The following is a 69,611-nucleotide window of genomic DNA, read 5'->3' as shown; positions in this document are numbered from 1 at the left end:
CTGGTACCTCAAAATGTTCCCATAAAAGGGAAAAGGGGGCTTTGCTGATGGGATTAAGGTAGAATATTCATGTGAAGAGCATCCTAGATTATTAGGGTTGATCCCTGAATCCAGTCACAAGAGTCTCCAAGATAGACATAGCAGGTGACTTTCTACACACAGAGCAGGACGAGGCATATGACCAGGAGATCGTCTCAGTGACACAGCCACAAACCAAGGACAGCTGGCACCCCATCTCCTGGAAGAAGCAAGAGACGGGTTCTCTCCTCGAGCCTCTGGAGGGAGTGCACCCTTGGAATGTAGAGCAAAGCCCAAGAGTTACATTTCCTCCATATCTGCTCCAAGTCTTGTTATTTCCTGTTTTGTAGAAATCCTATTGTGTAGAAATCCAACAACTGGATTTCTACACAATAGAAGCCATTACACATGATGGGGTGTAGGACATGTTACCCGAAGATGTGGCACCTAATCTCTCTTTGTTTCTGAGGTCTCTGTCAACAACTTAGAAGGGCAGAGGGAGAATATATTTTTACTCCTGCATGTATTTCTGGTCTCAAGAACTAAGAGACTAAATTTCCATTTTTTAAAGACACAGAGTGTGTGGGAATTTGTCACAATGGCCCCAGGAAACCAATACAGCTGGGAATTCATGGAGCACCTCTGGGAGGACCCAGAGGAGAAGTCGAGAAAAGACCTCCTTCGCCAGACCCTTTCCTCTGTTCCTCTTTGCAGCCAATTTCCTCAAAGCGTTATCTGGACTCACTATTCCCATATCCCCACCTCCAATTCTCTCCTGCAGTTGTTCCAATCATTTTGTTTTCACACCTTTTCCACCAACCACGGAAACCTCTGTTGTCAGGGTCTCCAATGACAATGTGTTTCCTTGTGTCTTCTCTTCTTTATGTGATCTCAGTCCTTTTCCTCCCTCACCTGTTGTCCTCATCTCACACTGACATGTTCCCATTTCTCGTCTAAACCCTTCTCCTGATCTCCAAACATCCACACCAGCTCTCTCACTGACGGCCCCAGTTGGATATGAAGTGTCTTCTCAGAATGAACATCACCCTCAAAACCCTCCTCTGTGTCCACCAAACACAACCCATCCCTTCTGATGCTCAGGGGAAACACTTGGGCACCATCCTGGCCCTAGACTTTCTCTCAGTCCCAAGTCAACTTGAACTTCAACAGATATCCAGAAATTAAATCCCACTCGCCACCTGACCTCCCTGGCTCAACCACCATCCCCTCTTGCCTTCTGTGTCCTCCCCATTCTCTGTTTGGCTGCTGTGGACACGCTAGTCTATTCTGAAAAGGGCAGCCACGAGAATCGGTTACAAAGAATGTTCAACCATATGTCTGATTTCCTCAATGGCTTCCTGGTTCCTGCATTTGCTACAAGCTTTCACTAGGTTGCACACCATGGGGTATGCACCTTCCTCCAGGGTTCTCCCCTCCCTCCAGGGTTCTTCCCCTTTGTGGATACACCATCAGGGACCCAGGCACCCCTGGACTGTCACATCGGAGTCTTGCCTCCATCACACACCAGGCTGCGTCTGCCTCAGAGCTGGGACACTGCTCCCCATCTTCCCGGCTAATCTCCTTTAAGGCAACACGCAGTCTGCTCTCTCACCAGCATCAAGTCTAGGCTCAGACATCACAGTTCATACTCTCAGACGTTGGGAATTGTCCCCCCACATATGACCTGATCCTTTCCTGGCATGATTTATCCCCAAACACATATCACCATTCAACAGACTCTACATGTTTTATTTATATTACATTTTATCCTCTTGTCTCCAGAATGACAGCTTCTGGATGACAGAGATTTTTGATGATGGGTTCATGGTTGCATCATTAGTACCTACAACAATGCTGACACATAGTAGGTGTACAGTTATTCTTGCTAAAGAGTCTATAAATAAACGTCTAAATCCTGTTTTGTTAAAAATTATACAACAAACACACATACACACATGTATAATGAGGCGACTTTTAACTGAACCAAAAAAATGATCAGCACTTGGAGATGTAGGAATGGGGAGGGGAGGGCATTTCAGTAGAAGGAAATGCACATGCAAAGTCTTAGAGTCACCAAGGCCCTGGCCAGGCTGGAAGTGGAGATGGTGTGAGATTCAGGGAGATGGTAGAATCGAGTGGAGACTCCAGCAGGGGACAAACCATGCCAAGCCCTCAACTCCAGCTGTGGTGTTTGCACCTCATCTCTGAACATGGAGAGGGAGTCACTGTTCAAACTGTGCAGGAAATGGACCATATGTCTCTGGATGCACCATCTGGAGGTTGGTGGGTTCAGGGACCCAAGGAAGAGATGAGGCCACAGGAATAATCCCAGCAGGATGAGGAGGAGACGGCCATCAATGTAGGCTGTGATTGGGAAGAAGGATGGGCAAGTCTTAGTGGACTGGGGAGAGCGGGATGGCGAGCAAAGTGTAGGACCACACCAGTCCTGGTCTTAGAGAAGGGGGCCACCATGTCATCACTGTGATGGGAAACCCAGCAGAGAAGTGGGTTTGGGGAGGAAGGTGACAGCTCCATTTTATTTATTTATTTAATATATTTTATTTATTTATTTATTTATTTATTTATTTATTTATTTATTTATTTATTTTACAGAGAGGAAGGGAGAGGGATAGAGTTAGAAACTTCGATGAGAGAGAAACATCAATCAGCTGCCTCCTGAATACCCCCGCACCAAGGTACAAACCCTTGACCGGAATCAAACCTGGGACCCTTCAGTCCGCAGCCCGACGCTCTAGCCAATGAGCCAAACCGGTCAGGGCCGACCGCTCCATTTCAGCAATGCTGATGGGCAGACCTGTGGGAGGCGTCAGTGGGTGTTGGGTGGTGACACACCTGCATCACTCACCTGAGGGATTAGCCTGAGACTCTCTTTGCATCCTTTGTGCTCCTTTGGGGCCTCGGAGCCTTCCTCCTGTGGTACCTGACTCTGAGGGGAGACACCGGGATCTTTCAGTCTGATCGCATCAGGTCCAGTGGGCAGCAGACCCAACTCCCTGTTCCCTGTTCAAGGCCTGGAGAGGAGACTGAAGTGGGAAAGGGTGTGTCTGTCTGACACACCCTCCTGATCGCTGCAGGTACCTCCCACCCTAGAGACCTGGCTATGGGACACTCAAGAGGTCTGTCTGTTTGGAGTCCTCACCTACCACCCCTTATCCTCCTGCCAGCCCTGCTCCTGACCCATCAGGATTCTAGGTCTCGGTTCAGCACTCGGCCTCATGCCCCCTGCCCTCTCCGGGCTTCCCTCCCCCCCTGAGCTGAGCTCACATGAGGACGATGAGGCAGAGGAGGAGGAGCAGGGTCTTGACAGTGGCTTCCCCGATGGCCACCAACATCACCTCTGCCCTGGGTCCTGATAATCCTGTAGGAAAGAGGGACGAGGACAGAGTCACCTGCTCAACCACAATCCCGTGTCCTTCTGACCCCAGCAGGACCCTGGACATTGTTCACCAAGCCTTCCTGCATCACCGGATTCAGGACCACTTGTGCTCTCACCCTAGACCCCACCCTGATCCCCAGCCATTGGACAGAAATTGAAATGTTGGAATTCATCCAATTGAAACATTCTGTTGCTCAATGGAAACAATGGGGAAAATGAAATAGCCAAGCCACTTAATGGGAGAGAACACTTGCTAGCTATAGATTGGATAACCCGCCCATATACCAAACTCTTACAACTCAACAACAAAAAGTCAAGGGACCTGATTAAACAAGGGGCAGAGACTCGATATAAAATGTCCTTTAAAGGCGACGTACAAATGAACAAAAATTCCGAGAGAAAATAAGCGGTGGCGTAATTATCACAGAAATGCAAATCAAATCCACGTTGAAGTAGACTTTCACACCCACTAGCCTATGATTTTTTTTAAAAGGAAAATACCAATGTTGGCAACTGTGTGGAGAAATTGGAAGCCTTATACTTTGCTGGTGGGAATGTAAACTGGTGCTGCCACTGTGGAACACAGTCCGGAATTTCCTCAGAAAGCTATACATAGAAAGTACCACTTAACTCAGCAATTCCACTCCCAGGTGCATGACCTAAAAAACAAAAATATCTGAACCAAAAACGTACATCAAGTCCACAGCAGTATTATAACCGCCAAAAACTGGAAACACCCTAATGCCCATCAACTGATCAACAGAAGAACTGAATGTGATACATTCATACATTGGACTATTATTCAGACAACCACGTAATGCCCTTGTTCTCCGGCAGAGGAGATGTGCCCACAGCCAGATCCCTCCATGCCGTGGACAACTCCACAGTCACAGAGACGGGGTGGGTGGTCAGGGGGCATCTGTCCTACTGATGGCTAAGGACCTGTTAGGTCCTTCAGGTGAACATCCAACGCTCAGAGCAGCGTGTGGACACTGCTCACTTCCAGGGGGAGACCGAGCTTCTGAGGGCAGACTTCAGCGCCTTTACTGTAAGGGAAAAGTCTTTTGTTTTTAGTGATTGATGTTTAGAGAGAAGGAGAAAGGAAAGGAGAGAGAGAGAGAGAGAGAGAGAGAGAGAGAGAGAGAGAGAGAGCAACATTGGTGTGCTGTTCCAATTATTTAGGCCGTCATTGGTTGACTCTTGTATGTGCCCTGACCAGGGATCAAATTCACAGCCTTGGTGCACTGGGGCAGCACTATAACCGAGTTACCTGGCCAGGGCCAACGTCAGTGCTTTCTTCATTATTGGCCATGTGACTATATTGCTTGTTCAAAAATACATAACTTAAACTCCCGGAGGAAAATGAAAACTCGTCAGGAGATGGAGAATCAGCCCTAACTGGTTTGGCTCAGTGGCTAGAGCATCGGTATGAGGACTCAAGGGTCCCAGGTTTGATTCTGGTCAAGGGCATGTACCTTGGTGGCAGGCACATACCGAGGAGGAAGTGTGCAGGAGGCAGCTGATCGATGTTTCTTATCGATGTTTCTAACTCTCGGTCCCTCTCCCTTCCTCTGTAAAAAATTAATTTAAAAAAAAAAAAGGAGATGGAGAATCAGGGGCCACAGGGGCAGCTCAGCCATGTGGAGGGTGCCTAGCTCTCCTGGTGCAGCTGACAGGGGCTTGAAGAAGTCCTCGGGGAGTGAGGGGCTGATGGGGACAGCTGCTCACAGTGGCCATGGGGCCTGAGGAAGAAGAGGGACGACTAGGTTCACCCACAGGGGTTTCTGGTCACTGAGTGAGGCCAGGATGAGGCAGGGATGAGCCCTGTCCTGATCTGGAAGAGGCCCTGCTCCCTACAGCCCATGACCCTCTCCTTCTTACCTGTGCCATCTCCTAGGCGACCACCAGGTGTTGGGTTCTGAGGGGCACCTGGGACAGGAAGAGAGGAATTCCCTCGTCAGTGAGCTGAGATGGGGTGAGGATCATGTAAGCAGGTTCTCCTACCCCCGGAGGCAACAGAAATGCAAGAGGGACAGGGCTTTGTGCTCTTGGTCCCCTACACAGCCAGGCCCCCAGGACAAAGCACCCAGCACACCTGCCTGGCCCACCTGCTCTGCCCACCCTCAGGGACCTGGTGCTCTGACCCAGCACTCACAGGTGACGTTGAGCTGGATGGTTCTCTCCAAGGTCACACCAGCGGCAGGAAAATGCACCTGACAGGTGAGGTTGGTGCCGTGGTCCTGGGGCCGTGGGGTGACGGTGAGCACGGAGGAGAGGCGGGTCCTGGGGCCCAGGGAGCTGTGGGCAGCTGATGTCCAGGAGAAGATGGGGGGCGTGCCCCGCTCACAGGCCCAGGGCACAGAGCAGGTCAGGTTCTTGGGGCGGCCGCACTCCAGGGTCCCCGGGATGAGATGTGGGGTGTGTGGTTGAGAGCTGGTGAGGAGGGGGGAGACAGGGGGTCAGGAGGGAGGGTCCCAGGTGCGGCCCTGAGAGAAGCCTCGGGCTTTGGTCCAGCTCCTCCCTCTGAGCCCAGCACACTGTACCCCGACCCCCTCCCAGGATGGGGCCCATCCCAGCCCTGCCCGGGGCCACCATAACTTCCCCTGTGGCCTCTCCTGGAGCCTGTTCCTTACCCGTCACTCGCACGGAGAGCATGTTCTCTTTGTAAGAATATTTAAACTCTGGGTAAAGTCCCCTCTCCACCCGAAAATAATATAATCCGTCATCTGTCCTCCTGGCGTCTCTGATGTCCAGGGAGCAGTTTTTGGTCTGGGGATCCCCGAGGAGGTGGAATCGGCCCTGGGTCCCCTCCTGCACTTTATGAGCCGGGTTGTTTGTGGCCACCGCAGCATGCTGGTATGCATTAGCTCTTTCTGGGAACCAGTAGCCATATGCAGCAGCAGGATTAGTCCAGTAGCTCCCTACTGGGATGGTGAAGGTGCAGGGCACAAACACGCACAGGCCCTCCTGCACCATCACGGGCGTTGGCACTGTCAGCGTGTGTTTTGCATTCTGAGCCAGGGACTCTGCAGGAAAAGGAGGGTTAGCCGCAGTCCCTGACCCACTCCCCGCTTGCCCCTCAGGTGCTCACCTGCCCACAGCAGGGGCAGCAGCCACAGCATCTCTGATATGGAAGGTTTCTGAGCTCCTGCGGGTGGAAAAGAAGGAAGACACTGAGTGGGAGGAAGGAGCGTGGTGAGACCACGGAAGCTGGGGAGGAGCATAAGATCTGGGCCGTTCACAAAAGAGGAACCTCAGAGCCCAAGAGCTTCCCCTCTCTGCACAGAGACCCAGGACACCCTCCCAGAGCAGAACAGACAGAGAGCTAACCCCGAATCCTGTCCTATCTCGGGTCTTCCCTGCAGCTCCAGAGCAGAACCAGGACCTCTGAGGACATCTGGGGAGGGGACACGGGAGTCTCCTAAGGTCCTCCCGTTAGGGGCTTTTCTGAGCTCTGGTGTCTACACCAGGCCTGTCAAATATACGGAAGGGTCTTAGGTAAAGTGTAGGAGGCAGCCATTATTTCAGGCATTCATTCATTCACTCATTCATCCATTCATTTATTTGCCCATTCATCCATGCACTCACTTATTTATTCACCCATTCATTCATTCATTCATTCACCCATTCACTCCCTCATCCATTCCTTCGGCACAGAGTGGGAGGACACACCACAGCCCAGAGACCCTCAGATGCGGTCTGTCCGGCATGTTCTGGACCTGGGTGAGGCCCGCCCTGACCTACGAGGGGCCCAGCAGGGGCCCCTGCAGGTCCGAGGCTTGACAGACCATGGGTGGGTGTCTGAGTCCTGCCCAGGCGGAGGTGCTGTGGGTGCCCTCAGTGTGCCCTGGGGAGAGGTCACTTCCTGGCCTGAGAGTCACAGTGTTGCGTAAACTTGTGGTTCTGAACCAGGGCCCGCCGGGAACATTTGGCAACGTCTGGACACATGTCATGGTCACGGCTAGGGAGGAGGGTGCATGGGCAGCCCGTGGGTGGAGTCCAGAGACGTTTCTGCACATCCTGTGATGCACAGGATGGCCTCCCGACAGCATGGCCAAAGGTCAGCCATGCCGAGGTCAAGACACCAGATCTGGACCCCGGAGGCAGGCAGGCAGGGGTGTGGCATGTCAGATATACCTCAGGGTCCTAGGAAAAGTGTCAGGGGCAGCCACTATTTCAGGCATTCATTCATTCACTCATTCATTCATTCACTCACTCACTCATTCACTCACCCACTCATTCACTCACCCATTCATTCATTTACCCATTCACTCACTCATTCATCCACCCATTCACTTATTCACCCATTCAATCATTCATTCATTCATTTATTCATTCACTCACCCATTCCTTCACTCGACAAACAGACTGAGCCTGTGCCCTGTGTGGGGGCCGGATGAGAGGAGACCGGCAGACACCCTCTGTCCATGCCCAGAGATGGTCCCCATGAGGGCGGGGAGGCAGAGGACCTCAGGACCGGCCTGGTAGAGGCCGTGATGGTGAAACAAGGCTGGGGCCATGACTGGAGGCCCCGCTGGCTGCTGGCTCTTGGGCACAACAGAGCAGACTGGACGTGGCCTGGACTCTGAGGGGACGAGGAGGAACATTCCAGGCTGTGGGACCTGCTGTGGGCCCAGGGACAGTGAGGGGGGGGGGGGGAAGTCGCTGAGCGGGGGGTGGGGGGGGGGTGGGGGCAGGTAGGAAGCGCTCTGCCTTCTCCCTGCTCACATGACATCGGCTCCCAGGTCTGGCCTCCTTTCTCACTTCCCTTCCTCCTGCGCTGTCACCCCTGCTGGGGGCCACCCCCGGGCACCAGGGCGCTACCTCCGGGCGTGCGGCCGCCCACGCCTTCTACAGCCATCCCTCCCTCTTTATCATCAGCTCTCTGACCGCCACGTGGGGAGACAGGCCTGTCCATTGCCCCAGCGTTCCCTGTGCTGGAGCTGGGGATGGACAGACAGACAGACACACACTGACCCCTGGCCCGGCTACCATGGGGTGGGGGTGGTGCAGGGAGCTCTCAGATACACACACACACACACACACACACACACACACACACACACACACCCCGGTGTGTCCCCGGCATCCCTGAAGCTGAACCTGAGAATAAGGTAGAGCTGTTGGGCCTCGTCCTGGCTGAGCTGGGGTCCCCGCTGGCCTGGAGTAGCCCCCCTCTGCCCCCCTTCTCCATCCCCTCTCATCGCTCCTGAGCAGGAGCAGCCCAGACCCCAGCCTCCTTCTCTCGCTCCGCCCCGCCCCCCGCCCCCCCCTCCCCCAGACAGGGAGACCTGGGCGCCCGCAGGTGCCACGCCAGTGGGTGAGCTCCCCAGGTCTCCAGCCCTGCTGCGCGGGACAGCTCCGCACCTGGGCACGGAGGACTGGCTGGGCTCAGGGCGTCACCTCCTAGTCCCCCCACCGGAGAGCCAGGAGTCCTCCCCCACCCCCCACCCCCACCCCAGGTCACAGAAAGGCTGCGCGGGAGGCAGTTCACAGGGAACAGACTAGGTGCACAGCAGAGAGTGAGTTGAGGGGGGAGGAACCCCCACCATGCAGGCCCCGCGGGCTGCACAGGGTGGGGTGGGGGGTGCAGCGTGAGCACGTCCCGCTGTGCGAGGAGGCCCCGCAGTGACCGGAGGGAGCGAGCCTGGCTGCCAGGGCAAGCTTGCACGGGCTTTCCCGGGGCAGGATTGCACGGGCTGGTTGGCGTGATTCCGCGGGCGGACCGGGAACTCGGGCAGCGCAGGCTCCAGGCTCCGTGACAGCTGACAGCGTCCTGGGACCCGCAGCTCAGAGGACGGAGCTGCTGTTTCTCACGGCGGCTTCGGAGGCTGAGAGCCCAGGGTCAAAGGCCAGCAGGTTGGGTTCCTGGTGTGAGCCCCCCTCCGGGCCTCACGTGTGGGGAGAGGAGAGAAATGGAAGATCACTTTCTCTTCCTTTTCTTTTCTTTCTTTTTTATTTTATTTTATTTTTACAGTTTTTTTTTCCATTTTTTAAGAATTTCTTTATTGATTAAGGTATCACATATTTGTCCTCATCCCCCCATTCCCATTCCACACCCCTCCCCACACATGACCCCACCCCCCTGTTGTCCTTAACCATTGGTTAGGCTCATATGCATGCACACAAGTCCTTCGGTTGATCTCTCCCCTTTACCCCCACCCTCCCTCTGAGGCCCGACAGTCTGATCCGTGCCTCCTTGTTTCTGGGTCTGTTCTTGTTCATCAGTCTATGTTGTTCATCATTTCCCCTAGATGAGTGAGATCATGTGTTACTAGAAATATACTTATAAGAACCGAATGTGAGACGAGCAATAATAGTTATGCTGACAGGCAAATGAATCAGTCTGTAGTGAGTTTCTTTCTTGGCCAACAGTTCTTTTGAGACCCAATTTCAATGTCCAACACTTCCTCTATAATTGTCTAAAGCCGTGGTCGGCAAACTGCGGCTCGCGAGCCACATGCGGCTCTTTGGCCCCTTGATTTTGGCTCTTCCACAAAATACCACGGCCTGGGCGAGTCTATTTTGAAGAAGTGGCGTTAGAAGAAGTTTAAGTTTAAAAAATTTGGCTCTCAAAAGAAATTTCAATCGTTGTACTGTTGATATTTGGCCCTGTTGATTAATGAGTTTGCCGACCACTGGTCTAAAGGTTTACATATGTCTCCTTCCCCCCCCCCCACATTGATCCCCCGCCCCCAACCATTCCCCCCGACCCCCAGGCAAGCCCCCACCACCCCAGTGTCTGTACCCTCTCTTCCTTTTCTTATCAGACCATCAGTTTTAGGAGGCCACTCTCATGGGCTCCTTTAATGTCACTCCTTCTGAAAGAGCAATAGGTTGGGGGGTAAGGCTTCAATAGATGAATGTGGAGGGAGGGGACCCAATTCTGTCCATAGCATTCAGGTTCCTGGGGTCCCCACATTCCATCCATCCTTGTCTTCATTATTTTATTTTATGTATTTTTATTGATTTCAGAGAGGAAGGGAGAGGGAAAGAGAGCGATAGAAACATCAATGATGAGAGAGAATCATTGATCGGCTGCCTCCTGCACATCCCCTACTGGAGATGGAGCCTGCAACCCAGGCATGTGCCCTTGAACTGGAATTGAACCCGGGACCCTTCAGTCTGCAGGCCGAGGCTCTATCCACTGAGCCAAACCGGCCAGGGCCATCCTTGTCCTTATTACAGGCAGTACCACACCTGGTACGTGTATAGAAAGCAAGCATGCAGGTAATTGCATCATTTCCTCTTTCCAGTTGAAAAAAAAAAAATACATCCACCTCCATCATCCAGGTGATGTTCAGAGCATGGTTATATCTTCAGGGTCCCCGAGGGGCGGGATGGTCCCCGAGTCCCAGCCCTGCAGCATTTGATTGAGGGGGGCTGCGGCCCCGGGACCCCTCCCCAGGCTCACCCCAGCTCTGGAACCAGCAGCCACAGGAAAGTGCGTGTTTGCTCCAGCCGCCCGAGGGCAGGAGATGGTGCAGGGTGCGAGGATGCACAGCCCTCTTGTATCATCACTTCAGCTTGAAATCTGGGTGCTGGGCCTGGGGCCCCGGGGTGAGAGGCTGGGCCTCACCCCCTGCCCTTCCAGCTCACCCCAGACGCCAGGGGCAGCGGCCCCTCCGGAGCGGGACGTGCCAAGCCCGTTCCTGGTTTAGTCTGATGTCGACGTTTCCTCTTTCAAGGAACGAAGAGCTGCAGAGCCGCGAGGAAGCCCGGGCAGGAAGATGAAGTGGTTTTGGTGCACACAGGAGGGGAGCCACGGGCTCGCTCTCCACAACCGCCCCGGCTGTCCTGGGAGACTTGCTCGCTTCCTCCTCACCCAGAGGCGAACCCTGCGGTTCAGAGAGGGCCACAGACAGGCCAGCCGAGCCTGGGAGGGCAGCACCCGCCCGTCTCTCTCCTGGCTCCTGCCCGTAGCCTGTCCTTCACCACCTGTTCGCTGTACCAGGGACCGAGGCATATGAATCCTGCTGAGAAGTGGGGAAAGAGGCCCCAGCTGGTCTGGCTCAGTGGATAGAGCGTCGGCCTGCGGAATGAAGGGTCCTGGGTTTGATCCCAGTCCTGGGTTTGATGCCGGGGTTGTAGGCTGGATCCCCAGTAGGGGGCGCGTGCAGGAGGCAGTCGATCAATGATTCTGTCTCATCATCGATGCTTCTATTTCTCTATCCCTCTCCCTTCCTCTGAAATCAATACTGATTTCAGAGAGGAAGGGAGAGAGGGATAAAGTGGAGAAAGAGGATGGAAATACGGGTTTCTAGGAAACCACAAACCATGCCTCTAATTACTGGGCATTTAGCACACAGAATGCACTCATCTCCTCAGCCACTTGGCCAGCCTCCTTCCATCAGCACACGAGGGCGGGGCTGGGTGCGGAGGGAGAGCCTGACTCCAGGGGTGAAGGCTGCTGGGAATTCCCCTTCTAACGCACAGTGCGGTGTCCCGCTGCACCTGCACCTCCTCTGGTCCAGGCTGACCCCTGTGGCTGTTCCTCTAGCTTTTCACACGCCCCAGCAGCCTGCACCTGTGCGTCCTGAGCCACCCGAGGTCACCCAGAGGTCATGTTGTGTCTGGCACCAATGCAGGAAATGGGCTGGTGTAGGTGTGCAGTAAGTTTAGTTACAGCTTCCCGGGTAGCACCAGGGAAAGCGCTCTCTATCTCTCTCTCCCCTTCTCTCTTCCCCTCCTCTCTTCCCCTCCCCCTCTCTCCCCCTCTCTTCCCCTCTTTTCCCTCTCTTTCCTCCTCTCCCTCCCCCTCTTTTCCCCCTTCCCCTCTCCCCCCTTCCTCTCCCTCTCTCCCCGTCTTTTCCTCTCTTCCCCCCCTCCCTCTCTTCCCTCCTCTCTCCCCTACTCTTCCCCCCCCTCTCTCTCTCCCTCCCGCTCTCTCCCCAGAGGTTCCTGACACCCTACTTTGCGACCACCCCCCATCCAGTGCCCAGCAAGCCAAGTTAGAACCTCCTGGGAAACCTCAGCTCAGCCAAAGAGGCGAGTGTGTTCTTGCCTGCAGCCACCACCTTCCTGTGGAACCTGCAGAGGCAGAAATTCAGGTTTCCGCCACCAGGTGGCAGCAATGGCCCTTCCAGCTCTGGTCCTCTTCAACCAGGGATTGGAATCAGGGGAAAGGTCACTGAGACTTCTGTCGTCAGCTGGAGCGGGTCCAGTTAATTGCTTGAAGCCAGTTAGTGGGAGAATTTAGTGCCCGTTAATTACTGTTCTAACTATTCATCTACAATAGCTCCTTTGAGCTTCAGGACCACCCACTGAGGTCCAGAGTAATGATCTGTTTTCCACTGTAGGAGCGATAACGAGGTTCACAGATGTGTCTCTATTTTCTGTTAATAGATTTATTGAGGTACAGTTGACAGACAAAGAAAATGGCACATATTTAATGTGTGCAATTTGATGTGTTTGGACATATGCTTACACCTGTTTAAACCATGAGCATGATCAAGGTAAGAAAGACATCTATCACTTCTCAATGTTTCCCTGTGTCTCCTGTTTGTTTGTCGTAAGAAAATGTAAGCCCTGGCTGGTAGCTCAGTAGGTGAGAGCGTCTTCCCGCTACACCAAGGTTGTGGGTTCGATCCCCAGTCAGGACACATATAAGAAGTAACCAATGAATGCGTAAATAAGTGGAACAAGAAATTGATGTTTCTCTCTCTCCCCTCTTTCTCTCTGTCCCTCTCTTCCTCTTTCTCTCAAAAAACTTAATAAATTGCCCAGCTGGCAGGGATCAGTGGTTGAGCGTTGACCTATGAACCAGGAGGTTCGGTTCGATTCCCAGCCAGGGCACAGGCCCAGATTGCGGGCTCCCTCCCCAGCGGGGGGCGTGCAGGAGGCAACCGATCAATGATTCTCTCTCATCATTGGTGTTTCTACCTCTCCCTTCCTCTCTGAAATCAATAAAAAAATACATTAAAAAATTAATAACTAAAGAAAAAGAAACGTTAATGTGAGATCTACTTTCTTTTTTTTTTTTAATATATTTTATTGACTTTCCACAGAGAGGAAGGGAGAGGGACAGAGAGCCAGAAACGTCAATGAGAGAGAAACATCGATCAGCTGCCTCCTGCACACCCCACACCGGGGACGCACCCACAACCAATGCACATGCCCTTGACCAGAATCGAACCTGGGACCCTTCAGTCCGCAGACCGACGCTCTATCCACTGAGCTAAACTGGTTTCGGCTGGAGATCTACTTTCTTAACAAACATTTTAAGCGCACGATACAGGCACTCTGTTGTACAGCCGATCTCCAGTACTCATTCATCTTGCATAACCGAAACTTTATTCCTGTTGAACACACACTCACCATTTCCCCTCCCTCCAGGCCCGGGCAGCCACCACTCTATTCTCTGCTTCTATGAGCCTGAGTATCTTACATACTTCACACAAGTGGAATCATGATGCATTTGTCCTTCTGTGACTGGCTTATTCCACTTAGCATAACGCTTGACCGGAAATGCTGAAGAGAGTTCTTCAAGCTGGAAGGACGGGATGTTCAGTGCAGTCACAGGTCCCGAGAACGGTGTCCCTGGCTGACTTTGTCACCGTGGGGACGTCACAGCACGTCCTTACACAGACCCGATGGTGCAGCCTCAGCCATCTGGTAAACCACCGTCGGATGTGCTGTCCGGTGTTGACTGAGATGTCGGTATCACTTTACATTTTTGTATAAAAGTTAAAGGACAAAAGTATTGCCCTGGCGGAGTGGCTCAGTTGGTTAGAGCCTCGTCCTGTACAACAAAAGGTTGTGGGTTCGATTCCGGGTCAGGGCACATACCTCGGTTGCAGATTCCTTCCCACATCGGGGCAAGTATGGAGGCAACCGATCGTTATTTCTCTCTCACATTGATGCCTCTCTCTCTCTCTCTCTCTCTCTCTCTCCCTCCCTTCCCCTTTCCTCTCTTTCCTCTCAAATCAATAAAAACACATTCTCAGGTGAGGATTTTTTTTTTAAAAAAAGAATGTTTTAAAGTAACCATTTGTTAATGGATACACAATATGAAAAGGTATAAATGGTGACATCGAATGACCCTTTCACAGGGGTCGCCTAAGACCATCGGAAAACACAGATATTTACATTACGATTCATTAACAGTAGCAACATTACAGTTATGAAGTAGCAACAAAAATACTTCTATGGTTGGGGGTCACCACAACACGAGGAGCTGTATTAAAGGGTCATGGCGTTAAGAACCACTGCTTTAGACCAAGATCAGGGCTCGGTTCACAGCTCCAGGGCTCCCCCTGGTGGCCCGGTGCATTGGTGTGGTGGGGTTTGTCCAGAGGGGCACACAGATGGGTCTGTTGGTTGTCACGGTCGCACGAGGTTTACAGGCCCATGGAGATCCCAGGTGAGCATTCCTTGTGGCTCCAGGCCTGATAAGCAGGGAGGAGAGCCTGTTTTATGAGGGCACATTCCGCCTGTGCTGGGCAGAACCTTGCCCTGGGAGGGGCCGTGGCGTTTTACTCTCTTGATAAGGAGGTACAAAGCGGGGCGCTGGTACTGTAAGCTCTGACAGTTCAGTTCTCTCTCTCTCTCTCTCTCTCTCTCTCTCTCTCTCTCTCTCTCATGCAAGTGCCTGACTCCAGCTTTGATCGCCAAAGCATTTACATCAAAGATGGCTTCCTGGAAAAAAAACACATTGCCAGCCACATGACTAGATAAGACCCCAGCCACTTCACTCCATGAGCGTTTTTTTTTTTTTTTTTAATTTATTGATTGATTTTGAGAGAGAAACATTGATTTGTTGTTCCACTTATTTGTGTATTCACTGGTTAATTCTTGTATGTGTTCTGACCAGGGATCAAACCTGCAACCTTTTCATATCAGGACAAATCGCTAACCAACTGAGTGACCTGGCAGGGCTCCGTCGTGTTAAAGATCTTGGTTAATTTCAATAACTGACCATTTAGGCTACTTGTTTGTTTTTTCTTTTTCTTCTGGTGCTTTAAATCCCTGCCCTATGTTTTAAATTCACCAATAAAACAACTCTCTCTCTCTCTTTCTCTCTCTCTCTCCCTCCCTCCCCTCCTGTGACCTAGCTGTGTGGCCCCAAGGGTGCTGTGTAATTTATAGGGCCGATAAGCAATAAACCTTTATTTTCTCAAGGTGTCCTGATGGTTATTGCAGAGGGTATCTTGTCATCATAATAAGAACCACAAGGGCCGGTCCAGCCACAACGTTGGTCATCAGTAGGCTGACTGAGACAGACTAGCAGCAGGCAGCTCCAGAGGGGATGAAGGGCTCCATGAGGTGAGGCTTAGGAATGGCTGAGGGGAGCGACTACATGCACTACTGACACATCTTTCTGGGGGGAATATTACCAAACGGAAGGGGACCATTTTCCTGTGCAAATTAAGGGCCAATAAGGAGTTTTCAGCCAAGAAAGTGAAGACTCATTAAGGAGTTGGCACCATGCCTGCGGTCACAGGTGGCTCATGCTCCAAGATCTGGCTCCCCATGGCTTCCGGGGGATGGATTATATAAGGGGAAAAATCATGAATCATGGTGACTACTAGAGTCGGGGTCATGGTCTCTACTGATTGCTTGATGCTAGGGGAGGGATGATGGATCTCATTGCCTCTGGTCCTGGTGTCAGTCATGGAGTTGTTGAGTCCGGTTTCGAAAGGGTTTGTTCTGTGGGATCCTTCTGCTTTCCTGGGTCTGGAGCGATAACTCCGCCGAGGCCAAGCGATTAGGTTGAGCTTGATTGAAATCTCTGTCTCAATCGTCAGGAGACTCAAGACCTTGTTTCTAAGACTCCTGAATACTGACTAGAAGGTTGTTGCCCCAGGGGAGGGGTGTGAGTGAGTCAGGGTGCTAGGTGAGTCCAGTTTGAGTCAAAGGAAAAAATCAAGATAAAAAGGCCAGAGGAGCCCTGGCCGGGTTAGCTCAGTTTGTTAGAGCCGTGGTCGGCAAACTGCGGCTCGCGAGCCACATGCGGCTCTTTGGCCCCTTGAGTGTGGCTCTTCCACAAAAATACCATGGCCTGGGCGAGTCTATTTTGAAGAAGTGGCGTTAGAAGAAGTTTAAGTTTTAAAAATTTGGCTCTCAAAAGAAATTTCAATCGTGGTACTGCTGATATTTGGCTCTGTTGACTAATGAGTTTGCCGACCACTGGGTTAGAGCATCGTCCCAATACGCCAAGGTTTCAGTTTACTCTCTGGTCACAGCACGTACAAGAAGCAACCAATGGCCCTAGCCTGTTTGGCTCAGTGGATAGAGCGTCGGCTTGCGGACTGAAGGGTCCCAGGTTCGATTCTGGTCAGGGGCACATGCCCGGGTTGTGGACTTGATCCCCAGTGGGGGGCGTGCAGGAGGCAGCCAATCAATGATTCTCTCTCATCATTGATGTTTCTAGCTCTTTCTCCCTCTTCCTTCCTCTCTGAAATCAATAAAAATATATTTTAAAAAAAAGAAGCAACCAATGAATGCATAACTAAGTGGAACTACAAATTGATCTCTCTCTCTCTCTCTCTCTCTCTCTCTCTTTCTCAAATAAAAATTAATAAAAAATATCACTTTAGACAAAGGCCAGATGAAAGAAAATAGTGTCTGCCTGGTTACAGGAATCACTTCCCAACATGCATCGGGCTTCTCAGCTTAGGATGTTCAGGGACTGATGACATAGGAAGCCCACCATTGACTAAAGAGACAGAGTTTCAGGTGTTCCAATTTGGGGGGGACCCAGGACGGCGGGCCATGTCCAGCTCTGGGGGCTGCTTGAGCGAATAAGTGTGAGTCTCTGGAGCCGAGGAGATGTTCCAAGCCTGCAGTCACCTCCCAAGGGTACGGGCCTCATGGGGGTCTCATTGCATTAAACACTCAGATTTTCCCTGACCGGTTTGGCTCAGTGTAGTGGTTGGCAAATTCATTAGTCAACAGAGCCAAATATCAACAGTACAACGACTGAAATTTCTTTTGAGAGCCACATTTTTTAAACTTAAACTATATACGTAGGTACATTGTTATTAACTTAATTAGGGTACTCCTAAGCTGGCCTTTGCTAAAAACTAAAGGGGCCAAAGAGCCACATGTGGTTCTTGAGCCGCAGTTTGCCGACCACTGTCTCAGGGGATAGAGCGTCGGCCTGCGGACTGAAGGGTCCCAAGTTCAATTCCAGTCAAGGACATGTATCTTTGTTGTGGGCACATCCCCAGTAGGGGCTGTGCAGGAGGCAGCTGATCGATGTTTCTCTCTCATCGATGTTTCTAACTTTCTATCCCTCTCCCTTCCTTTCTGTAAAAAAAAAAAAAAAAAAAAAATCAATTAAGAAAACCAACAACACTCAGATTCATACCATGGGCTGTGAATGAAACCAGCTCTGCCATCTTGGTCCTGGGTAAGTGGACCCGCCATCCTAGGCCAGTACAGTCTGGATATGAGGGGGGACGGGGGACATTTTTCTGCAATGACTTGGTACAAAGCTCTGTCTGATAGATAGAGATGCTCCATGTTGGGTGTTGCCAAATAGAGCCAATCAGCTGCTCTCTGTGGCAGAGGTGGCTCATCTCCTCCCAGTGCCCACCCCTCCCCCCTTTCACTTAGTAATAAGGGAGCTAGACACAGGGGAGCCCAGCTAAAAGGCTGCACTCTCCAGCTCCCCCTGCAGGGAAGTGTGGCCGCACGACAACATTGTGGCCAGTGAGATAGAAACCCTCCAGGGGAGTCATTCCCACCCCTTCCTCCTTCCTCCTTCCTCCTGTCTGGTACGCGAAAGTGCTGGTGGAGCTCGGGCAGCCATGTTGGATTAGGAGGTGGGAGCCACAGGGATCGCAGAGCAACAACACAGAAGGAGCCTGGGCTCCTTGTTATCACGAAGCTCCCAAACTCCCCGAGGGCTGCTCCCCGCTCAAGTCCTTATATGATAGAGAAATCAATGGCTGCCTTAAGACTGTCTTGTTTATTATGTTTGGTTTCTTTCAGCTGAATGCAATCCAAGACACGTTTTTAAAAAAGTCCAGGACTCGCCCTAGCCGATTTGGCTCAGTGGATGGAGTGTCGGCCTGTGAACTGAAGGGTCCCAGGTTCAATTCCTGTCAAGGGCATGTACCTTGGTTGCGGGCACATTCCCAGTAGGGGGTGTGCAGGAGGCAGCTGATCAATGCTTCTCTCTCATCAATGTTTCTAACTCTCTACCTCTCTCCCTTCCTTTCTGTAAAAAAAATCAATAAAAAATATATACTTTTTTTTAAAAGTCCAGACTTGTCCTTGTTCTGTTGTTCGGTATCTTCAAGTTTTCATAAAAGTGAGTTGGTGGTTTTTGTTTTGTTTTGTTTTTGTAACCGGGACAGAGTAGTGTGACTACATAATAAATAAATAAATAACTTAAGTAAATAAAGGCAACACAGAGTCATAAAGATAATGACCAGCGGCTCCCTAGAGGCCGTCCTGCCCCGCCCCTCCCACCCGAGGTGCAGAGTCCAACCTTGGAGGGGGGAGGGGGATGGACACACGGCAGTTCTAGACCCGAGACACGGGTGGGTGCTGGCGCAGCAGAGGCGGATCCCAGACTCTGGAGAAATCCCTCCACCGGGAGGACCCACGGGCGCTCATGCACCTTTCCGGACCTAGTCGCAGCCCCTGGAGGGAACTGGTCCTTGTGGGTAAGAGAAAGCGGACCTAGCAGGGCTGGATGGGGGAGGTGAGGGGGACGGGGCCCTCGCTAGGACTTTCATGAGCTCACATACCTGGGCACAACTCCCCCCACCCCACCCCCCACACACAGAAGTTTCCCCTGGGTGCCCCATCTCCCTGACCCCCTCCTCCACCTCTCCAACTGGGCCCCTTCCCATCCCCTCACCTGGAGGCCTTCTCCATAGAACCACGGCTTTGGGCTCACAGAACAGTAGATGACAACAGATCCCCAGCTCCGTCCACATCCACTCCACTGGATTTAGACACTAAATCCAAGTCTTGGGGGGCTTTTATCCACCCAGATACTCCTGCCAAGGACTCCCTCTGGGCTCTGCCCCACGCTCAGGGGGGGCGGGCTGGGGCTGCAGTGGTGACCGAGACCGCCCTCCCCGGGCTCACCTCCAGGGCCAGGTGCCCATCGGCCACCCCATTCCCTTAACCCAGAGTGGTGGGGACGGGAGGAGGGGGGCCCAGGAGGCTGGGGCAGCACCCAGGGGCCATCAGACCCAGGCTGGGGAGGAGGCGACATCATCGCGGAGAGCTGAGGGATGAGTAGAAGTGAGTCAGCCAAGAGGAAGTGGGGACCCGTGGGCCAGAAACGGGGAACAGCGCGTGTGAACGCCTGGTCAGGAGAGAGGGCGGTGGGTCAAGAGGGCTGCGTGTATGACTGGGACACACGGTGTGCAAGGATGCTGTGGCTCCCAATGAATGAATGAATGAACAAGTGAATGAATGAATGAATGAATGAGGGGGGGCATGGGGTGAGGTGGGGGGATAGATGGGATGGGCAAGGAGTCTAAATGCGTCTGAAAGACAAGCTCTCTCTCAGGGTGTCCCAAAAGCCGCTCTGAGTTTGAACTTCATCGGGAGAGAGCACTGGAGAACCATGGTGAGTATCTGAGCAGGGGGAGAGAGCAGGGCCACGACTGGGCCTTTATAAGGATCTGCAAACTGCCGTGTGAGGATGGACTGGAGGACACTTGGAAGTGTCCAAGGATGCGTCCAGGCTGGAAGACAAGGAGGAAAGAATGGACCAGGGTGGAGGCTGAGTGGATGGAGAGGTCTGTGGGTCATCACCTGGATGATGTAAATTATTCTCTCTCTCTCTCTCTCTCTCTCTCTCTCTCTCTCTCTCTCTCTCTCTCTCTCTCTCTCTCTTCCTCAGCCAGTCTGCTGGCCTGTGGGATCTGCCAGGCCTCCGGCCAAATCTCCATCATCTCATCCCCAACGATTGAGGGATTTCAGGCCTGGCTGGAACTGCAGAATGTCCCCGAGGGTGTGCAGGAATACAGCTGGCACCGGGGCGCAAACGACAGTGCAGACTCGATGATTGTCAGCTACCAACCTCCCTCCCGTGCCTGGCAGCCTGGGCCCATGTACAGCAGCCGGAAGAACGTGACCGAGAAAGGCCACCTGGTGATCAAGGACGCTCTGTTAAACGACACGGGGAGCTACACCGTGCGGGTGGACCTCGGCAACGGGACCCAGAGAGCGACCGGCTGGCTGGAGGTCCACGGTGAGCTGACAGGTCGCCCCGCTCCCTGAACGCGAGAGTTGGACCTGGCGGCTTTGGGAGTGGGGGGCCTTGGAGATCTTACCGCCCAAGTCTCCCACCCACCTCCGGATGACCCCCGGGGCCTTGGCAAATGGTAGCTTAGCTTCTCCCCCCGAGACGGGTCACTCACTACCTTCACGGGGCTGCAGTTTCATTGTCAGTTGTTAGTTATCTGTGAGTCAGGCAGCGTGACAAATAGCCACTGGCTTAGCAGCTAAAAAAAAAAAGAACCACCCCATTTTTAAAAAAATATCTTTTTTATGGATTTCAGAGAGGAAGAGAGAGATAGAAACATCAATGATGAGAGAGAATCATGGATCGGCTGCCTCCTGCAGGCCCCACACTGGGGATCGAGCCCACAACCCGGGCATGTGCCCTTGACCGGAATCAAACCTGGGACCTTTTAGTCCGCAGGCCGACGCTCTAGCCACTGAGCCAAACCAGCTAAGGCAAGAACCTCATTTTTTTTATTGTACAGTTTCTATGTCAAGATTTCAGGCGTGGCCCTCGCCGGTTTGGCTCAGTGGATAGAGCGTCGGCCTGCGGACTAAAAGATCCCAGGTTCAATTCCGGCCAACGGTACGTGCCCGGGTTGCGGGCTCGATCCTTCCCTCCGCCCCACCCCCTAGTAGGGGACGTGCAGGAGGCAGCCGATTAATAATTCTCTCTCATCATTGATGTTTCTAGCTCTCTATATCTCTCCCTTCCTCTCTGAAATCAATAAAAATATATACACTGAGTGGCCAGATTATTATGATCTCTGAACGCATAATAATCTGGCCATTCAGTATATATATTAGAGGCCCGGTGCATGAATTCATGCATGGGTAGGGTCCGGCCAGCCTGGCCAGGGGGAGGGGACATGGGCAGTTGGCCAGCCTGCGTACTGGTCGAACTCCTGGTCGAGGGGACAATTTGCATATTAGCCTTTCATTATGCAGGATATACACCGAGTGGCCAGATTATTATGCGTTCAGAGATCATAATAATCTGGCCACTCGGTGTATATATATGAAAAGGATTTCAGGCATGGCTTCGCTGAGTCCTAGCCTCATAAATGTTGACTCATAAATGCTGGCCCCGTGGCTGTGTTCTTGAGTGTGGCTCAGTACTCAGGCATTTCACATCTTGGCTGTTTGCTCCCTCAAGGTCAGCCAAACTCTCTCTCTCTCTCCCCGCCCCCGCCTCCCCCTGCTACTAGGCAGTCTTATAGGACACAAGGTAATGATGGGTGTGACAGCCATCACCTTCACTATATTCTATAGGTTAGTCACAGGTCCCACCTGTATATATTGCATGGCCTTGGGACTTTGTCTTCCCTCTGTGATCCTCAGCCTTCTCATCTGTAGAATGGGGGTGGTAGCATCCACACCTACGGTCTGTCGTCAAGTTGGAGGGGGGCACTGGTAAAAGAAATGGGACGCAGAGCAACTATGACGAAGAGTCCAAATACCACCTCCCCCTGTGAATTCTACCCACGGCTCTCCAGGCGGGGATGTCCCGATTTGGGGGTTCAGAAACAACTCTCCGGCCACATGCTTATGCCAAGAACTGGCCACGATGGCAGGGGATGCCACAGCAGTGGCTCAGCACAGAGGATGATGGGCCCAGGCAAGCGCCCCCATCTCGGCCGCCTTGTGCCCACTTCCTCCTTTTCTGTCCCTCTTAGTTTCAGGGGCACTCTCCTGCCAAGACCCCAGACACCCCACCCCGATTTCACAACTCTTGCTTTCTCCCCAATATACCCCAAACCTGCTCCCCCTTCCCGCCTTGGAGACAAAGCCGGGCTTGGGGAGGCAGACCCCAGCGCTAATCTTCCCCTCTTCACACAGAGTGGGAAAACGACCCCGGCATCTCGGCCAACACCACTTCCGCGGTGGAGTATGGGGATCCCGTGGCCGCCTTCTGCCACACCAACGTCACCAACGCCACCAGGATCCGGTGGTATGTGAATTACGAAAAGGCGTCCAGCAATGAGCGGGTGACGATTTCGCCGGACCGCAAGACCCTCATCCTCCACCAGCCCAGCCGCTTTGACTCCAGCATTGGGTGTTCCCTAACGAACGTCTTAGGGATTCCTCAGAGAAGTTACATCGCTCTGAAGGTGGCCTGTACGTGGTCTGGGGGGTCATGGGTGTGACGCCAGGGCTGGGCTGCGGGCCTCGCAGGGGCGTAGGGGTTAGACGGGCAGAACCGGAGAAAGGTGACAGCATCCTGAGCCAGCCTGCAGTCCAGCCGGATCTGGGTTCAAACCCCAGCTCTGGATCTTCATGGAGAAGACAGTTTCCGACCTTCATCCACTGTTTACTAGCTGGAGGTTTGAAACAGGCCCCAGGCCCCAGGTGCCAGGAGCTACAGCTGCTCAGGGAAACGCCCCCCTTGGGCCATAGGGGTACTTGCTTAACCTTTTTGTAGGTCAACAGAAGACTTAAATCCCCAATCCTCTCCTCTGAGCCTCATCTTCCTCATCCATAAAATGGATCCACCCCGTGGGTTGCCTTGGGAATTAAGTGACTGTGTTAAGTATTTAGAGCAGTGCCTGGCATGCAGCGGGCATGATGCGTCTGTTTCTACTCTACACCTATTTTGTTTATTTATTATTTTATTTTTGTTTTAAATGTTTTTTTGTTGTTGTAGTTGTTGTTGTTTTTTTAAATATATTTTTATTGATTTCAGAGAGGAAATGAGAGGGAGAGAGAGATAGAAACATCAATGATGGGAGAGAATCATTGATTGGCTGCCTCCTGCACGCCCCCTACTGGGGATTGAGCCTGCAACCCGGGCATGTGCCCTTGACCAGAACCAAACCATGACCTCCTGGTTCATAGGTTGACGCTCAACCGCTGATCCATGCCAGCCGGGCTACACCTATTTTATGACGACGTAAAGGGCTACCACGGGACTGGCCCATATAGTACATGCTTCATCACAGAAGACATTATTATTATTTTTTAAAAATATATTTTATTGATTTTTTACAGAGAGGAAGGGAGAGGGATAGAGAGTTAGCAACATTGGTGAGAGAGAAACATTGATCAGCTGCCTCCTGCACACCCCCTACTGGGGATGTGCCCGCAACCAAGGTACATGCCCTTTACCGGAATCGAACCTGGGACCCTTGAGTCCACAGGCCGACGCTCTATCCACTGAGCCAAACTGGTTAGGGCGAAGACATCATTATTATTGTTGTTATTGTTGTTGGCCCAGCTGCCTTGCCTGGGGGTAGGTCTAGGGGCCTGCTTGGGGTGCAGCGTGGGGTGCCTCCAGCTAGGGGAGGACTTTATGTGGGCTGAGGGGAGGAGACAGGGCCCCGGGGGGGTCAGACACTTAGCCCCCGTCTCCACAGATGGACCCGACAGCGTGCTGCTGAAGACTAAGCCCTCCAAGTTCAACAGCGTCCTGCCCGCTGAGGTCGGCTCCGCGGTGCAGCTGGACTGCACCTCCAGCTCCTCGCCCAGGCCCACGTACCGCTGGATCCACAACGGCTCCTTCCTGAGCTCGGAGGCGAGCCTCAGCTTCCCGAGTCTGACCTGGGAGCAGATGGGCAGGTACAGGTGCATCGTGGAGAACCCGGTGGTCCAGCTGAGGTTTTACAGGGACATCCGGATCCAGAGGCCCCGTAAGTGCAGCCGCTCCCCGTCCGGGGCTCACACACTCCACGTCTTCCCACCCCCAGGCCTTTGCCTAGCCAGTGCCCGTCCTCGAGTGCCATCCCCACCCGGCCAGCCTCTGCTCCCAAGCAGTTGGGTGAAATCCTCCCGTCCTCTGAGGTCGGAGCCCAAAGCTGCTTCTTCTAGGAAGCCCCCAGAGTCCTCAGAGCCGAGTTTTTGTTTTTACTTTTTTCTTTTTCTTTTTTTTTTTTTTTAATGTGTTTGTATTGATTTCAAATAGGAAGGGAGAGGGAGATAGAAACGTCAACGATGAGAGAGAATCATGGATCGGCTGCCTCCTGCACGCCCCCCACTGGGGATCGAGCCTGCAACCCAGGCATATGCCCTTGACCAGAATCAAACCTGGGACCCTTCGGTCCACAGGCCGACGCTCTATCCACTGAGCCACACCGGCTGGGGCAGACCCGAGTTGATGTGAATTCCAGGGAGATAAGGGTCGGTGGGCACTGGCTGAGCGCACACTCTGTGCCTGCCACCCTTCCGACCTGGGTGAGCCTCACAGGCTCCCTCCGGAGTAGGTGCCTGTTGCACACATCGCCTCCATTGTACAGACGAGAAAACAGAGGCTCGGGGAGCTGGGAAGCTGGGGTGCTTTACTCAAGGTTCCAGTTCTAGTCAGCCGAGGAGGCAGGACTCAAACCCTGGCAGTCTGGCCACACAGCCCTTGCCCTCAACCGTCTCCCCTCTCCACCCCCAACCTCTCCTCCCCGGGCTGCCTCCCCGATGAGGAAGTGGGAAGACGGAGGGGAAGTGGTGCAGAGAAAGGAGATGTTCGCCATGGATGTGGTGTCTGAAGTGAGGCATTGATAGTAGACACAACACGGGTCCGTGGCTGCCTGTCGCCACTAAGCCAACACACAGAGGCGAGGTTGAATCCTTTAAGTGCGCTTTTAAAAAAAAAATGTTTTATTGATTTTTTACAGAGAGGAAGGGAGAAGGATAGAGAGTTAGAAACATCAATGAGAGAGAAACATCGATCAGCTGCCTCCTGCACACCTCCTACTGGGGATGTGCCCACAACCAAGGTACATGCCCTTGACTGGAATCAAACCTGGGACCCTTCAGTCCGCAGGTTGACGGTCTATCCACTGAGCCAAATTGGTTAGGGCAAGAGCATTTATTAATCAGACTAGAGTCCCGGTGCACGGATTCGGGCACCAGTGGGGTCCCTCTGCCTGGCCTGTGGGGATTGGGCCGAAACTGGCTCTCTGACATCCCCCGAGGGGTCCAGGATTGCGAGAGGGCACAGGCAATATGGTTGCTGCTCGGTGAATATTTGCGCTATCTGTGCAACGAGTGCATGACCCTGTGTCCCCAGCACGCCCTCGCCCTCTTGCCCTCTGTCCCCTTCCGTGGGTCTGTTCTTCTCCAGAGCACTCATTGCTCCTGCCAGGATCTGAGACATCTCTTTGCTTCATTTCCCAGCTACAATGTCAGCCCCGTGAGGGCAGGACATTTGTTCTGCTCCCTGTGGAGCCCCTACTGCCCGGAACAGGGCTTTGCACACAGTAGGTCCTAACACGTCTTTGGAGAAAAGGCGTGTGGGTGAGTGAAGGGGTGACTGAATGACGGTCCTGACCCCCATGCATCCTCTCCTTCCAGGGACCATCCTGGTTGGCAAGCCAAGTTTCTACCTTTCGGGGTCCTTGGTGGTGTTCTTCATCGGGATGACAGTCCTGGGTGGAATCTACCTCTGTGGAGTCCTGATCTACACTCTCGTCACTCGTTTCTCCACCAGGTACCTGTTGCTCAGGGTCAAGGGTGGGGCACTGGTTGGGGTCTGGGACTCAAAAGCCAGCACTCCCTGGAGTGGAAGTAGCAGAGTGAAGGGGGAAGGGACAAGCCAGGAACTGAATTGTCAGGGACCCTACGGGGCAGACACACAGGTCTTTGTTTTTAAAAATATATACATATTTTTATTGATTTCAGAGAGGAAGGGAGAGGGAGAGAAACATCAATGATGAGAGAGAATCATCAGTTGACTGCCTCCAGCACGCCCCCTACTGGGGATCGAGCCTGCAACCCAGGCATGTGCTCTTGACCAGAATCGAACTTAGGACCCTTTAGTCCGCAGGCTGATGCTCTATCCACTGAGCCAAACCAGCTAGAGCAAAGTAATTTCTTTGTTGTTGTTAATCCTCACCCAAGAATACTTTTTCCATTGATTTTTAGAGAGTGGAAGGGAGGGGGAGAGACAGAGAAACATCGATGTGAGAGAGACACATCGATTGGTTGCCTCCTGCACATGCCCTGATCAGGGCCAGGGATCAAGCTTGCAACTGAGGTAGGTGCCCTTGACCAGTAATCAAACCCAGGACCCCTCAGTCCGCGGGCTGTTGCTATATCCACTGAGCCAAACCAGCTAGGGCTAGATAATTTCTATAAATCATCTACCATAGTGCCCAGCATATAATAGGTGTGAAATAAATCATCATCACCATCATCGTCGACGTCATCAGTCATTAGGCCAGGTCATGCTAACTCCTTCCCCAGGTATGCTCAGCCTCTTTTCCCTCGGTTCATCCCCTGCCCCAAGCCATCTTCCTCCAGCGACCTTAAGACCTCAGAAACATGAAAAGTATGGGGAATGTTCAGGCATCCTTGCCCAGCAGGTCAAACTCGCAGCCCACAATGAATATTTCTGTGGCCCAGCCAATACAACGGTATGTAAGAAACGTTTTAATAAAAATTCCGTAACTTAATTTTTACAATATCCTGTTACACATAATCCTATATAATAAAAGCCAAATATGTAAAGTGTCCCCTCAACAGGGAGTTCGACCAGGAGTTCGAACAGGGGGCTGGGCTGGCGGCAGCCACAGTGGCAGGGAGTGGGGGAAGGGAGGCTCCCTTGGCTGGCAGCCACTAGGGACCCTATCCACACACGAATTTTGTGCACTGGGCCTCTAGTTATTAATAACGAACTACAACGTTTGCTAATGACTGATGACTATAATCGTGTTGCATTCATTTCCCTTATGCGCCTTACACGCAGGCGCACCATTTCTCTCCACTAATACCAGCAGCGAATATTTTAGCAGCCGATTGCCACCTCATTAGTCTCGGACTGACTTGTTTGGTGTGCGCAACAGGAAATATTTCGCTTTCGGAGAACAAGAGAAATAGGTTTGGAGCTTTCTTGCCTGGGCGGCGCGGGAAGGTGGGCCTAGCAGAGAGAAACCAAGATGGTGGCATAGGTAAACACCTAAACTGCTGCCTCACACAACCATTTCAAAACTACAACTAAAAGACAAAACGGACATCATCCAGAACCACAGGAAGGCTGGCTGAGTGGAAATTCTACAACTAGAAGGAAAGAGAAAAGCACACTGAGACTTACAGGAGCTGCAGAAGGCAGAGGGTGTCTCCAGCACAGAAGTTCTCCCATCGTAGACACAGATGATCCTCACAGCCAATTGGCCTGGAGGTCAATTCCCCCCAGTGATTCCAACAACAATCAAGGCTTAACTAGAACAAGGCTGAGCACACAGTCCACAAAGGGGTGCACCAAGAGTGTCCACTTCAGGTAACTGGGGAGGCTGAGCCACTGGGCCCTATAGGACACCTAGCACACAAAGCCACTCTATCAACTCAGGGAAGCAGCCAAAATGAAGAGACAAAGAAACAGGTCACAAATGAAAGAAATAGAGGAAAGCAAATGACTGGAGATAGAGTTCAAAACCACGGTTATAAGGTTTTTCAAGAATTTTCTAGAAAAGGCCAATAAATTTAGCGAGACCCTCGAGGATATGAAAAAGGACCAACTAGAAATTAAGCATACACTGACTGAAATAAAAAATAATATACAGAGATCCAACAGCAGACTAGAGGATCGCAAGAATTAAGTCAAAGATTTGAAATACAAAGAAGCAAAAAAACACTCAACCAGAAAAGCAAAAAGAAAAAATAATCCAAAAATATGAAGATAGTGTAAGGAGCCTCTGGGACAACTTCAAGCATACCAACATCCGAATTATGGTGGTGCCAGAAGAAGAGAGAGAGCAAGATACTGAAAACTTATTTGAAGAAATAATGACTGAAAACTTCCCCCTCCTGGTGAAAGAAATAGACTTACAAGTCCAGGAAGCACACAGAACCCCAAACAAAAGGAATCCAAAGAGGATCATACCAAGACACATCATAATTAAAATGCCAAGAGCAAAAGGCAAAGAATATTAAAAGCAGCAAGAGAAAAACAGTTAGTTACCTACAAGGGAGCACCCATACGACTGTCAGATGATTTTTCAACAGAAACTATGCAGGCCAGAAGGGAGTGGCAAGAAATATTCAAAGTGATGAATAGCAAGAACCTACAACCAAGATTATTCTACCCAGCAAAGCTATCATTCAGAATTAAAGGTCAGATAAAGAGCTTCACAGATAAGAAAAAGCTAAAGGAGTTCATCACCGCCAAACCAGTATTATATTAAATGCTGAAATGTATTCTTTAAGAAGAGGAAGAAGAAGAAAAAGGTAAAGATAAAAATTATGAACAACAAATACATATCTATCAACAAGTGAATCTAAAAATCAAGTGAATAAAAATCTGATGAACAGAATAAACTGGTGAATATAATAGAATCAGGGGCATAGAAAGGGAGTGGACTGACAATTCTTGTGGGGAAAGGGGTGTGGGGGTGCAGGAAGAGATTGGACAAAAATTGTACACCTATGGATGAGGACAGTGTGGCGGGGGGGTAAGGGCAGAGGGTGGGGTGGGAACCAGATGGAGGGGAGCTATGGGGGGGGGGGGAGAGGAACAATTGTAATAATCTGAACAATAAAGATTTATTTAAAAAAAGAAAAATAGGTTTATTTGCGTGACGCTTATTCATTTGTGCAGTGATTCAGTGTCTGGTAAGTTCAGGTTCAAGAAAAAATATTAATTTTTATTAAAATGTTCTATCATTTTATGTTCACAATGACTCATTTATTTCAGCCCTTTGTATTCAGCATGTCTCTATCGAAATAAACGTACCTTTCTATGAAAATGGAAGCTTTTGGTTTTTTTGCGGCCCACATACACCTACACCTTGTTTATGTGGCCCGTGTTAGCCTTTGAGTTTGACATGCTTGGAGTAGAGGTTTAGCCCCCAGATTCATTACCTCCTGCTCCTGGGAGCTCTCGCCCAGGAGGGCCTGGAAGACAAAGCTGCCTCCTCATCTACCCAGGACTCTCTTGCTTTCTCTCCGTTTCCTATGGGCCGGAGATGTGACTTCTTCCCTGATTTCTCCCCACAGGACAAGCCGAGGTCTATAAGTGTCCACCTCAGACCTGGAGAACAAGAACAGATGAGCAAGGAGGTAAGGAGGACGGAAGGGGGGGTGTGGGGGAGGTGATGGAGAAGGGCTGAGGGTCCTCACAGGGGCGGGCTCGGCTATGGGGGCTGGTACTCACAGGGGACCAGGAGGAGAGGGAGCAGCCACAGTCCCACCTGTGCCCTGCGGCTGGGGGGCACGGGCTCCTGGAGAAGGTCTGGAGGCCCCACCTAGGACCTGGGATGGGACCTCACGGACAGCATGGCCATTGGCTGCTGCATCTGTCCATCAGAGCCGGCCAATGGGCTGCAGGCTAGGGCGGGTCCTGCGGGGAGCTCTGTGTTCTAATTCCAATGCCTCTTTCCCCGCCAGCAAATGTGCTTCTAAGGTTCCCACTTTTTTGAACCTGAAACCACGGACCATCAGAGATGCTGCAAAGATGCCCCAGCTCAGCGTTGCCCGTGGGGACCATCCATGGCACCAGCACCAGCATCGCTGTCATCACCACTGTCCCCATTCACGGGCACAGCCTGGGAGCGCCCAGCAGCCGGGGTTGCTGAGATGGGGCACAGAGCGTGTTGAGCTAATCTGTGGCCTGTGAGGAACTGCGCTGGGGAAAGGTGCCTACTAAGCGCGGGAAAACGCTCACACCCTGACAAGTTAGAAATGCCTATTCATGCAAAGCAGCATCTGACAGGACCATCGTTATTTAAAAGCATAGATTAATTTATTGAGACAAAGTGTGTACAGCATGTATGTATGTGTTTCCCAGTTTTACATGTATACATACACACATTTATACACACCTGTATGAAAATTGCAGAAAACGTTCACCAGGGACATTGCTATCACTTCATGTACTTTACATGTCACTGTATATTCTAAAGTATTTTGTTTTTGTTTTGTTGTTTTTTTCTCGCAAAGTGTGTACATTGCTTTTATAATCAGAAAATAACCAATAAAGTTAAAACAGCATGAAGTGAGTTCAGATCCCGTGATGCCATTTCTGGAACTTTCTTTCTGAGCTGTCTTTGTGGATGTGCCCACAAGTATCTAAACAAATGTGTGTATCGCTATGGCACTAACAACAGAAGGAAAGAAGGAAGGAAGGAAGGAAGGAAGGAAGGAAGGAAGGAAGGAAGGAAGGAAGGAAGGGAGGGAGGGAGGGAGGGAGGGAGGAAGGAAGGAAGGAAGGAAGGAAGGAAGGAAGGAAGGAAGGAAGGAAGGAAGGAAGGAAGGAAGACGGAGGAGCCCTGGCTGGTGTGGCTCCGTTGACTGGGCAGCATCCTCTGCACTGAAAGGTTGTAAGTTCGATTCCAGGCCAGGGCACATGCCTGGGTTGTGGGCTTGACCCCAGGGTGTGCAGGAGGCAGCCAATTGATGTTTCTCTCTCACATCAATGCTTCTCTCTCTCCCTCTCCCTTCCTCTCTCTCAAAAAAAAAATCAAAGAAAGAAGGAAGGAAGGAAGAAAGGAAGGAAGGAAGGAAGGAAGGAAGGAAGGAAGGAAGGAAGGAAGGAAGGAAGGAAGGAAGAATAAGAGAGAGACTCCTTCCTGGCTGAATGTATGGACCTGTGGACGGCCAGCCAGCAGCTGCTGTTGGAATATTCACAGACTTAAAACAGTGCCTGGACCCAAGGCAAACCCCCAGGACCCAGGGCTGAAGACCGCCTGTGGCCTTAAGCAGCTCCCCGGCGCCTCGTCTGTGCCGTGGGGACAGCACCGACCCCCTCAGGCGTCACGGTGAGGACTGAGTGAGACAGGAGAGATGGAGGCCTGAGGCACGGAGGCCCTGAGCAAATGTACTGGTTTCCTAGGGCTGCTGGGTGGCTTGAAACTGTGGAAACGTGTTCTCTCCCCGTCCTGGAGGCTGGAAGACCCACATCAAGCCTTCGGCGGAGCCACGCTCCCCTGGAGGGCTCTCGGGAAGAGTCCTGCCTTGCCTCTTCTGGCCTCCTCAGCCTTCCTGGCTCTGCAGCATCACCACTCCAATCTCGGCCTCCATCGTCACATGGGCTTTTCCCCTACCTGTGTCCAAATTCCCTTCTTTGTGTGTGTGTGGGGGGGGAGGGGCATATTGTCCACTGGATTTAGGCTCTCATCTAATCCACTCGGACCTCATAATAACTTGATTGCATCTGCAAAGACCCTATCTATACTAATAAAAGGGTAATATGCTAATTAGACCAGACAAAGCCATGGTGGCGGGGCTGAGGCAGAGGCGGTTAGGGGCAATCAGGCCAGCAGGGGAGAGCAATTAGGGGCAATCAGGCCAGCAGGGAGAGCAGTTAGGGGCAATCAGGCAGGCAGGCAGAGTGGTTAGGGGCAACCAGGCAGGCAGGCAGGCAGGTGAGCAGTTAGGAGCCAGCAGACACAGATTGTGAGAGGGATGTCGGATTGGAGAGGGTGCAGGACCCACCCCCTCCGTGCATGAATTTTGTGCACCAGGCCTCTAGACTCCAAATAAAATCCCATTTCCAGGTCTTAGCGCTGAGGACACAATCCAACCCACATCAGGAGGTGTTCATTCTCAGGATCATTGAACCCCGATGTTTCCCACTGTCCATCACAGGTCGCCACCTTCCTCCTGAGCTCCGTGCCACCCATCTATCTAGCTGCATATTGGGTGACGGTCCCTATGGGGAGGTCCCAGAGATCCACCCTCTCCCAAGATGTGACTCTCCTCTTGGTCCCATCCCCCAACACTTGAGAGAAATGAAAATATACCTTAAAACCGTCAGATACCAACATGCTCACAGCACTTTATGCCTCATCACCCCAAACTGGAAACCAACCAAACATTCGTCCATAGAAAAAATATGGGTACACAAACCATAATACACTCTTAGAGCGGATCTTCAACAAATGCAAGGCCAAGTTTAAGAAAAGCAGACATGGAGTACAGGCTGTATGATTCCAGTTATAGAAACCGATTATATCACGTGTAACATTCACTATTTCCACACCTCGATCCACTTGCTCGAAGGGCACCCCTTGAGCTCCATTTTCAACAACAGAAGCAGGTAAAGGCTGGGTGGGACATCCCAGGACGAGGAACCTGAGGGTGCAAGGACTGGTGCTGGTCCCCTCCAGGGTCAGGAGAAATTCCCGGTAGGACCTTTCCGTGCAAAGCCCAGGGATCCAGCACGTGTGCAGCCTACACATTGAGCCAGGTGCGCCGGTAGGATTTCACTCCCAGAATTCTCACCACAAACTTTCAGGTAGGGATTCTCCACTGGTTCCACAGGGCAGGAAACTGAGGCACAGGGAGGCAGGGACTCGTCTGTCATTTTACTCAGGAAAGGGGCGGAGCGTGGGTTTGAACTCACAACTCTTTGGTTCCAAAGCCAGTGTTCTTTCCACCATACTTTTAACTCATCACCTGGAGGGCTTTTAATTCTGCAGGAATCTGCCCGTTATTTTTGTTGTTGTTGTTTTTTGTGTTTTTTTTTTCTTTGCCCTCCAGAGGCCAAGTCACCACAATTCCCACTTTCACATCAAGATCTCCGAGTACTCGTTTTCAGTGATGCCCTCCTGTCCCTGAGGGTTCCCAGGCTTCATCCTATGAAATCTGAGGGATGCGTATTGAATCTCTTCTTTCTTCCCCGAGGAGGGGGCAGCCAGAGCTGGGGGAAGGTGCTCTAGGCGGCTGTCTGGCTGGGATTCATTCAGGGGACCCTGAGTGGAGGGAAAGAAAAGGAAGTCTGAGTCGCCCGGCTGGTGTGGCTCAGTGGGTTGGGCGTCGTCCATCCCATGCACCACAAGGTTGCCGGCTCGATTCCCAGTCAGGGCACATGCCTGGATTGTGGACTTGATCCCCAGTAGGGGGCATGCAGGAGTCAGCAAATCTATGATGTTTCTCTATCATTGATGTTTCTATCTCTCTATCCCCCTCCCTTCCTCTCTCTTGAAAAAAATCAATAAAAACATTTTTTAGAAAACACATTATTTGTCTTGTTTACTGAGATTTTTGGCATCCCCTTGAGCTTTGCTTCTGAGGCGAAGGCCTCACTCACCTCACCCTAATCCTAATCCTAATCCCAACCCTAACCCTAACCCTAACCATGGCCATTCTGGAGAGGTGGGCATGGAGAGGCCAGATCGGCAGAGCTGCAAGCTGGGGAGTTTGGGCTTTATTCTCTAGGTCAGGGGTTGCCGAACTATAGTCCTCGGGTCAAATCCCACCCACTGCCAGTTTTTGTAAATAAAGTTTTATTGGAACACAGCCATACTCATCCTATATAATAAAGAGGTAATATGCAAATTGACCATCACTCCAACACACAAGATGGCCGCCCCCATGTGGTCAAAGATGGCCGCCCCCATGTGAACAAAAGATGGCTGCCACAAGATGGCCGGCAGGGGAGGGCAGTTGGGAGGGACCAGGCCTTCAAGGGAGGGCAGTTAGGGGAAATTGGGTCAGCAGGGGAGCAGTTAGGCATCGATCAGGCAGGCAGGGGAGTGATTAGGGGGTGATCAGGCAGGCAGGCAAGCGAGCGGTTGGGAACTAGCAGTCCTAGGTTGTGAGAGGAGATGAGGAGAGCAACTTGTCCATGCTGAGCAGAGCAACCCAGGGGGCCTTCCTGGGGGAGGTGTCCACGCGGGCTGCCGGATCGCGAGATGCCCAGGTCACTCACCTGAGGGGTTGGCCTCTGGGCGGCGTCTGCACCCTCCATGCCTGCGTCCCCCGTGCCCCCTGCTGCCCTTGCCGCCTTCTTCTCGCGGGATCTCACTCTGAGTGAAGAGACCAGGTTGCCCTTCAGTCCACCAGTCCAGGGTGCGGTGGGCAGACCGACGCTCCTCCTCTGTTCTCTCTTAGGGGGCTGGAGGGGTGACTGAGGTGGTCCCGGGGTTGAGAATGCAGCTCCCCCTCCTGGAGCCAGAGGTTTGTGACGCCCACCCAAGGTGCCAGGGGCCCGCTTCCTGCCCTGGCTTCAGGCTCTGCCCCCCGCCCACCTCCCGCCTTGTCCCTCCAGCTCTGGGTTCAGGGATTCCATGGCCTCCTGCCCTCCCAGCCCAGGGCTCTCCCTCCTTCCCCCCCTCCAGGTGCTGGTCCCCTCCCTCCCTCCCTCCGTCTCTCCCTTCCTCCCCAGGTCAGTGCTCACATGATGAAGATGGCACAGAAGGCCAGGAAGAGCAGGGTGGTCACACCTGCGCCCCCGACTGCCCCCAGCATCACTCCCGATGACGGGCATGCTCTCCCTGCAGACAGATGGGATGGTGGAGGGTTTTCCCCGCTGAGAAGTCAGTCTTCCCTCCTCCCACGCCCGGCAGGGACCCCAGATGTGTGTTTTCTGGCCCCTTTGCAGGGTGCAAAGTACAGGAACAGGGCAGGGGGTGGAGATCGGAGTGAGGCGAGCAAGGTGCCCAGAGCTGGGTGGCAGCCTGTCTTTGTCGGGAGCGTGGAGATTTTGTTCCTTGTGGGACTCACTCTGCATTCCGTTTTATTGAAAAAAAAAGAAACACTGCACTGTGGTCCTGTTCCTCTTCGTGGCTGAGGTTTCTTTGGCTTCTCTTTAAATGTTGTGCCCAAGAGAAGTGCCTCGCTTGCCTGACCCTCCTCCGGCTCCGAAAAGCAAGGACCTTGCATCCAGGGACACCCCTGTCCAAGCCCCCAGCCCCTCTCCCAAGACCCACCTCCTTCCCCTGGCTTCTCCCTCCCAGCCCCGCCCCACCCACAGCACTGGCCAGGCAGGAAGAGGACAGGGGCACTTTAAATCCCAGGGAAGTTTTGGGCTTTCACAGTGGAGCCCAGAGCAGAGCTGACCTCCTCTCTGAAGTTCAGGGGGCTGTCGGGGGGGGGGGGGGAGCGGGGAGGGACTGTGAGGGTGGAGCGGGTGCTGGTTTCCTCCAGTGCCCCCCTTCTTCCCCCACCCTCTGGGGCACTCACTCTGTACAGAGAGGCTCAGGGAGGAGTGCAGAGAGCCCCCAGGGTGCTGGGCCCGGCAGGTGAGCTCCCCTTCATCCCCGACCTGCACTGCAGGCAGCTCCAGGACCCCAGACCTGGAGGCGCTCAGGGTCAGGTTCCACCACCTCCCGGCCCAGCTCAGCCTGGCGGGGGGGTTGCTGTCCACCACACAGACCAGGCGCAGGGCCTGGCCCTCCAGGACCAAAAGAGACGAGCCATTCTCCGGGACTGTGGGTGCTAGAGAAGAAGAGGCAGAGGGTCAGAGTGACCGCCAGGCGGAGAGGAAGCGGAAGGATGTGGGAGGAGAGCGGAGGAGAGGAACAGACATGCAGACGTGGGCTGACCCGCTCTCGCCCGCGGCTGGTGGGAACGAATGCTTGTCTGCCTTTCGTGCAGCACAACTTGACCACTTCCCTCAAACTTGCAAAGAACGTGTGAAGTGCTAGTAGCTATGAGTTGCTTTCAGGAACTTATCTCACAGACACCCACACACACACAGAGTTGTGAAAGTGGAGGCAGAGTATTCGTTGCAGCGTTGAGGTGAGCAGAGTCAGATGAACGTCCTGGGTCTCCGTTAGTAGAAGATGTGCACACAGCCCCAGCTGGTTTGGCTCAGTGGGTAGAGCGTCAGCCTATGGACTGAAGGGTCCAAGGTTTAATTCCAGCCAAGGGCACATGCCCGGGTTGGCGCTCACTCCCCAGTGGGAGGCGTGCAGGAGGCAGCCGATCAATGATTCTCTCTCATCGTTGATGTTTCTAGCTCTCTCTCCCTCTCTGAAATCAATAAAATATATATATATTTTTAAAGAATATATGCACACAACTAGAATCCAGCCATGCTGTGGAATACTGCATAGGCATGAAGAGGGATGGGGATGTCTGTCCTACGGATGGAGAAGGACCTGTGAGATCCTTCAAGTGAACAACCCCAAGGCTCACGGCAGCATGTGGACACTGCTCACTTCCAGGGAGGTGACCGGGCATCTGAGTGAAGGCTTCGGTGCCTTTCCATTTTTGCCCATTTATGTATATAAAAGCCTAATATGCAAATTGTCCCCTTGGGAGTTCAACCGGGAGATCGTTCACTATGATGTGCGCTGACCGCCAGGAGGTGGTGCAGAACATGGCAGGTGACCAGCAGCGGAGGTGGCCTGGTGCTGAGGGACCGAGGGAAGGAGGAGGCGGGGAGGCAGGGAGGCCTAGGGACCCTACCTGTGCACGAATTTTGTGCACCAGGCCTCTAGTGTGACTATATTACCTATTGGAAAATACACAAGTTAAACTATTGGAGGAAAATGAAAACTTGAGCCTGGAGGACTCGTCAGGAGATGGAGGACCGGGGGCCTCGAGCGGCAGCTCAGCCATGTGAAAGTTGCCGAGTTCTCCTGGTGCAGGTGGCAGGGGGCTTGGAGAGCAGCCATGGGGACTGAGGAAGAAGAGGGAGCACTGGGGGTGTCTGGTCACGGGGTGAGTCCAGGATGAGGCAGGGACCAGCCCTGTCCTGCCCTGACCTGGGAGAGGCCCACCTCCCTACAGCCCATGACAGGCTCCCTCCTACCTGAGCCGTTTCCTTGGAAGACAGTTATGGTCAAGTTCTGTGGAGAGTCTGGGACAGGAAGACAAGGTGGACAAAAGTCGGTGGTGAAGGCTGGGTAGACATTGGCTCTGGGCCCCCAGGAGCTGCTTAAAAGGGGACAGGGTGGGAGCAGGCATCCCCCGGACCGCTTCCCAGACCAGGTGCAGGACCCAGCACCCAGTGTCTGAGGTCCCCACCCCCATCACTGCTGCCCTCGGACCCCCATCAGGAGCCCCCACGTTCTGGTCCAGCTCTCACAGGACATGTTGAGGTGCATGGTCCTCATCGTGGTCACCCTGTCCACAGGCAAGGTCACCTGACAGGTGAAGGTGGCACCTGCCCACCGCCAGAGGCAACAGAAAAGCAAGAGGGACAGGGCTTTGTGCTCTAGGTCCCCTACACAGCCAGGCCCCCAGGACAAAGCACCCAGCACACCTGCCTCACCCTCCTGCTCTGCACACCCTCAAGGACCTGGTGCTCCGACCAGCACTCACAGGTGACGTTGAGCTGGATGGTTCTCTCCACGGTCACACCAGTGGCAGGAAAATGCACCTGACAGGTGAGATTGGTGCCGTGGTCCTGGGGCCGTGGGGTGAGGGTGAGCACGGAGGAGAGACGAGTCCTGGGGCCCAGGGAGCTGTGGGCAGCTGACGTCCAGGAGAAGATAGGGGGTGTGCCCCGCTTACAGGCCCAGGGCACAGAGCAGGTCAGGTTCCTGGGGCGGCCGCTTTCCAGGGTCCCCGGGATGAGGATGTGGGGTGTGTGATTGAAGGCTGGTGAGGAGGGGGAGACAGGGGGTCAGGAGGGAGGGTCCCAGGTGCGGCCCTGAGAGAAGCCTCGGGCTTTGGTCCAGCTCCTCCCTCTGAGCCCAGCACACTGTACCCCGACCCCCTCCCAGGATGGGGCCCATCCCAGCCCTGCCCGGGGCCAACGTGAACTTTTACCGAGGCCTCTCCTAGAGCCCGTTCCTTACCTGTCACACGCACGGAGAGCTTGTTTTTTATGTAAGAAAATTTAGAATCTCCTCTTTCCAACCGAAAAAAGTATGATCCGTTATCTGTCCTCCGGGCGTCTCTGATGTCCAGGGAGCAGTTGTAGTTCCTGGGATCCCCGCGGAGGTGGAATCGGCCCTGGGTCTCCTCCTGCACTTTATGAGATGGGTTGTTTGTGGCCACCAAAACCGCATTTGCAAAGGCCTGTCCCTGGTACCAGTAGCCGTGAGCTGGTGTGGAGTCATCCCAGCCATCCCGGGGGTAGAACACCTCGCAGGCCACCTGGACACACAGGCCCTCCTGCACCATCACAGGGGTCTGCACTGTCAGCGTGTATCTTGGATCCTGAGCCAGGGACCCTGCAGGGAAACGAGGGTCAGCCGCAGACCCCGCCCTGCCGGGCCCCCTCCCCTCAGGCACTCACCTGCCCACAGCAGGGGCAGCAGCAGCCACAGCATCTCTGAGGGTATCTGGGCTCCTATCTGTGCCTGAAAAGAGAAGCAAGACAGTGGGAGGGGCCTGCAGAGAGACCAGGAAAGCTGGGGAGCAGCACAGGACCTCCCCGTCCACAGAAGAGGAACCTCAGCGCCTGAGCTCGTCCCCCTCTGCACAGAGTGGGGAGGACACCCCACAGCCCAGAGACCCGGGCGACCAGCCCTTGTTATCTGTCCTGAGCGGCCTCTGGCCCTCATGCCCCCTCTCCCCGCCACCAGGCCCAACAGCAGCCTGTCTAGGGTCCGTGGTACCAAGTTCCCTCTGGGTAATTGTGTTTTTCAGTGTTCATTTCTGAGAAACTAGAATAAATGTCGCAAGATTTACAGAAGGCGGCACAGGAACATGAGGGTGAGAGCAGAATAGTGACCTTCATCAGAGGAGAAAGGTTGGGCTCTGATACTGTCAGGTCCCAGACAACCCTTGAAGATCACCCCTCCCCTGCCCATATCCACTCCTAGGAACCCAGAGGCCAGGGAGGGTGAGAGAGGCGGCCAAATCACACCCAGGCAGGACCTCAGCCCACCTCCTGCTTCCCTGGCATGCCCTTCCCCTCGGAGGCCATTTTCTGCAAAAGTCAAAGTGGTCACAGGCTGCAGATGTCTGTGGAGGTCAGCCAGCCAGGGGTGGGAACATGGGAGACAGGGGCGGTCTGGGGAGGGGGAGTGGTAAGGAGGCCAGTGATCTTTCCTCCCTCAGCATCCATACAGTGGGCACCACTCTCCGCTCACAAGGTCACACGCCAGCCCTGGACGCTGCCCTTGAGTCTCTGTCCAGTGGGGACACAAGTGTTCTGGAACCTGGAGGTCCCTGGGACGGAGCTGCGATGTGGGACCCCAGGCGGGGTGGGGTGTCACTCACTCCTGGATTGGAGGGGAGGATTCTGTGTGTTCACACACACGGAGGGCACCAAGGCGAGACCCACAGGCGAGACACCTGGGAAACCGATGCTGGGATTCTCTGCACAGTGGGGTGTGGTGGGGAAGAAAGTGCAGAGAGGAATGCGCAGATTTCAAAAGGAATAAACTCTACGCGCTTCCTCGCGGCTGTCTGGGAGCCAGGAAGGCTTTCTTCATCACCATTGTGTCACGGGACAGGCTCCTCCTTGCTCCAGAGCATGGAGGGCGGTCCAGCCTCTGGGGCTTTGCCTGGGTAGGCTCTGTATCCAGCAGGACACAGGGAGCGAGGAGCACCACCTGGGAGTCCTCCACCCTCAGGGATGGTGCGGATTTCAGAGGGAAGGGAGGTGGGGGATGGGAAGAGATTAACCAAGGATGTTATATGCAAATGAGAGGCCTGGTGCACAAAATTCGCACACTGGGGGGAGGGTTCCCTCAGCCCGGCCTGTACCCTCTCCCAGTCTGAGATCCCTTGGGGGATGTCTGCCTGCTGGCTTAGGCCCGCTCCCTGCCTAAGCCAGCATGCGGACATCCCTCTCGCAGTCTGGGACCCCTCACTCCTTACCACCTGCCTCCTTGCTGCTCCTTACAGTTCAGCTTGGCTCTCTGCTCCTTAGCTATTTGGGGTCTATTTTTATTCCAGATGAATTTTTGGAGAGTTTCTTCTAGGTCTGTGAAATATGCCGTTGGTATCTTAATGGGGATTGCATTGAATCTGTAGATTGCTTTGGGTAGTATAGACATTTTAATGATGTTGATTCTACCAATCCATGAACATGGTATATTCTTCCACTTGTTTATATCTTATTCCATCTCTTTTTTTTCAGCGTCCTGTAGTTTTCTGAGTACAGGTCTTCTACCTCCTAAGTTAAGTTTATTCCTAGATATCTTAATTTTTTTGTTGCAATGGTAAATGGGATTTTTTTTATTTTAGTTTCTATTTTTATGATTTCATTATTGGTATATAAAAAAGCCATAGGTTTCTGGGTGTTAATTTTCTATCTTGCTACATTGCCGAATTCATTTATTAAGTCTAGTAGTTTTTCATGGAGTCTTTAGGGTTTTCTATGTAGAGTATCATGTCATCTGCGAATAATGACAGTTTTACTTCTTCTTTTCCAATTTGGATGAATTTTATTTCTTCTTCTTGTCTGATTTCTATGGCTACCACTTCCAGTATTTATCAAACAGGAGTGGTGAAAGTGGGCATCCTTGGCTTGTTCAGTTCTTAGGAGAAATGGCTTTAGTTTTTGCCCATTGAGTGTGATGTTGGCTGTAGGTTTGTCATATATGGCCTTTATCATGTTGAAATATGTTTTCTCTATTCCCACCTTACTGAGAGTTTTTATTAAAAATGGGTGTTGCAGAAAAAAAAAAATGGGTGTTATGCCGAAACCGGTTTGGCTCAATGGATAGAGCGTCGGTCTGCGGACTGAAAGGTCCCAGGTTTGATTCTGGTCAAGGGCATGTACATTGGCTGCGGGCACATCCCTGGTAGGGGGTGTGCAGGAGGCAGCTGGTCGATGATTCTCTCTCATCGATGTTTCTAGCTCTCTATCCCTCTCCCTTCCTCTCTGTAAAAAATCAATAAAATATATTTTTTAAAAAAATGGGTGTTGGATTTTGTGGAATATTTTCTCTGCATCTATTGATAAGATCATCTGATTTTTGTCATTCAATTGGTTTATGTGATGTATCACATTTATTGATTTATGAACATTGTACCAGCCTTGCATCTCTGAAATAAATCCCACTTGATCATGGTGTATGATCTTTTGACTATATTGCTCGATGCGATTTGCTAGTATTCTGTATTCTCCCCAATCACTATTTGCCTGCCGTGGTCTATTCTGAACAGAGCGGCCACGGCTTCCTGTTAGAAAGAACCTTCAACCATATCTCTGATTAGCTCAATGGCTTCCAGGTGCCTGCATTTGCTGCAAGCTGTCCCTCGCGGCACACCATTGGGTCTGCACCTCCCTCCAGGGGTTTCCCCTCCCAGGCGCCCCTGGACTGTCACGCTGGAGTCTTGTCTCCATCACACACCAGGCTGCGTCACTGGGACACTGCTCCTCCTCTTCCCGGATAATCTCCTTTGGGGAAACACACAGTCTTTTCTCTCACCAGCATCACGTGTAGGCTCAGACATCACAGTTGGTGCCCTCAGATATCAGGAACTGTCCCCCCACATGCCATTTGATCCTTTCTTCGCATGAATCTTACACACGCACACACATGACCATCGTGCAGGCTCTAATATTTTCATTTATTGATTATTAATTCTATCCTCTTGTCTCCAGAATGACAGCTTCTGGGTGAGAGCGATTTTTGAGGCTTGGTTCATAGTTGCATCCCCATTACCTACAACAATGTAGGTATACAGTTATACTTACTAAAGGGTCATTAAATGAATGGCTAAATATTATTTTGTTCAAAAACCTACAAGAATCACACATGTACCATGAAGTGACTTATAGCTGAACCCGAAGAATGATCATCAGTTGGAGAAGTAGGAATGGGGAGGGAAGGGCATTTGAGCAGAAGGAACTGCATGTGCAAAATCTCCAATCACAAAGGGCCTAGCCCAGCCAGATGTGGAGATGAGGTGAGATTCCGGGAGATCATAGAATCTCGTGGAGAGTCCAGCAGGTGAGAGACCACGCTGAGCCCTCAAATCCAGCCTGGGGTGCTTGCACCTCATCTCTGGCCATCGAGAGGAAGCCTCATTGTTCACACTGCACAGGAAGTAGGCTATATGTCTCTGGAAACACAGTCTGGAGACAGGTAGCTGGTGGGTTCAGGCACCCAGGGAGGAGATGAGGCCACAGGAACAATCCCAGCATGACAGGGAGGAGATGGCCATCCATATAGGCTGTGACTGGGAAGGAGGATGGACAAGTCTAAGTGGATTGGGGAGAAGGGAAGGGAGGCAAAATGTAGACCCACACCCCAGACCTAGCCTTAGACAAGGGTTGCCACCATGCCAGCACTGTGATGGGGAACCCAGAAGAGAAGTGGGTTTGGGGAGGAAGATTACAGCTCAACTTTAGCAATCCCAGGGGCCGACCTGGGGGAGGCGTCAGTGGGATGTTGGGTGGTGAGACACTTCCCTCACTCACCTGAGGGATTAACCTGAGCCTTGCGTCTGCATCCTTCATGCCCCCGTTGGGCCTCGGGGCCTTCCTTTTTGGTACCTGCCTCTGAGGGAAGAGACCAGTGTCTTTCAGTCTGACCGCATCAGGCCCAGTGGGCAGCAGACCCAGCCCCCTGTTTCCTGCCAGGTGGTGGAGAGGAGAGTGAAGTGGGAGAGAGAAGGTCTGGCTCCACAGACCCTCCTGACCACTGCAGGCACCTCCCACCCTGGGCACTTGACTGGCATGGCATTCGTGAGGACTGTCTGTATGGAGTCCTTACCCAGCACCCCTCCTGCTCCTGCCAGCCTTGCGTCTGACTCGTCAGGATCCAGGGCTTTGGTTCTGCACTCAGCCTTGTAACCCCGGCCCTCCCTAGGGCTCCCCTCCCCGAGTCGGAACTCACATGAGGACTAGGAGGCAGGTGAGGAGGACCAGGGTCTTGACAGCTGCTTCCGCGATGGCCACCAACATCACCTCTGCCCCGGGCCCTGATAATCCTGCAGGAAAGAGGGACCAGAACGGAGTCACCTGCTGGTCCGCAATCCCGTGTCCTTCCGCCCCCAGTAGGACCCTGGATGTCGTTCCCCAGACCCTCCTGCATCGCTGGATGCGGGACCACCTGGGCCCGCACCCCAGACCCCGTCCTGACCCCCAGCAGTAGGACAGAAAATAAAATGCTTAAGTTGCAATTCATCATAATGAAACATTGGTTCATCAGTGGACACTACGGGGAAAGTGAAAAGCCACCCCCATTTAATGGGAGCAGATATTTGCTAGTTCTAGATCAGATAAGGTTTAGTACCCTGCTCATATACAACCCAACAGTAAAAAGGCAAAGAACCCTATCAAACAATGGGCAGAAGACTTGACATAAACAGTTCATTAAAGGCGACATACAAATGGACAATAATTCCGCGATAAAATAAGCAGCGTCATAGTGATCAGAGAAATGCAAATCAAAGCCATGTTGAAGTAGCTTTTCACACACCCACTAGTAGCCTATGATTTTTTTGAAAGGAAAATACCAATGTTGGTAATTGTGTGGAGAAATCGGAAGCCTTATACTTTGTGGGCAGGAATGTACTAGTAAACGGATGCTGCCACTGTGGAACACAGTCCGGAATTTCCTCAGAAAGTTACACATAGAAAGTACCATTTGAGCCGAAACCGGTTTGGCTCAGTGGATGGAGCGTCGGCCTGGGGACTGAGGGGTCCCGGGTTCAATTCCGGTCAGAGGCATGTGCCTTGGTTGCGGGCACATCCCCAGTGCGGGGTGTGCAGGAGGCAGCTGATCGATGTTTCTAACTCTCTATCCCTCTCCCTTCCTCTCTGTAAAAAATCAATAAAATATATTAAAAAAAAAGAAAAGAAAGTACCATTTGACTCAGCAATTCCACTCCCAGTTACATGACCTAAAAAACAGAAAACATGTCTGAACGAAAAACGTGCACCGATATTCACAGCAGTATTATAACGGCCCAACAGTGGAAACACCCAATGTCCATCAACTGATCAATAGAAGAACTGGACTGTCCATCCATCCATACAACAAACTATTATTCAGACAACAACTTGAGAAGATGTTGCCTGAATAATAGTTGTCCATTAGAAGAACATGTGCACACAGCCAGAGTCTGTCCATGCCGGTGCCAACACCCCAGGCACGGAGAGGGATGGGCACGTCTGTCCTATGGATGGCAAAGGACCTGCTGGATCCTGCAGGTGAACAATCCAAGGCGCACAGCAGCGCGTGGACACTGCTCACTACCTGGGGGGTGGGGTGAGGGGGATGGGTGAGGGACCAGGCATCTGAGGACTGACTTTAGTGCCTTTACTCTAAGGGAAAAGTCTTTTTTCGTTTTTTTAGTTACTGAGAGAGAGAGAGAGAGAGGAAGGGAGAAAGAGAGAGGGAGACATCGATGTGTTGTTGCACTTATGTATGCATTCCTTGGTTCATTATCATATGTGCTCTGACCTGAGATCAAATCCACCACCTTGGGGCACTGGGACGATGCTAGAAGCAACTGAGTTACCTGGCTAGGGCCAACCCCAGTTCCTTTTGAGTGTTTGGCCATGTGACTATGTTACCTGTTTTAAAATACATAAATTAAACTCCTGGAGGAAAATTAAAACGTGAGCCTGGAGGATTCGTCAGGAGATGGAGAGTCAGGGGCCTCAAGAGGCAGCTCAGCCATGTGGAGGGTGCCTAGCTCTCCTGGAGCAGCTGACAGGGGTTTGGAGAAGTCTTTGGGGAGCAAGGGGCCGATGAGAACAGCTGCTTACAGCTTCCATGGGGGCTGAGGAAGAAGAGGGACCATTGGGTACACCCACAGGGGTTGTCTGGTCACGGGGTGAGTCCAGGATGAGGCAGGGACCGGCCCTGTTCTGATAAAAAAGAGGCCCTGCTCCCTATAGCCCATGACCTGCTCCTTCTTACCTGTGCCGTCTCCTAGGCAACCACCTGGTGTTGGGTTCTGCCGGGGATCTGAGGCAGCAAGCGTGACCTTCCCACCTCAGTGAGCTGACATGTGGTGAGGCTTGTTTAGGCATGGCACTTCCACCCTCAGAGACCACAGAAATGCAAGAGGGGCAGGGCTTTGTGTTCTCGGTCCCCTACACAGCCAGGCCCCCAGGACAAAGCACCCAGCACACCGGCCTGGCCCTCCTGCTCTGCACACCCTCAGGGACCTGGTGCTCCGACCCAGCACTCACAGGTGACGTTGAGCTGGATGGTTCTCTCCACAGTCACACCAGCGGCAGGAAAATGCACCTGACAGGTGAGGTTGGTGCTGTGGTCCTGGGGCCCTGGGGTGAGGGTGAGCACGGAGGAGAGACGGGTCCTGGGGCCCAGGGAGCTATGGGCAGCTGACGTCCAGGAGAAGATCGGGGGCGTGCCCCGCTCACAGGCCCAGGGCACAGAGCAGGTCAGGTTCCTGGGGCGGCCGCACTCCAGGGTCCCCGGGATGAGGATGTGGGGTGTGTGGTTGAGGGCTGGTGAGGAGGGGGAGACAGGGAATCAGGAGGGAGGGTCCTAGGTGCGGCCCTGAGAGAAGCCTAGGGCTTTGGTCCAGCTCCTCCCTCTGAGCCCAGCACACTGTACCCCGACCCCCTCCCAGGATGGGGCCCATCCCAGCCCTGCCTGGGGCCACCGTGAACTTTTCCCGAGGCCTCTCCTGGAGCCCGTTCCTTACCCGTCACTCGCACGGAGAGCTTGTTTTCTATGTAAGAAAATTTAGAATCTCCTCTTTCCAACCGAAAATAGTATGATCCGTTATCTGTCCTCCGGGCCTCTCTGATGTCCAGGGAGCAGTTGTAGTTCCTGGGATCCCCGCGGAGGTGGAATCGGCCCTGGGTCTCCTCCTGCACTTTATGAGATGGGTTGTTTGTGGCCACCAAAACTGCATTTGCAAAGGCCTGTCCCTGGTACCAGTAGCCGTGAGCTGGTGTAGAGTCATCCCAGCCATCCCGGGGGTAGAACACCTCGCAGGCCACCTGGACACACAGGCCCTCCTGCACTGTCACGGGGGTCTGCACCTTCAGACTGTATTCATTATTCTGAGCCAGGGACCCTGCAGGGAAACAAGGGTCAGCCGCAGCCCCCGCCCTGCCGGCCCCCTCCCCTCAGGCACTCACCTGCCCACAGCAGGGGCAGCAGCAGCCACAGCATCTCTGAGGGTATCTGGGCTCCTATCTGTGCCTGAAAAGAGAAGCAAGACAGTGGGAGGGGCCTGCAGAGAGACCAGGAAAGCTGGGGAGCAGCACAGGACCTCCCCGTCCACAGAAGAGGAACCTCAGCGCCTGAGCTCGTCCCCCTCTGCACAGAGCGGGAGGACACCTCACATCCTAGAGACCTGGGTGATCAGCCCTTGTTATCTGTCCTGAGCGGCCTCTGGCCCTCGCTCCTCGGCCCCATAGCAGCCTGTCTGGGGTCCATGGTACCAAGTTCCCTCTGGGGAATTGTGTTTCTCAGGGTTCATTTCTGAGAAACTAGAATAAATGTTGCAAGATTTACAGAAGGCCGCACAGGAAGATGAGGGTGAGAGCAGAACGGTGACCTTCATCAGAGGAGAAAAGTCGGGCTCTGATACTGTCAGGTCCCAGACAACCCTTGAAGATCACCCATCCCCTGCCCATGTCCACTCCTGGGAACCCGGTGGCCAGGGAGGGTGAGAGAGGGGGCCAAATCACACCCAGGCAGGACCTCAGCCCACCTCCTGTTTCCCCGGCATGCCCTTCCCCTCAAGGTCATTTTCTGCAAAAGTCAAAGTGGTCACAGGCTGCAGATGTCTGTGGAGGTCAGCCAGCCAGGGGTGGGAACATGGGAGATGGGGGAGGCCTGGCAGGGGGGGAGGTAAGGAGGCCAGTGATCTTTCCTCCCCACGCCACCATGGGGTGGGTACCCCTCTCCAATCACAAGGCCACACGCCAGCCCTGGACGCTGCTCCAGAGTCTGTGTCCAGTGTGGACACAAATGAGGATTTCAGAGAGAAGGGAGGTGGGGGGCGGGAAGAGATTAACCAAAGATCTTATATGCATATATGCATTACCAATGGACACAGACAATAGGGTTGTAAAGACCTATGGTACGATGGGAACCAAGTGGAGGGGTCTAAAGGGGCAGGGGGAGGTGGGAAGAGGAACATCTGTAATACTCTCACCAATAAATTTTTAAAAAATCAATGGAAAAAATATCCTCTGGTGAGGATTGAAATAATAATAATGTAACAATAATAATATACACTCATAAAAGGGAAAGATGCAAATTGACCATACCTTCACGACGCCCACCAGCCAATCAGGAATGAGTATGCAAATTGACCCAACAAAGATGACAGGTTAATTTTCACACGCAGACGCTGAGCGGCCGGGGGCGGGATGCTTGTGCTGTCACCATGGCGATGACGTAGGCGTTCTACACTGCCCCAGCCACTCAGCGCCTCTGGGCAGTGTGGGAAGGCAGAAAGGTGGTTCTGGCCGGAGCGAAGGCAGTGCCTGCAGCCAGGAGAAGGAAGGCCAATTCTTGCACGAATCTTTGTGCATCGGGCCTCTATATAATAATAATAATAATAATAATAATAATAATAATAATCTATACTAGTAAAAGGATAATATGTTAATTAGACCGGACGTCTTCTGGATGTTCTTCTGGACAAAGCCACAGTGGCAGGGGCCAAGGCAGAGGCAGTTAGGAGTGATCAGGCCGGCAGGGCAGAGCAGTTAGGGGCGATCAGGCTGGCAGGACAGAGCAGTTAGGGGCAATCAGGCTGGCAGGAGAGAGCAGTTAGAGGCGATCAGGCAGGCAGGCAGAAAGGTTAGGGGTGGTCAGGCAGGCAAGCAGAGTGGTTAGGGGCGATCACGCAGGCGTCAGGTGAGTGGTTAGGAGCCAGTTGTCCTGACTTGCGAAAGGGATGTCCAACTGCCAGGCTGAAGGACCCGCACTCTCCCCCTCACCCCTCCCATGCATGAATTTCATGCACCGGGACTCTAGTATAATAATAATAATAAATGGCTGTTTGCAAAACATTGAGCCCTTACAAGCATAACCAGAACCTAAGAGAGGAAGATGGCCAGGAGGAGAACAGGACATCAGCTCGGCAACATCGAAACACACTGCCCATCACAGACTGCTTGGTGCTGCTGTCATCACCTCCAGGTTGAGACATTGCTACAATAAAATGTGCTTACAAATAAGCCATGGATGAGTAGCCACCACACAGCTTGCTCTTTCCAGGTAGCAGCAAGGAAACAGATCTATTTCCGCTAGGAAACCAATACAGCAGGATGGTTTAGAACCTATTGCTAGACTTATTTATTTTTAATTTATTGATTTGAGAGAGAGAGAGAGCAAGAGAGAGACAGAGAGACAGAGAGAGAGAAAGAGAGACATTGATTTGTTGTTCCACTTATTTTTTAAAATATGTTTTTATTGATTTCAGAGAGAAAGGGAGAGGGAGAGATAGAAACATCAATGATGAGAATCATCCATCAGTTGCCTCCTGCTCGCCCCCTACGAGGGATGGAGCCTGCAATCCAGGCATGTGGCCTGACCTGGGATCTAACTGTGACCTCCTGGTTCATAGGTTGATGCTCAACCACTGAGCCACACTGGCTGGGCATGTTCCACTTATTGATGCATTCATTGGTTGATTCTCGTATGTGCCCTGACTGGAGATCAAACCCACAACTTTGGTGTATTGGGATGATGCTCTAACCAACTCAGCTACCCAGCCAGGCTAAAATCCATTTCTTTCTTTTTATATATATTTTTATTGTTGAGAGTATTACATATGTCCCCATTTTACCCCCATTAACCACCTCCAGTCTGTCCCTGTCCTCCCCCCTGCCTTAGGCCTTCCCCACCCTAATGTCTGTGTCCATGGTAAAACCCATGTCTTGATTTAGGAGAAAATGTGCCATTAAAGAAGGAATCACTATGTTTGAGACATTGGATTTTTATTATAAAGAAACTAGAGGCCTGGTGCATGACATTCGTGCACTGGGGGGGGGGGGGAGGGTCGGTCCCTCAGCCAGGCCTGCACCCTTTTGCAATCTGGGAGCCCTTAGGGGATGTCTGACTGACGGCTTAGGCCCACTCCCCAGGCCTAAGCCGCAGTCGGACATCCTTAGCGCTCCCGAGGAGGCAGGCCGTTGTGCACGGCAGGCGTCAGCCCAGCTTGTGGCTGAGTGGTGCTTCCCCTGTGGGAGTGCATTGACCACCAGGGGGCAGCTCCTATGTTGAGTCATAGTGCACCTCATAGTGACCAGTCGTTCCGCTGTTCTGTCGATTTGCATATTACCCTTTTATTATATAGGATGCTAGTTACAGAAGAGAAAAAGAAATAGAATCTTGTGGGGGACCTCTTCCTGGGTCCCCCATCCTTATCACCACACCCCACACCCCCAAAGGAGCCCCTAGCCTCACTTGAAAAATAATTGTGTCCTTGTTTTTCTTTCTGTTTATCATCCCAGCATGCTGCCCTTAATATGATGGCTTTGCATATGTTTTTCTAAAGACTTATATATGGAAAACAATTACAGTCTGTTTCCTTCCATTCAAGTTCAGGAATCTGCCCATCCTATAACATGCCTTTCGCAGAACCATTACCCACAACCTGGAGTGGAGTCAGAGCTGTGACCATTGGGGAGGGAAGCTGCAGGTTTTAGCATGCATAGACACTCCCACACCAACGCCAATTCCTGCATTTTCAGCAGGTATCCTGCCTATAGCCCCCTCCTGGGCCCCTGATCCTGGCCAACCCACTCTCTCCCCAGAGGACCAAAGGGCCGACTTACAGCATCTCTGTGGTCAGAAGGGCTGGGCCACCCCGGTTTCCAGTTTCCCCCAATTTGCAGATGAATGGGAAGGAGAGACACGGTGAAACCTCAGATAATCTAACCGCATGCAAAAGAGGAACTTATAACACGAAGGACATCAGATCTGAGAAGTCTTCTAGCCCCACCCACTTCTTCAATTTGCAGAAGAAGACACGGAGGTGCAGAGAGAGCAAGTGAGTTGCCTACATCACAGGAGTGTCCTGTCTCAGGCATCTGTCTCACAGGGAGCCATGTCATCGATGTCTGTCTGCTGGGAAACAGGAAGACGCTGGTGTTAACCTGAGAGGAAAGAATTGTCAATTCTTCCCATGAGGTGAAGGAGGAAGTTTCATTCATTCATTCAGTCAGTCAGTCAGTCAGTCAATCATTCATTCAGCAACCATCTACTGTGCCCTCAGGTTTCCAGTAAAAGGAAGAATATGAGAGATTTGGCTCTTGCCTTTGAGAAAAGCAACATCTGGCTGGGAGACAGACAGGTTACCCGACAATGCTGGTGGCGTAGAATAGGTGGCTGTGATGGGGGAGGCACAGGCTGGAAGTGGTGGGGCTGTTGCTCTTGCAAACTGGAAGGTGACTTCTCAGGGAGAAACAAGCCGAGTGGACATGGTGAGGACCCTCAGGCAAGTCACAAGGGTCATAAATTCTGCAGGTGATCCTGGAAACGACCAGACTCAGATTCTGTGTTCTCAATACCACTCACTCCTCCATCAACTACCAAGTTATGTGCTGTTTGCGACCAAACCCACCTCTGCCCCAACAGGAGTCAGTTCACTACCCATAGGCGGCGCTCCCTCCACCCAGGATATAGCCTGGGTGATAGCGCTGTCCGTGGTGCTGATTCAGAGCTGCAATGAGGCAGGACATGTCCCGTGTGTGTGTGTGTGTGTGTGTGTGTGTGTGTGTGTGTGTGTGTGTGTGTGTAGATACTAAATATTGGTTTTCTTAGGCCAGTGCATGATTCATTTTATGCATCAGCTTGACTGGGCCACGGGATGCCCAGGTTAAACATTATTTGTGGGTGCGTCTCTGAGGGTATTTCCAGATGAGATTAGCATTTAAAACTGTGGACTCAGGAGAGTGGATTGCCCTTCCCCAGTGTGGGTGGGCACCATCCAATCCACGGAGGGCCCAAACAGAACCAAAAGCAGAGTAGTGTGTGTGCATACTATTCATGTGGTTGCTTTTCACAGTTTCGTGCTTAACACAGGCAGTCCTTCCATTCATTTTATCTTCCCCCTCCATTCTGAACCAGTGTTTGTGGAGTGGATGTTGCTTTCAACCAACTGCTCTGAGACCTAAGTGTCCAGGGTTGAGAGAAAGAGGGTAGAACTCAAATGGGGTTCAGTACACACTCCCGGAGGTCCAGGACTCGACTCTCTTTTCTGAGACTGGATCCAATATTTGCTAGGGTTCTTTCCATCAACCCAGAGGTATGTCTTACATGGGGTTTGTGCTTGAACCCCAACTCAGAACAATGTGATGGAAGATGGTAAGCTTGGGTGACCCTCAAATACAGAACCAATGATGGATAAGGCTTCTCTGGAAGTTACTTCACTAATTTCATCCAGGTCTGTCCACTCATATGAGTGGGATTATGCGTCTACTGGGGAATCCTATATAATAAAAGCCTTATATGCTAAGTGTCTGGTTGTCCATTCAACCAATCAAAGGGTAATATGCTAATGATATGCTAAGGCCACTCAACTGCTTGCTATGACCTGCATTGACCACCAGGGGGCAGACACTCCCACCGGTAAATTAGCTTGCTGCTGGGGTCTGGCCGATCAGGACAGAGCTAGATGCACTGGCCATGCCCTGGAGCCCTCCCACGGTACCTCCCCTGTCCCGATCGTGCACCGGTGGGGTCCCTCCACCTGGCCTGCTCCCTCTCGCAATCTGGGACCCCTTGGGGGATGTCGGAGAGCCAGTTTCGGCCCGATCCCGCCAGCCAGGCCGAGGGACCCCACTGGTGCATGAATTCATGCACTGGGCCTCTAGTTTCAGTAATAATTACCAGGGTCCTCTCAGCCCCACATTTCCCCCCTATATTCCTGAAAAGGCAGGTCTCCATCACCCCCACCAGGCAGGGCCACAGAGGACAGAGACCTCATTTGTATCGCCAGAACCTAGTGCAGGGCCGACACAGCAGACCTCAGGAAATGACCACTAGACAAATGAACTAACAAGCCAGTGATGATGAGAACTGGCCCATCATGATCCTCAACGGTGACTTCACGGAGGTCATCTCTGAAACTGAGGCATTGCGGTTCCCAACATGAGGACAATACGGCTACACAGTGCCCCTCATGTCCCTCAGGTTATGACTCACCACAGACCCACTCACCCTCAGGCTCTGCACCTCCTGGGATGTCTAAGACTCTTCCCCCTTCAGCATGAAGACCTTTGAGCTCCGGATCTGGGGATTTGGGTTTGGGGGCCCTAAGCCCACGTTTTTGTTTGTTGTTTTCTTTAATATATTTTATTGGTTTTTTACAGAGAGGAAGGGAGAGGGACAGAGAGCTAGAAACATCAATGAGAGAGAAACATCGACCAGCTGCCTCCTGCACACCCCCTACCGGGGATGTGCCCGCAACCAAGGTACATGCCCTGGACTGGAATCGAACCTGGGACCTTTCAGTCCGCAGGCCGACGCTCTATCCACTGAGCCAAACCGGTTTCGGCAGCTAAGCCCACGTTTTATAGCCCCAAGATTTCTGGTCTCCTGGGCCTCAGGAATCTGAGTCTTTGGACTCCTGGGACCCCCAGATTTCAGTTTCAGGGGTCTCCAAGGCCCTTGGCCACTGGAGGGGAAATGGATGCTCTAGGCCCCTGGATTGGGAGGGAGAAGGTTGTCTCTGGAGCAGTGGTTTTCTCAGAGATCTGAGACTCCAGGCCCTGGGGTTCCTGGGTTAGGAAGGGTCTAAGCCAGGCGTCCTCATACTACGGCCCGCGGGCCACATGCGGGTGTTTTTGTCGTTTTGTTTTTTTACTTCAAAATAAGATATGTGCAGTGTGCATAGGAATTTGTTCATAGTTTTTTTTTTTAAACTATAGTCCGGCCCTCCAATGGTCTGAGGGACAGTGAACTGGGCCCCTGTTTAAAAAGTTTGAGGACCCCTGGTCTAAGCCTTCGGACCTGTCCGTCTAGGGCAGTGGTTCCCAACATGGGGCACGCCCCACATGGGGGGGGCAATTTGATTTTTAAGGGGGACAATTGGGGAATGAGTTATTAACAGTGAATTTTTTGCATTTCTTACGGTTCTAGGGATCTCATATACAGTATATAAATATATATTGTGACATATTTATGCATCTCAGTTCTCTGTTGTTTTGAAACTTCATTTGCTATTTTTTCATATGACTTCATATTATTTTTTAAAAAAACAATTTCATAGTGATTTCTTCCTCAGTACTTCAACTGTTCTTTCATTTTGCTCTTTCTTGGATGCCATGTTCTTTGGAAGCTTGTTTAAACCAAGTTAATGGACTTTTAGGCTTCCTCCACGTGAATAGGAGTTCACTTTTTGAATAATAATAATTATATGTCACGGGGGGCGGGGGGAGACACCAGGATTTTAGAGATGCTTAGGTGGGGCATGGCCAAAAAAAAAAAAGGTTGGGAACCACTGGTCTAGGGTCTCAGTCTCGGGCCGTTGGGTTACTGGAACCGTGAGTCTCCATGACTCTGTGCCTCAGGACTACTGCACCTTCGGGCCCCTCAGTCTCGGAGTCGGAGTCTGTAGGGTCTCCTAGTCCAGTGGTTGGCAAACTGCGGCTCGCGAGCCACATGCAGCTCTTTGGCCCCTTGAGTGTGGCTCTTCCATAAAATACCACGGCCTGGGCGAGTCTATTTTAAAGAAGTGGCGTTAGAAGAAGTTTAAGTTTAAAAAATTTGGCTTGCGCCGAAACCGGTTTGGCTCAGTGGATAGAGCGTCAGCCTGCGGACTGAAAGGTCCCAGGTTCGATTCCGGTCAAGGGCATGTACCTTGGTTGCGGGCATGTCCCCAGTGGGGGGGGGGGGGGGAGGGGGTGTGCAGGAGGCAGCTGATCGATGTTTCTAGCTCTCTATCCCTCTCCCTTCCTCTCTGTAAAAAATCAATAAAACATATTTTAAAAAAAATTTTGGCTCGCAAAAGAAACTTCAATCGCTGTACTGTTGATATTTGGCTCTGTTGACTAATGAGTTTGCCGACCACTGTCCTAGTCCCATCAGGACCTCTACCTCACCCTCCATCACCCAGCTCCACCTTTACATAACAGGAAATGTGTACCCGTTCCCTGGCCAGGGCCTGTGCAGCGGATCCCAAGCACCTCCACTAACCAGAGCCAGCCAGGGGCACCTACAGAGACCCCATCCCCACCCCACCCCCAAATCACTAACAGCAGAGGCAGGTGCAGAGACCTCAGCTCACTCACTGCTCCTCTCCCCATTGGACAGGCTCACGTGCACCAAAATCAATTCGCAGACACGCAGAGACCCCCCAACAATCCGCAGACCCTCGGAGTCCCCACCCTCAGAAAGTCTGCCCCCGTCCAGGCGCTGTCCTCGCGACCGACCCTCGCACTCCCAACTTCAATTTCCACCTGCAACCCCACCTCAAAGGGTAGACATCTTATGCACTCTGATCTATTAAAAAACCTATAATAATCCCACAAAAGCAGATAATACGGACGCAGTCACTTTGCAAACAGCTCGGCTGCGTCCCATGCCTCTGCGCAGGCGCAGAAGGGAAACAGGGGAAGTGGTAGGCAGAGACCAGGGGCCGCAAAGATCGCTGGGAGTTGTAGGCCGAGCGGGCCCCGTAGCCACAAGTGCTTTGGAATGGAGCTGTTGCATGGGGTTCTGGGAGCCGTAGCCAAGACAGCCCCACAGCCTTGTGGGAGTCGTAGTCTCCGGAGCCACTTCCGTGCGGGGCTTCCGCAAGTCTAGCAGCTTGGCCATCCCAGCACCACATTCTGCATAAAGTGAGTATTTCCTGCCGTGGCGGGTGGGCCCGTGGGCGGCCGCTCTTCATTGCGGTGTTGTGTGAGTTAGGGTCTCGCCTTTGTGCCTTCCCAACGCCTGTATCCCCAGGCCTTCTGTCCAGGATCCCCACGTGGGACACCGTGGCTCGCCTGTCTCTTGCCCACCCACCCCTCCCCCAAGTCGGGTTCGACCATCTCCCTGCCCCCGCCTCTAATCGGGTTCGTCGGGAAGGTCCCTACTCTGCCCTAGAACCTCCGTCATGATAGATGTCACACAATATCCATCCTCTGACAAGGCAGCAATCCGCAGGCTTCCCAGGGGTCCGCGTGCCGTCCTCAGGGTGCACTTATTAGCCCCTCATCCTACAGATATTTACTGAGCGCCGACACTGTGTGCCAAAACCTGTGCGAAGTGGAGGGAGACCCAGCCCTGCTGTTAGTGAGCTCACAGTGGGCAGTCAGGCCTGTCACGGGCAGGTGGAGCCCTGGTTAGGCTGGGATGAGGCATGCACGCGGCTCTGGGAGCCCAGAGGAGGGGCCAGGCCCATCCTGGAGTCCCTAAAGTCTTTGAAGGGAAGATGCTTAACGGGGACTTCAAACCTGACATGTCCCAATGGAATTCCTAGTTGTGTCCTCCCCACCCTCCCCCACCCCCCGCCACTAACTGTCCCATCATCTCCCCAGGTGCCTTGCCCAAAACCACAAAGCCATTCTTCATTCCTCTTTTCTCATCACCCTATCCTCCACCCTAGTCCTCATCCTGTGCAAGTCCTATGGGCTCTCCCTTCAAAACAGATCCAAACCCCCGTTTCTTCCCACCTCCACTGCCACCACCCCCACCCAGGCCACATCATCTCTCACTGACGTAAAAAAAAAATGTTTTCCAAATATGTTATTGATTTTAGAGAGAGAGGAAGGGAGAGGGAGAGAGAAAAACATCGATGTGATGATCTAGGAACCCGCAACAGGGATGTGGCCTGACCAGGAATCAAAGTGACGATGCCCAACCAACTGAGCCCACCAGCCAAGGCTCTCACTGACTATTAATTGCCCCATAGCCTCCTCGATGGCCTCCCGGCCTCTACCCCTTGTAGGGTACAGTCTGTTCTCCTCACAGCAGCAAAAGGTATCGTTTTAATACTTAAGTCCAATTATATCCCTTCTCTACTCAAAACTCTTCCATCTCCCTCTGAATAAAATTAAGACCCGACTTGGTGCCCTATGAGTCTCTAACAACCTGCACGGACTCGTCTTCTGAGGTGACTGTAGATGTGGGGGGAGAGGAGAGAGGAGCCCAGGGTGGCTTTACTGTATGTCCTGTGCTGTGGAGGAGCTGGGTGGAAGGTGGGGGTGCTCCCAGGAGATGGGAGCAGGAGGGACAGGTCAGTTGGGGCAATTAGGATCTGAGAGAAGGCCCAGCTCCCATTCAGAGTCACCCACAAGGGGAATGAACTGGGCAGGACCGGAGGAGCATGAAGAGAACTCTCCCCAAAAGACTGGAGACTCAGCGGGAGAGTCAGGGAGGATCAAGTAAAAAACTAGAGGGAGAGCCCTGGCTGGTGTGGCTCAGTGAGGTGGGCGTTGTCCTGTGCCCCGAAGGGTTGCTGGTTCGATTCCCGGTCAGGGCACATGCCCGGGTTTCGGGCTCAATCCCTCATCCGGGCACATGTGGGAGGCAGCTAGCTAATCAATATTGTACTCTCACACCAATGTTTCTTTCTTCTCCCTTTCTTTCTCTCTAAAAATCAACACACTATTCTCTTAAAAAAAAACAAAAAACTAGAGGAGAAAAGATGTCAAGGGTGACAGGCAGTCATGGTAGATGGGTCCTAAGAGCTCCTTGCTGAGCCCAGTAACGGGGAAGAATATTCCGGGCAGAGCCAGTGCAAACAGACTGTAGTGTTCCTGGGTGTCAGCAGGAGGGACTTGGCGGGAGGAAGGGCCAGCATGGCTGAAGGAGACGGGGGTAGGAGGTCACTGGAAAAGGGAGCCAGGTCGCATAGGGCTTCATGGTGTTATCAGGACTTGGGCTCGGGCTGCCTGTCGCTGTGTCCAATAACGAAGGCAGGGTTGAATCACATAAGGCGTTTATTGAGAAGGCCAGCCAACCAAGAACACTGGGCGCTTGCAAGCATTCAAATCCTTCCTTACAGCAGGGGGCAGGGGGCAGCATTATAAAGGGGAAGGGGCTAGAGTGAGGCTGGGAACGGAGGTCAGCTATTGTCCTTGCCATCAGGCGACGAGATGATGTTTTGACTCCTGGTGGGTCGGTCTGACCATGCTTATTGATTCAATTCTGCTTGCTGAATCCACAGCTGAGTCACCTCCTTCATTGGTTTGCACAGGCCTTAGAAAGGAAACTTAAGCCTGGCCAGCATGGGTCAGTGGTTGAGTATTGACCTATGAACCAGGAGGTCAGGGTTCGATTCCCAGTCAGGGCACATGGCCGGGTTGTGAGCTCAATCCCCAGTGTGGGGCATGCAAGAGGCAGCCGATCCATGATTCTCTCTCATCATGGATGTTTCTCTCCCTTCCTCTCTGAAATCAATAAAAATATATTTTTTAAAAAAGAAAAGGAAACTTAAAAACTTAAGCCCCTATTCACATAAGTATATGTGTTTTAAGATTTAAAATAATATGATTACCTTTCAGATTAATTCAGGTGCCCCATCTATCAGATTATAGTTCCCCCCTGTCAATAGGCCATCAGCCATGAAGTGAGGTGAGATGCATGAGAGGATGTAGACAAGCTACTGGGCAGGATGCCTCTGACTATGGAGAATACTGTGCCTGTCGCAGCAGAATCCTATACAGAACATGTGTATAGGCCACCCCATATCCAGAAGCCTGCTCCACCGGCACCCTCTATTTCGGGCAGGGCGCTTTCCAGACAGCCTCGCTTGGAGGCGACCCCGCAATCCGGATCCACCTGTAACCCGCCTCCCTTCTCTTCTAGTCCAGGAGAAGCGGACCCTTCGCACCCGCCCGGACCCCGCGATGCCGGCCCCGCAGTGCGCCTCCTGCCACAAGGCCCGCGCCGCCCTCCGCCGCCCGCGCTCCGGCCTAGCGCTGTGCGGCGCCTGCTTCTGCGCCGCCTTCGAGGCCGAGGTGCTGCACACGGTGGTGGCGGGCCGCCTGCTGCCGCCCGGCGCCGTGGTGGCCGTGGGTGCCTCGGGCGGCAAGGACTCCACGGTGCTGGCGCACGTGCTGCGCGAGCTGGCGCCGCGCCTGGGCATCTCGCTGCAGCTGGTGGCGGTGGATGAGGGCATCGGCGGCTACCGGGACGCGGCGCTGGCGGCCGTGCGGCGCCAGGCGGCGCGCTGGGAGCTGCCGCTCACCGTGGTGGCCTACGCCGACCTCTTCGGGGGCTGGACGATGGACGCCGTGGCCCGCAGCACGGCCGGCTCGGGCCGCAGCCGCTCCTGCTGCACCTTCTGCGGGGTGCTGCGGCGGCGGGCGCTGGAGGAAGGGGCGCGCCTCGTGGGAGCCACGCACGTCGTGACGGGTGAGCGCATGCGCGGCAGCAGGAGGGACTTGGTGGGAGGAAGGGGCGCATGCGCAGGCGGCACTGACAGGGGCTGAGGCGCATGCCCGAGAAGTGAAAAGGAGACCCTGGAGGGTCTCAGTAAAAGGGCTACGCGTACCCCCAGAAGGTTCAGGGCCTGGCATGTGCGCGTCCCCGGGAAGGGGCAGGGCAGGCGTGGCGAGCTTTAGAGCCACGGCCATCACCTTGGTGCACACACACAGTGGCGAATAGAGGGCTGGAGGGGTACCCTTAGGGCCTAGGGCCGTGGTTCTCTGCATTTTAAAAATGACATTCTAGCCCTGGCTGGTTTGGCTCAGTAGATAGAGCGTCGGCCTGCGGACTGAAGGGTCCCAGGTCGATTCAGGTCAAGGGCACATGCCTGGGTTGTGGACTCCATCCCCAGTGGGGGGCGTGCGGGAGGCAGCCGATCAACGATTCTCTGTCATCATTGATGTTTCTATCTATCTCTCCCTCTCCCTTCCTCTCTGAAATCAATAAAAATACATATATTTTTTAAATAATAATAAAAATGACATTCTATAAGTTTCCTCTCACAAAAGGAGGGGTGTGCAGGGGTGTCTCCCATCTGTAGTCTGAAACATAACTGTGTCTTTTAACTCCTTTTCTCTCTCGGTTTGCCTCTCTTATTCTCTCTTACTCCCTCCCAGTCATCCCTTCAACAAGTAATCATTGACCATTTACTATGCGCCAGATGCAAGCCATGTAGCCTCTGGCCGAGTACCTAGCCTCGGTTTCCTCTCTTGTAAATCGGGGATGTCAATAACGCCTGGTTCCCGGAGATGCTGGGTGTTGGGTGAGTTATACGTGAAGCGTTTAGACCAGAGGCGGAAAAGCAGTGAACCTGATACAAACGTTTGCTGTTACGGTGCACAGTCAGTCTGCTCCTGCCCGGTTCTCACATAATCACAGCCTGACAGGCGCTACCAAGGAAAAGCACGCGTTGTGAGTTTGCAACAGGAGGACCTAGAGGAGGGAGAGAGGCGGGGATTGAGGGAGCGTTGCGGGGTGAGCGGAGACCTGAAGGCTGCGCGGGTCACCAGGTGAAGAGGTGAAGGGCGAACAGAGGTCGGGAGAGGTGTCTGAGCCAAGGAAGCAGCTCATGCAGAGGCCCTGCGGAGAGGACGTGGGCCGACGGCGAAGCCCTCAGAAGGCCCGGGTTTCACTGCATAGAAAAGTCTAGGGTGACAAAATGCACAGTCAGTAGGCATTTAGCTTACAGGGTGACTGTCGTGCAGTCACTTTCTCCGCGATCTGCCGTCCCAGGGGCACGTGTGTCAACAGCCTGTTGAGAATCTCCATAAAGTGCCGTTTGACCTCCGCTGTGCAGCCCGAGTGCACTTGACTCTGAGGCTGGAACGACCTCTGTAGCTTAAAGCACCTTCACTGCCTCCGCCAGGGCACCTAGCACAGGGCTGCCTGGCCCGGTAGGTGGGTGACAGTGAGGGCACCCCACGTGGCTCCATGGGGGCCTGTCCTCTCTGTTTCTCACCGTGTCCACCTTCTGCCCCCCACGCCCTGTGCCCCCGGGTCCCCATGACCGGCAGCGCCCCCTGCGCCCTCTCTGACCGGCTCCCCGTCTCTCCCCCAGGCCACAACGCGGACGACATGGCGGAGACGGTGCTCATGAACTTCCTGCGGGGCGACGCGGGCCGGCTGGCCCGGGGCGGGGGCCTGGGCTCCCCGGGCGAGGGGGGCGCCCTGCCGCGCTGCCGCCCGCTGCAGCTGGCCTCGCAGAAGGAGGTGGTGCTGTACGCGCACTTCCGCCGCCTGGACTACTTCTCCGAGGAGTGCGTGTACGCGCCCGAGGCCTTCCGCGGCCACGCGCGCGACCTGCTCAAGCTGCTGGAGGCGGCGCGGCCGTCGGCGGTGCTGGACCTGGTGCACTCGGCCGAGCGCCTGGCGCTGGCCCCGGCCGCCCGGCCCCCGCCCGCCGGCGCCTGCTCCCGCTGCGGGGCGCTGGCCAGCCGCGCGCTCTGCCAGGCCTGCGCCCTCCTGGACGGCCTGGACCGCGGCCGGCCCCGCCTGGCCATCGGCAAGGGCCGCCGGGGGCGGGACGAGGTGGGGCCGGCGGGGACTCCGCAGGAGCGGGAGCGGGTCCAACCCCCAGCCCGGGAAGCCGTTCCCGCTGTTCCCACCTTCTAGGGACCCCAGCTCTCCGTTGGGGCGCCTGTAAATGACACTGTGAATAAACCCGAGTGACCTTTGCCCAAGACTTCGCTGTGAAGTCGGGAGGGAGACACGACCCGTTACCTCTGACCCTGCAGGAGCTTGGGGGCCTGGGCTCCAGGGTCTGAGGGAGGAGGGGACTGAACAACTCCACTCCTGAGTGGGAATTGGGGGGCGGGGAGAGGGGGGCTTGCCTCATACCTGTGCTACCTTCCTGAGCACCTACTGTGCACCCCCATTTCCTGTTTGCCTGTAAAGGGATAAACAAAGCCGTCTGACTTAATGGCCACAGGGCTCAGGAATCAAGGTGCTTCTCCGAGCCTTGCGCACACTGCAGGCCCGCCCCCTCTCATCATTTGCATAATCTCATTGGCTGTGGCCTGAAAGGCGGAAACTGGCCTGAGGTCACCTGGCTGGGGAGGGACCGAGCTGGGGGTCACACCAGTGTCTACCTGGGGCTCTTCAAGACCAGGGACTTGCCCCCACCCGCTCACACCTGAATCCCGCCTGGTGTCTGTGATGGGTGAGGCGCAGCTGGGTGGGCTCCCCAGACCTCAGCTTTTGGAGGTGGAGCTGAGTGAGCCTGGGTCAGTGACTTGACTTCTCTGGTCTTCAGTTGCCTCCTCTGAACATGGAATCAGAGCCCCCCATCAAAGCACTGTTGGGAGGACTTGGTTGTTCACCTTAAGGTTTGGCCACCAGGGGGCTCCGGGGTTCAGGGTTACTGTCCTGCCAGTGGAGACCCCCAGGGGAGACTTGGTGTTTTAAGTCCCACCTCCAAGCTTTGCTGGGCTGGTGTCTTGTCAGGAATGCCCTCCCTTTCCCCTCTTCCTGCTCAAATCCTCCAGGGTCCTCCTGGGAGCCTCCTGACTCCTCCCACCCCACCCACTCCCCATCCCCTGGATCCAGCCCTCCGGTGTGGCCATCCACACTCTGGGTTTCATCTTTTTCTAATTAGACTAGAGGCCCAGTGCATGGAATTCATGCATGGGTAGGGTCCCTAAGTCTGGACAGTGATCAGGGATGATGGGGGCCTTCCTCCATTTTGTGCCGCCCCCTGGTGGTCAGCACACATCATAGCGAGCAATTGAACTCCGGTCTCCCAGTCAAACTCCCGAGGGGACACTTAGCATATTAGCCTTTTATATATATAGATTGGGCTGGAGGACAGGGACCAGGTGTCCTGCCTCTTCCATGAGCAAATCGAGTATTAACATTAATAGTTCATTCAACAAATGTTTATTGAGCACCTTGTCTGTGCCCTGTGCGTCAGGAGCTAGGAATTCCTCAAGGTGCTAGGAATACTGCAGTGAACAAAAGACGAAAGCCCATGCCCTTTCTGAAGGTCACAGTCTGGGAGAGACAGACAATAAACAAATAAACCTTGCCAAGTCATGGTGAAGGCAACAAAGGGGTAAGGAGAGAGGGAGTGGGTGGCAGGAGCCAGTTTCCACAGGGCTCGGGGCAAGGCCTCTTTGAAGAGGTGGCATGTGAGCAGGGACCAGAATAAAGCAAAGGGACGAATCATAAAGCCATCTTGGGGAAGAGCTTTCCAGGTGGGGGAACCGCCGAAGGTGGGAGTAAGCTTGGCAATCCAGGGAACAGCAGGAAACGTGTGTCCAGAGCAGAGCGGCTAGGAAGAATAGCAACAGGTGAGAGGAGGCAGTAGCCAGGGCGGGCCGTGCAGGGTCTGCAGAGGCAAGAAATATTTGCATTGAGCCTAAGAATGATGGTAAATCATTGGGGAGCTTTCCACCAAGAGGTCGGATCGGATTTCCATTGCCTCAAAGCTCACTCCAGCTGCAGTGAGGACAATGGGCTGTAGGGGGCGCAAGATGATCAAGGTCCATTGGGATGTCTTTTTATTTATTTATTTTTATTTTTTAAAATATATTTTATTGATTTTTTACAGAGAGGAAGGGAGAAGGATAGAGAGTTAGAAACATTGATGAGAGAGAAACATCGAACAGCTGCCTCCTGCACACCTCCTTAGTTGATGTGCCCGCAACTAAGGTACATGCCCTTGACCAGAATCGAACCTGGGACCTTTCAGTCCGCGGGCCGACGCTCTATCCACTAAGCCAGACCAGTTAGGGCTGGCTTGCCTTTTTAAAAAATAATGCTTATTTTTCAATTACAGTTGACATACAACATCATATTCATTTCAGGTGTATAACACAGTGATTGCGCATTTATATACCTTTCAAAGTGCTCCCCCCCCCCACCTCCAATGAGTCTAGTACCCACCTGACACCATAGTTACCACAATGGGATGGCTCCTGTGTGGTAACTGTGGTGCACTGCAGAGCATTCTTCCCATGTTAGCTCAGAGGTGTGATGGGCTGGGGGTTGGTTCCCGATTTTACAAAGGATAAGCTTGTGGCTCAGGGAAGGAGGTGGGACGCTGGACCCTTTTGCTATGCTGCCTGCTGGAAGCTGGGGACCTGGGTCCTTGTAGGTGGGCCTCTTAATTCACCTGTGGCTTTGGGCAAGGGACCTTTTCCCTTCTGTTCAACTGAGTTTCTCCCTCCCACCAGGAAGTGGGTGTTTGGTTAGATTTCTATTGTGATTTAGGGCAGTGTTATTCAATAGAAATATGGTGTGAATCATATATGTAATGATAAAGTTTCTTTTTTCATTTTTATTGATTGATTGATTTGAGAGAGACATCAATTTGTTGTTCCCCTTAATTTATGAACTTATTGGTTGCTTCTTGTATGTGCCCTGACCCAGGATTGAATCCAAAACCTTGTGTATGGGCATGGTGCTCTAACCCACTGAGCTACCCAGCCAAGGTTCTAATAGTCATATTTTATTTCTTTTTTTTTTTTTTCCTAATAGTCAGATTTTAGAAGAGGGGAACAGGTGACATTTAATTTTTTAAATTTTTTTGTTAACCCTTACCCAAGGATATTTTTTTCCATTGATTTTTTAAGAAAGACTGAAAAGGGGGGAGGAGAGAGAGAAACATGGATGTGAGAGAGACACATTGATTGGTTGTCTCCCACACACACCCCGACCGGGGCCGGGGATCGAACCTGCAACTCAAGCATGTGCCCTTGACCAGGAATCGAACCTGCGACCCTTTGGTGCCTGGGCCGACGCTCCAACTACTGAGCAACACTGGCCAGGGTGGAACAGGTGACATTTAAATAACATCTTATTTGACCCACTGTATCCAAAATATTATGACTTTAACATGTAACCAATTTTTTTTTTAATTTTTACATTCTTTTTTTTTTTTTTCTTTTGCTGAGTTTTTGAAATCCGGTGTGTCTGTTACACTTTCAGCCTATCTGGATTCAAGCCCGACCACTATTGAATCCACATGTGATAGACATGAGGGTCCTGGGAGTTGGGGAAGATGCTATTCTCAGCCCTGACCACAAGGGGTCACTGTGCCCATGCCTGTGCATGGGGTGGCCCCTCCCTTCATGGGGAACTCTGATCTCCTCCAGTGACCTGAGCCAGCTGAGTCAGGCAGAAATCTTAAGGCCCCACATGAACTCGGGAAACCTTCCTTGACCTCAAGAGCTGTGTGTTCATTTGTTCATTCCACAAACGTTTATTGAGCATTTAATTTGTGACAGCAGTGACCAAAGCAAAAACCTGCCCCCCGTGGGAAAAGAGAAAAATAATCAGAATATAGAGTGTGTCAGAGGGTGCTAAATCGGGGGGTAGAAGCACGCCACACGTTTAAGGGGCTGCAGGGTAAGTCCTGACCCTTGGGGTCTCCCCTGTGTGGAGTGTACGTGCCTCTCTTCTGCTTTGATTGCCGAGGCATCCACTTCAAAGATGTTTATCCGGAGCAAACACCTCACCAGCCACATGACTATTAAAAGGGCCAGGCTGGCCCCTGGTTTTAGAGATCTTGGTTGATTTCAGTAACTGACAGTTTGGTCCTCTGTTTCCCCTCCCCTTCCTTTCTCCCTTCCTCCCACCCCCAGAGGTGGGGTCCCCAGCTCAGTGTGGGGTGCCATGAAATGGTTTCCACAGGAGATAGTGCTCAAACCCAGGACCCAGGAGGTAAGAATGAGCAGGGCCCCGGCCGGTATGGCTTCGTTGGTTGCGTGATGTCCTGGGCACCAAAGTGCCGCTGGTTCAATTGCCAGGGTTGCGGGTTTGGTCCCTGGTTGGGATCATGTGCAGAGGGCAGCCAATTGAAACGTCTCTCTCATCTCTCTATCTCTTTCTCTCCTCTGCCTAAGCATGTCCTTGGGTGAAGATGAAAAAATAATAATATTTCTATATAATAAAAGGCTAATATGCAAATTGACCGAACAGCAGAATGACTGGTCGCTATGATGCACACTGACCACTAGGGGGCAGATGCTCAATGCAGGAGCTGCCCCCTGGTGGTCAGTGTGCTCCCACAGGGGGAGTGCCGCTCAGCCAGAAGCCAGGCTCATGGCTGGTGAATCCAGCAGCGATGGAGGGAGCCTCTCCCACCTCAGCAGTGCTAAGGATGTCCAACTGCCGGCTTAGGTCTGCTCCCCGTGGGAAGCGGGCCTAAGCCGTCAGTCAGACATCCCCCGAGGGCTCCTGGACTGGGAGAGGGCGCAGGCCAGGCTGAGAGACATCCCCCCCCCCCCCCACCAGTGCACGAATTTCGTGCACCGGGCCTCTAGTAAGTAAATAGATAAGAATGATCACAGGAAGGGGTGGGAGGGGAACAAGACAATGGCCAGCATGAAGGATCGCAGGCACGCCAGCCCTGGGAGCACGGAGAACCTGTGCCGAAGGGCTGCTCCTGGCACAAGACGGCCGGGAGGAGCTGGCAAGGGTGGCCGGGCCCCCCAAGAGGGGTCAGAGTGCTGCTGCACCAGTGGGTGTTCAGCTCGGCTTGTGGGGCATCGGGGAGAGTTTAGAGCAGATGGGGCTGCCCCGGGTGTCAGAACGACCCTTCTCAGGCCGTGTCCAGGAGGCCAGGGAGCAGCCCAAACCAGCCGTGGCCCGGGTGTGGGAGTGGCCGGGCTCAGATACAAGGGCTATTTACGAAGCACTCGCCAAGGGTTGGATGGAAATCCTGCTAAATAAACTGTAGGGTGTGTTTTGTAAGCACAAGAGTTTCCACACAAACCCACATGCAAGAGAAATCTCTACGAAACAGACTGAGCGGAAACAAAGGTGTTTGGCCCCGAGGCCGCCGGCCACAGCACCCACGGGAGAGCCCTGCGGAGGGAGGAGGCCGCAGTTCCCACGGAGGGCGGGCCCGGGGCTGCTGAGGCCGGAGGCCCTGGCCTGCGGGGAGCCGGGCTGTTGCTGAGGTCTATGGCCTGGGGAATGCAGTCCCTACTTAAACCCACGCGACCCTTGGAAGGACCGGGCAGATGGTACCCATGCCCTGGGGCACCATCCCCTAGAGTCAGCAACATTCCTCCCTGCAAGTATTTGGGGCCCAGTCTCAGAAAGATGGGCTTCTCCCCCGCCCCCCACCCCCCACCCCCATGAACACTCTCCAGGGCCCGCTAGTTGGAGATTCCTGTCAGGTCTGAAGAGGTAGAGGCGTTGGATGCGGACATTCTGGAGAGAAGGCTCCGTGATCATCTCACTCGTCCGCCTCCCGCCACAGGCAAGTATCGGATTGGGCTCCCGGGACTCCGCAGTGAACATGTGAAGCACGATCGGTCCCTGCCCTCACGAAGCTTCAGTTCTAGCGGCAGATCCGTTTCTTCGTTTCATGAGTGTTTTACGGAGCACCTACTATGCGCCCCCGGCACAGACGCGGATAACGCAGGCAGAACCGCCCACCCTTGTGCGTGCTGACACACAGACTGTGGGAGTCGGACTACACATCGAGCACATAAAGCGGGAGGGACCTCCAACGGGGACACGCACCCTCGAGAAAAACAAAAGCAACAACAAACAAGGAAGCAAACACATAAAGCCAGGATAGGCTGAAATCAGGCGTCGACAGGAAACCACCAGCGAAGCTACGATAGGAAGCAGAAGGGGAGGTCTGCTCTAGAGACCGTGGTCAGCGGGCGACCTTCCCGCTGAGACTGGAAGGAGGATCCCGGGCAGAGTGGTAGGAAGCAGCACAGGTAAAGGCCGGCCCTGCGGGAGGAAGGCACCTGCCACGTCAAGATGATCACAGAGGCACAGAGCCTGGCGGAGGGGCGAGGTGGGGGAGACGGACCTAAGCCAGGCTGGGGTGCCCTGGGGGCATTTCGGTTCTCTTACAATTGCAGTGGGAAGTGACAGATGGGTTTTAAGCAGGTTTTGACAAGATACTGTTGTGTGTTTTAAGGACACGTTGACTTGCCCTGGCCGGTTTCGCTCAGTGGATAGAGCGTCGGCCTGCAAACTGAAAGGTCCCAGGTTCGATTCCAGTCTAGGGCACGTGCCCGGGTTGTGGGCTCAATCCCCAGTGGGGGACTTGCAGGAGGCAGCCAATCCATGATTCTCTCTCATCATGGATGTTTCTCTCTCTCTCTCTCCCTCTTCCTTCCTCTCTGAAATCAATAAAAAATATATATACAGGATAGATAGATAGATAGATAGATAGATAGATAGATAGATAGACACGTTGACTTGGTGTAGGGTAGGGGTTGGGGGTGGGGGAGGTGGGGACAGGGGCCGAATGTTGAAGCAGCTAGACCAAGTTGGATGCTGCTGTACCCGTCCAGGTGAGAGAGACGGGTGGCTTGCATGAGAGCGGGTGACAGGAGGTAAGTGGGCGATTCGCCATCTATTTTGCAGCCGAGGTGACTAGACTTGTCAAAGTGGCAGGTGGGAGCGAGGGAGGGATGAAGGACCACTCCCGGGTTGGGACCAGAGCCACAGGGAAGAGGATGTTGTCATTTACTAACAAGGGGAAGACTCGAGGGGGGCGGGGGGATACCATGGAGCCTAAACAAAAACAAGTGGGACGCAGCCACGGAGGGGGGTGAGGCAGAGATGTTTGTCGGCTGTTGACTTGGCATCAGGGGTGCCCAGGTGTGCACACAGATGCCGCCTGGCACGTAGCAGACACAGGTGTTGGCTCAGAGACCTCGGAGAGATTACCCAGAGGGAGTTTGGGTAATCAGAGACGCGTGAGGTCAGCGGCAGAGAGAGAGGCATCGAGACAGACGGGCTGGGGTTCGAACCCCAGCTCCCCCACTTGCTCACCAGGCGCCGTTGGGCAACTGACCACATTTCTCTGTTTCCTCACCTGTCGCAGGGGAGTGTGTTTGCACGCATGTCACGGGGCTGATGGGGGAATTCGGCGAGACACGGCACGTGGGCGCGACTAGGAAAGCTGTCCACCACGAACTTGCAGAAGACAGATGAGGGTCTGTGTGCTCCTTGCAGACACCCTCACCAACCCTCACGCCGGGCTTTCCCAGGCTTGGGCCTCAGCGGCTTGGACAACAATGAAAGCCAGACGGCACGGTGCTCAACAGCCCGGCGGTCGCGGTTCCAGCCCGGACGACGCCACTTGCACAAGCCACTTCAGTGTGAGCCCCGGTTTCCTCACACGTCACGCACGTCCTGATGAGAGTCTCCAACCTCATGACGCTGTTTGCGAGGATTACATGTGATAATGTATGTAGAGCCCTTGGCAGCCTGCCTGGGCTTGAGATTTTTATTTTTGTTATAACTGGGGATGGAGGCGGGCCTCCGCTGACCCCGGGACTCGGGCGCTGACCCCCTGGTTGGGCAGCATCCCTACGTCCACGTGGCCGGAGACCACCTCCGGCTGCCACCCATTCTCACGGCCACACCCCGGCCCCTATCTCCATCCGGAAGGGCTCCACCTCTGAAACCACCAAATCCCACATCCCACTCCCTGACCACAGCCTCCCAGGGTTGTGGGTGGCTCTGTCGTACCTGTTTTTCCACCTCAAAGACACCCTGACCCTTCCCAGTCAGCCTCCCCTCCAAGCCCCTTCTGTCTCCACTTCCTCTGCCCCACAGTCCACCCCTTCGTGAATGCCCCCCCCCCACCCCTCCATCTTCAGCTTCTCTGTCTCAGCATCTGCCCCACCATCACACAGCCCTAGATCTGCCTGTTCTTTGCTGGAGAAAAACAAACAAACAAAAACAAAAAACACAACAACAAAATCAACCAACTGCTCAGGTGGCTCCTAGGTCCATTCCCGATGGCCCACTTCACCCGGCATCTTCTCTACCGTCAGCCCTCCCCCCACCCCACCTGCCCAGGCGTCTGAGGAGGTGCAATGGCTCCTGGTCTTCCTATCTCCCCGGGAGGAAACAGGAGCGGCCCAGCAGGCCCGCCCTCCCCTTCCTGCCACCTGACCCACACCCCACCTGCCACCCCAGCCGCCCTTTCCTCCTTCCTTCCTGGAACAATGGACGGGGTGGTGTCTGTGGGGCTGCTGTCTGGGGGCGAATCCCCCCAACTCTCGCGGTTGCACCATCTGCCCCTTTGTTCTGGGGCGTCTCACTCCCTGGGGTTGTTAGCTCTCCACAGGGGTTCGCCGGATCCTGGTGCCACCGCTGAGCGTTGTGTAACCGTGGGCGGGTGACTCCGCTTCCTCCTCAGCGCATGGAGGAGGACGAGAGGCCCTTTCTCACGGGACCGTGGGAAGGATTCAGGGAGTTAACGTACAAGAAAGAAAAAAAAAAGCATTAAAACAGCGGTGGACAGAGAGGTGCAGACTGGGACCAGCACTCTGTGACCACATGGGGAAGGGGGCCGTCTACAAGCCGAGGAGAGGAGCCTCAGGAGAAACCCAACCTGCCGGCCACCTTGAACTTGGACTTCTAGCCTCCATCACCATGAGAAAATAACTCTGTATTTTAAGCTCTCCACCCCCCCCCCGACTCCCACCCCCCAAAATAAAACAGTGTTGGCACAAAAATCAGTGCTCAGATGGAACTGACTCCTCTCATCATCTCCAAAGATTCGGAGAGTGAAGCAGAGGTTCAGCTAGTCCTGGAGTTTGAATGCTTCCTCCTGCATTCTCTGCCAGCTGGATGACCTTGGGCAAGCCACTTCCCCTCTCTCAGCCTCAGTTTCTCTGTCTGTAAAATGGGGACAAGATAGCACCTGTCTCCTGGAGCCCAGAATTCCCATAATCTCACTGCCCTTACTTTTTTTT

General features: G+C 53.2%; 4 protein-coding genes across 5 annotated transcripts in view; 2 read left to right on the top strand and 2 right to left on the bottom strand.

The window, feature by feature from the left end:
* The window catches only part of LOC307116133 (myeloid cell surface antigen CD33-like), an 18,687-nt gene extending 12,094 nt beyond the window's left edge, over window positions 1-6,593 (bottom strand). Inside the window, 6 exon segments of the mRNA XM_079799809.1 lie at window positions 2,289-2,382; window positions 5,297-5,344; window positions 5,571-5,828; window positions 5,831-5,848; window positions 6,049-6,441; window positions 6,507-6,593. Coding sequence (XP_079655935.1) covers window positions 2,289-2,382; window positions 5,297-5,344; window positions 5,571-5,828; window positions 5,831-5,848; window positions 6,049-6,441; window positions 6,507-6,537 — 842 coding nt within the window. The 5' untranslated portion in view covers window positions 6,538-6,593.
* A 12,294-nt stretch (window positions 6,594-18,887) lies between these two features.
* On the top strand, window positions 18,888-30,538 carry CEACAM18 (CEA cell adhesion molecule 18). Its single transcript, XM_079800610.1, has 7 exons — window positions 18,888-19,032; window positions 20,229-20,579; window positions 22,451-22,729; window positions 23,965-24,237; window positions 25,892-26,027; window positions 29,531-29,593; window positions 29,921-30,538. Exons 1-6 carry the CDS (start codon window positions 18,981-18,983, stop codon window positions 29,547-29,549), a joined length of 1,110 nt encoding a protein of 369 aa, XP_079656736.1. The 5' UTR covers window positions 18,888-18,980; the 3' UTR covers window positions 29,550-29,593; window positions 29,921-30,538.
* A 2,501-nt stretch (window positions 30,539-33,039) lies between these two features.
* On the bottom strand, window positions 33,040-46,777 carry LOC307116132 (sialic acid-binding Ig-like lectin 7; the record flags this gene model as incomplete). The annotated part of the gene is made up of 15 exons (XM_079799808.1): window positions 33,040-33,225; window positions 34,185-34,281; window positions 34,653-34,749; window positions 35,438-35,692; window positions 37,014-37,061; window positions 37,526-37,804; window positions 38,005-38,382; window positions 38,448-38,511; window positions 42,534-42,642; window positions 42,952-43,045; window positions 44,314-44,316; window positions 45,261-45,539; window positions 45,740-46,117; window positions 46,182-46,245; window positions 46,760-46,777. 15 exons carry the CDS (start codon window positions 46,775-46,777, stop codon window positions 33,040-33,042), a joined length of 2,349 nt encoding a protein of 782 aa, XP_079655934.1.
* An 8,001-nt stretch (window positions 46,778-54,778) lies between these two features.
* CTU1 (cytosolic thiouridylase subunit 1) lies at window positions 54,779-69,126 on the top strand. 2 transcript variants are annotated; one of them, XR_013815213.1, is made up of 5 exons: window positions 54,779-54,848; window positions 57,805-58,353; window positions 59,984-63,702; window positions 64,509-64,587; window positions 67,727-69,126. XR_013815213.1 is itself a non-coding variant. In XM_079800467.1 (3 exons), the coding sequence occupies exons 2-3, from the start codon at window positions 57,846-57,848 to the stop codon at window positions 60,535-60,537; spliced, it is 1,062 nt and encodes a 353-aa protein (XP_079656593.1). In that variant the 5' UTR covers window positions 54,779-54,848; window positions 57,805-57,845; the 3' UTR covers window positions 60,538-63,776. The 2 variants fall into 2 exon arrangements, 1 of the variants encoding a protein (XP_079656593.1); XM_079800467.1 differs by lacking the exons at window positions 64,509-64,587; window positions 67,727-69,126 and having other exon boundaries at window positions 59,984-63,776.
* Window positions 69,127-69,611: the final 485 nt, after the last annotated feature.

This window comes from Cnephaeus nilssonii (assembly GCF_951640355.1).
Source record: "Cnephaeus nilssonii genome assembly, chromosome: 20".
Lineage (NCBI taxonomy): Eukaryota > Metazoa > Chordata > Mammalia > Chiroptera > Vespertilionidae > Cnephaeus > Cnephaeus nilssonii.
This window is presented reverse-complemented; position numbering and strand designations above follow the sequence as displayed.

Excerpts from the sequence above, each read along its gene's own strand:
- CTU1 (XM_079800467.1), top strand. The coding sequence starts at position 57,846 with ATGCCGGCCCCGCAGTGCGCCTCCTGCCACAAGGCCCGCGCCGCCCTC. Across the intron at positions 58,354-59,983 it reads AGCCACGCACGTCGTGACGG|GCCACAACGCGGACGACATG; the intron begins GTGAGCGCATGC and ends TCTCTCCCCCAG.
- CEACAM18 (XM_079800610.1), top strand. The coding sequence starts at position 18,981 with ATGCACCTTTCCGGACCTAGTCGCAGCCCCTGGAGGGAACTGGTCCTT. Across the intron at positions 19,033-20,228 it reads GAGGGAACTGGTCCTTGTGG|CCAGTCTGCTGGCCTGTGGG; the intron begins GTAAGAGAAAGC and ends TCTCTTCCTCAG. Across the intron at positions 20,580-22,450 it reads CGGCTGGCTGGAGGTCCACG|AGTGGGAAAACGACCCCGGC; the intron begins GTGAGCTGACAG and ends CTCTTCACACAG.